Source organism: Manduca sexta, chromosome 10, assembly GCF_014839805.1.
Source record: "Manduca sexta isolate Smith_Timp_Sample1 chromosome 10, JHU_Msex_v1.0, whole genome shotgun sequence".
Lineage (NCBI taxonomy): Eukaryota > Metazoa > Arthropoda > Insecta > Lepidoptera > Sphingidae > Manduca > Manduca sexta.
The window spans coordinates 7,659,041-7,731,129 of NC_051124.1; the positions used below are offsets into that span (position 1 = coordinate 7,659,041).

Here is a 72,089-nt window from a genome sequence, read left to right on the forward strand (position 1 = left end):
ACATAGGGCTATCCAACTCAAAAAGAAGTTTTCAGTTCGGACCGGTAGTTCCTGAGATTAGGCATTACTGCTCCGCTCCTATTGGGTATAGCGTGATGATATATAGCCTATAGCACTCCACGAACATAGGGCTATCCAACGCAAAAAGAATTTTTCAGTTTGGACCGGTAGTTCCTGAGATTAGCGCGTTCAAACAAACAAACAAACAAACAAACAAACTCTTCAGCTTTATATAATAGTATAGATATAGATTATAGAAATTATAGAACTGTGTGTTAGTATGAATACTTACAATGTTTGCAAAAGTTTCATTCCCCTGCCAACTCCTGTCGGCTTTGCCAATTGTCCAGGACTGACGTCTGACGCAGGGCTAAACATTGGAGGACCTTAAAATAGAAAACAAATCATTTTATTTATTTGTGTAAAATAAAAGTATTTCACTTTCCATATATAAATGTTGCTACTTTAAAATGCAACTATAAAAAAATTGAAACTGTAAAAAAATATATTTTATGTTTCCGAAAATGTAAATTTTTAATATTTTTTAATTTTCCTTTTTTATCCGAAAATGCCAATAACTGACCACTACTAATGTAAAAAAAACAGAATTCTAGGGAATTACCCATTCCACCTCCTTTGATGAATCAATAAAGTTATTTTGTTTATGTTTCTTATAAATGGAGGGGTCTAAAATTATTCTTTTAACAATTCAAAGCACCATTTCTGCCACTTTATTAAGGAACCAACTATATGGAATAAAGAACCAGCGCACATCCGAAAAGCAAACATGTCCTTTGTTTAATACTAAAAAAAATTTAACCTATTTCTAGTTACTAATTATCAATATGAAAAGCTTGTTAAACCTAGTTACACTTGGCAAACAACTTGAACACACTCTTGAGGTGGGGAAGTATTTATATCAATTATGTACAAGAAATCCCTCACCAGGTAACAGAAAGCTCAATTTATTTGTTGACCATTGCCACCACATGGTGGAATGCTCTAGGTGTATGCTGCCCAATGAAAGCTTGTACAAACCTGGTTTTGGCTGCATTTTAGCCAGCATCATGGCTGCCAGGCGACCTCTGCCACCAGCTGTGGTAGATACTGTGTCAGTTGAAGATTCAATCTATAAAGTCATAAATTTTTTGTTAATACATTGTTGGTATGAAATGCATATCAAATTTTTATTATTAAAAATTATTTAATATTCTATGTGGAATATTATATGCAGCTACAAATTTCTTCATAAAGTTTTAGCTTGATTTCTATTCATTTAACTATGCAAATTGTTAATTTCTTCACTAATAACACCCAGGAAGCGGCGATAGCCTAGTTGGGTGTGGAACGGACTGCCGAGACGAATGTCCGCAGGTTCAAATCCCAAGGGCATACACCTCTGACTTTTCTAAAATCATGTGTGTATTCTTTGTGAATTATCGTTTGCTTTAACGGTGAATAATACAGGGCTGATATTATATTATTATAAGTTAATCTGTAACTAAATGATAAAATTCCAACTAAATATGTTAGGAAATACAATTTACCGCAGAAGGGGCCATACTGGGCACTGCACTGGGGAATGTGCTTGAGCTTGGAGTGGTTTCTGGAGTCGGAGTCTCTGACGTTGGTATGGAGTCCAACATCTGGGACCTTTTCAAGGCTTGGATTAGGGCCAAGCCCCGACCCCGTCCCTTGCCTTGTTCAGCCATTTTCCTAAAAAAACTTTTTTCATTAGATTGAAAATAATTTGTTTAGATTCATAACTGAAGGCTCAAACTATTGGTTATGTACAATTATAATGTTTAGTTTTAAAGAGGAATAATAAAACAGTCTACAATTTGTATACAAATTTTGGAACAGTTTATAAACATGCCAAAACACGTTTACAATGATTCTTAGTCAAATAAATTTTATTTAACAATTAGCCATTACCGTTTTGCAAAGTTAGCACGTATGAGAAATATTAAACCTTGTAGGTATCAACGTAGTTTCATTTGTAGGTAAGTATGAGTATTCTCTATTGGGTATAATGTACCCAATGCTTACCTTCAACGAATTTTTAAAAATGCTACTTTGCAACTTTCAATGAAATTCAAAGTAGGTAAAACACTACAAAGTGAATCAATCAATACATTTTTAAAGACGTATGTGTTCATCAATAACTCAAAAAACTTAAAACGAATATTTAAAGAGGAAAGTTTAAGAAGTTTTAAATGGCAGTGATACGAAAACACTATACCAGCACTACACCGCCGAACAAAACCTAGCAATGGCGCAAATGTGAAACAAGGAATGAATGACCAATATTGAATGAGTAGAAAATTACACAGACTACTTAGAGATACGAAAGTTCAGAACAATGCTTGTCATTGTTCTGTACGAAATGAAACATAATTTTTTTATTCATAGATAGGGAATCTGAATAATTTTTTCATTATAATAACTTCACGCATTCGGTGTGGAGACGGAGCGCATTAAGAATTACCTCGGAACGATGTAATTTTTTTATTTCATGAAAACAATGAATTAATATTTTTTTGCAAACATTACTGTCTGCGCACTTGTACCAGTTTGCAGATGGTGGTTCCGGGATCAGCCTGTGTATATCCAGTCCCAACAGGCTGGCATAATTGTATTGACTGTTGAGGGGTAATCATCTCTCGTCAGTCGACATTCTATTGGACTCCACTCCACTTACCATTAGGTGCAGGGAGTCACTTTGTCGTGCCCGTAAAAAAAAATTACCATGCCTGATAAAATCTGTTAATTTTTTTGTTTCGACGGTCTCTACTTGGGCCGTGTTACGAAACATTTTTAAAGAACGCAATTTACGTAGGTAGACGCCTAAATTTTTGCGTTGCGACATATAAAGCGGTTCGGATCGAAATACCGCTTTTAATACACGGGATCCCATATAGGTATTAAGCCCTTAATTCTTAAATTACATACATACATAACATCACGCATTTATCCCCGAAGGGGTATGCAGAGGCGCAACTAGGGCACCCACTTTTCGCCAAGTATGTTCCGTCCCATGATGTCATAGGGGGTGAGCCTATCGCCATATCGGGCACAAATTCCAGACTCCGGGCTGATACTGAGCAGAAAAACCCAAATATCACTTTACCCGACCCGGGATTCGAACCCAGGACCTCAGAGCGCTATTGTACCGGACATGCAATACAACTACGCCACCGAGGCAGTCAATTCTTAAATTAAACTGACGAAAATAATCAAAATGTTCAAATAAATAATACCGAAATGGGTATACATAAAAAGTGACCGATGAATACGCCAGTGAGTCGAATGATTTATTAACGAATCATTCATACTGACATTTGCACATACCTATATCAAATGTCAAATTGACAATTGACAGTTGAAAGAATTGACGTTGAATTTGGGAAAATTTTTTGGCATGTAGATTGTGTTTTTAAATGTCGAGAAATAAATAAATTAAAACTAAGTTTAGCTCAGCTTTATCCCCAAACATATACTTATTTAAAATATTACTTAAAAATAATCAAAACTTACACCATGTTGCGAAGTTTGTCACGGGTTTTAAAAACCACTAAACAATGTGGAAGGCTTTGCGCTTCAAATATTTACAGGTATGTAGAATGCTAGAAATAAAAGACGCTAATTCGAATCTTAAGTAATTATACTCTCTAAGTTAATTTCCTGTTTCACGTTCTTAGGTGCAACTTTTACGAGAAAAACTAATTTTTATCTACTGTTTATAAATTCTTGAATTTGAGATGTCAAATGTCAATATAAAAAAAATATCGTAATACATTACTTATTTAGCCAGTAAAATCTAACAGAATCTTAAAAAAAGTTCTTATTCTCTTTTGCATAAAATTTTTGCCTTTAGTTAGCATGTTTTCGTTCGCCATTCAAGACCGCGAATGTGTAAATATAGCAATTTTTATTTCGATTTCAAATCGATAGACTGCCTCGGTGGCGTAGTTGTACTATATGCGCGGAACGACAGAGCTCTGAGGGCCTGGGTTTGAATCCTAGGTTGGGCAAAGTGAAATTTGGGTTTTTCAGCTCAGTGTCTGCCCAGAGTCTGGAATTTGTGACTGGTGTGGCGAAAGGCTCGCCCCCTATCACTTCATAAGACAGAACAGACTTGGCGAAAATTGGGTGCCCTGATTGTGCCTCTGCATACCACTTTGGGGATAAATGTGTGATGTGTGTGTTTTTTTTAAATCAATCATTTTCAGTCAAAATGCTATTATGTATTTAAAATACGCCCAAAAGTTATCAGAATTGGGAAAATTTTTTAAAATTATTATGTACCATGAATTGGACTAAATTCCCCATGTTACCGCATCACTGCATATTGCATTATTATTTAATATACAAACTTATGTTATATACTTACTTATAGCATTGGCAACAAACCAAAAGTATAATTCTGTTTTGCAAATAAAATATACATTATAATGTAATTAGTTGTCTCCTGTAGTTACCCAATTTCACTAAAGATTACTGAATATTGAATAACAATGTGTAATTTAAAGCCTCGAAATTTTCTTAATAGGGTCATAGGCATATACTATGTCCGAGACAGAAACTTTGCTTTTGTTTATCCTGAATTATATCATTTATTTCACAAACCATGTCAAATTACTGCAAATGTATATTATGTGTGCGTCCTGAACACTTTTCTCATTTGATTTATTGTATTTTGTACATACATAATATGTACTTTTCTGTTATAAAAAATATCTTTATTTATTTAACCCTCAATTTTGGTTTTTATTTTTGTAAATACTATAATAGTATATACAGAGTCATTTTGCCAAAAATTATGCATGAAAATAATCTGTCTTCACAAAAAAGCCTTGCCCTGCCTTGTTTTATGATGTTTTTTTTATCATTGTGCAATTTGGACCAAATATCTTTTTATAGGGAGTGCTGTGTTTGATTGAAAATGTGATATTGCAGATGTGACAAATGCTCTTAATTAATAAAAAAAAAATTAAGTAGTAATAGTGTCAAAAGGATGTGTAAAATAAGTAATACTTTTTATTGATATTTATTATTTTGTTTAAAAATTATATATTTTTTTTCATCTGCAGTTGAAGTAACTTATTGTAAAGTGTTGATTTTTAAGAAGATAAATGTGACGTTTTATTTAGAAAATCAAAATAGCCCCGTTCCTTCTAACCAACCTCAAAAACGGGAAGAGGTTCTCAATTTGAATGTATTTTTTTTTATGTTTGTTACATTAAAACTTTTGACTGGGTGAACCAATTTTCTATTTTATTTCATGGTATACCTTCAGTGTAATTACCCATATATAAACCATAATCAAGAAATATCTCCAACATTCATAAAAATACAATAGCCACATTATAATACCCATCTAGGTATATGTGAGCCCACAACAGCTAGTTCAATGGTATGAAACCAAGCTACGGGGTAGGTGTGTAAAAAAGACCCCCTCAACATAGAACATCAATCAATAACGATTCCTGAGAGGGTTGTGCACTCATATAAAAATTTAAATTATTTTTTTCCTTATTTTACGATAATATAAATGAACTGCTCTAAACAACTATAAAAAAACGATTGTATTTTTTTCTCCTCTCCTTATCATGTATTATAGTCTTTACTTTAAACTGATTTTGAAAAGAGCAACACCAGAGTTTCTTGCCCGTTCTTCTCTGGTGAGAACTGCTTTCCAAACTGGTGGTAGAGTTAATATTGACGGAATCTAAATAATGTATAACATTTTAAAGATTCAAATAAATCATTTCATTTCATAAAATATGAAACCAATATAATTATGCTTGTATTCCATTTCAGGCAAAGCAAACAGTTCAGTGGGTTTGTTAAACCGATAACCAGTTCTGATAAGTCTGGTCCTGTTTATAACAAATGCCTGTGCCGAACAATGTTTATACAAACTCAAGACACACCAAATCCAAACAGTTTGAAATTCATGCCAGGAACAAAAGTTTTAGAACCAGGACAGACTATGGACTTTCCTAATATTGGTGCTGCGCAATGCAGTCCTCTTGGTAAGTAGTTTAATTTTATATGTTTTTGTTGTATGATATTTTTGTGATTTCAAGGATGCTTCCTGTTAACGTAGCTATAGTAATTCAAACACACTGCAACTCCTGTGCACTTTATAATTTTCAAATATTTTGATATTAAGAATACAATTTTCTTCTGTAGTGGAGCTAAATTATTATAATCATAATATGTTCTCTTTGGATAGACAATTATTAATAATAATATCTTTTCAGCTAAAATGATCTTCAGAATTGACGGTGTGAAGGCTGTCTTCTTTGGCTCTGATTTTGTAACGGTAACTAAACAAGATGATGATGTCGAATGGAAATTACTCAAACCCGAAATATTTGCAACAATCATGGATTTTTTTGCAAGTGGCCTGCCGATTGTGACCGACGCTAAACCATCTGGAGACACACGTAAAACTTTCATAATTTTTCCTTAATTAATATAAACAATTTTATTTCTCAATATTGATGTGACATTGATCCTCTATGTGAATGTGCCTTTCTTGGTCTGTCCTTTCATACAGCAATAGGAAATAACTGAGGAAGTGGGACAAGGATTATGGGAATGATATATGAATAAGAATCACAAAAAAGGGATAGAGTCTGACCATTATCGGTATAATAATGATGGTGATAACAGACACACATAAATTGCCCTCTGGTGATATAGAATGTATTCAGCTGTTTTATGTTGGCAATGGTAGGGAATTTTTATGCATTTGGATAATTATTACTGAACACATGGTGATGTGGTCTGGAAGGTGACAATTCATTCCAGGATCAGTTGAATAAGCAGACTCGATTGTGTCAGTTGATGAGGAATGAGCATCTCTCGTCAATCAATACTGTTTGTGGATCCCATCCCACTAAGTATCAGGTTGCAGTCAGATGCTTTCCAATGCTCAAATTATAAAGTGTATTTTATATTCCAGAAATAAACGAAAACGATGACGAGATAGTGCAAATGATTAAGGAATTATTAGACACGAGAATACGTCCAACGGTGCAGGAAGATGGCGGTGACGTATTGTTTGTAGACTTTAAGGATGGCGTATTAAGGTTGAAGATGCAAGGGTCATGCTCTTCATGCCCAAGCTCCATAGTAACACTCAAAAATGGGGTAAGATATTTTTGAATTTTATTCATTCATCATTCAAGTCCTATGTCCCTTAGTTGGGGTAGAGGGCATCCACAATTCATTTATTTTCCACAGGAGACAGTTATCGGGATAAAAAGCACCCTATGTTTTAATCCAGGACATGGTTGTGTATGTCAAATTTCATCCAAACATTCACTCATTCGTTTTTTTATATTTAGCAAAAAAATATATGTGTAATGTTGTTGGGGGGCATATAATAATATACGCGGGTGTAAATTTATAAAGTTTTATTCGATTCGAGGGTAAGTACATACACAGACCTATGTCGTGCCGTGTTGTTGCGGGCCGACTGAGCGACGCGCGCGCCGCGTGGACGCGGCGCAGGTGCGGGAGCGGGAGAGTGAGCGCGGGGCGAGGTATAGCCGCGACCATATATTCCGCGTGGGGTAGGCACAGAGCCGCGCGAATGGATCGTGATGTATTTCCAGCGCGTTACATATGTTTATTAAAACGGGTCCACTGTAAAATCATACTTTTTGATTTACGACCTTATAGCTGGGAGTTATCTATATTAACTTGTACAGAAAATATGCTACCTCATTTCACAGTGATTTTCTGGTGGTAGGATATTTATATAATTTATATCCGTCCGGATAGCGAACAGCGTACACAAGTTGAAAAGACAACGATAGTGTTATAAGACCGCGTTCCAGGATCAACCTGTGGACATTCCGTTTCAAACAAGCCGGCATAATTGTGTCGACTGGCGAGGGGTAATCATCATTCGACACTATATAGCCTCTACTTCACTTACCATCACGTGCAGATTGATCTCTTTGCCTTGTCAGTAAAAAAAAGATAAGAATGTAGCTATGTTTGCTTGCTATACCATAGAGACTGGCAAAAATTTTGAAATTATTTATATAATTTCAGGTGCAAAATATGATGCAGTTTTATATCCCTGAAGTAGTCGCTGTAGAACAAATAGATGATGAAGGTGAAAAATTGAGTGAAAAGGTATTCAAAGAATTCGAACAATTAAAAACCAAAGAGAAAAATGAATAAACATGTATCAATTAATTTTGTAAGCTTCAAGTAGTGACATGTATATATAGTTAATTTTGTTTTTATATTGTTAAATATATATTTTTATTAGAGTACCAGCTTTATGTTTTTATATCAAAACCTTTTGTTGGCAAGATCATAAATTTTTTGTTTTTTTTTTTTTTTATAAAATCAGGTTTATTTACAATTTATTTCTTCTTCTTATTTAATCATTGGACTTATTTGTGCTTGCATCACATTAAAGAAAAAAATAATTATATCTCATTGCACATTTATTATCAATATAATTTTATAAATTTGAGTATCGTAGGCTATCATACAATCAAGTCATGCTTAGATTGGTCAATTACTTATAAAGATATTTATCACTAAAAATCAACTGCAAACGATTGCATATTATATGGTAAAAATATAGCCAAATAAACTGCATGACAAAAAAAATCTTATTTTGGAGCAATTTTAATCGCAGTTTTCATTCTCCCAACAATTTTTCTTTACAAAAATCGAAATAGGCAAAGGAATCGAAATTCATAGGAAACTCTGATGTACGTATAATGTGTGTTTATTTATTTATTTTATAATTTCATAGTGAGTAGGATAAATTACTGAATCTTAAACCATTGACCAAATAAAATAGAGAAAATACTGTCGAATCTGGCTTGCATATAAATATATGAGTGATCCAAATGGTCCCCAAAAAATATTTTATTAGGGCTTCAACTAAAACTAAGTTATATTTCTACTTAAGTCTATATAGTACAACGAACTTATATTACGCGTAACGCACGGTCGAAAGCACTTAAAATATCGATATTTAAAAAAATCTTATAAATAGGTGATTATGGAATTATACAATGGCAGTGTTCCATTATACATAAAAAATCTTAAGCCATGTACGGTTTTCGACTTACGCTAATAAAATGTTTCATAGATTCTAATGCTATACAAGTTCTGAAGCCAATTGATAAACCTATTTTATTCTAGAGCGTATTTTATTTAATAATAGAATTTTAATGTATGAAAATATTTTGTTAATTCACTGTATGTCAAATTATGGGCTAATTATGGGCCAATTTCATAGAAGTCATATTTATAATATATTTATATTTCAAACTTTGCACCTTTTAATTTTGTTGCATTTTTCTCACTGATGTTTTCTATTTCAATTAAACTGTCATCGTTCGTATTTATACAATATCCATATCAAGAAATTCGTAAAAGATTAAAAATAATAGTTTCAATATTCAGTGTTTGATTGCAATATGATTTAAAAAATCCGTATTTAAAGTCGAAACTAGTTCGAATAAACAATAAACCTACAGAGATTCTTGCTGAAGTCTAGACTCTATACTTACTTGATTAAAATCTACTGCGATATCGCAAATAAAGCTTCGCCCACACCTTCGTACCACCATTATAGAGGGCTAATATTAATATAGACTCTAAGGGCCTTTAAAACACATAATAAGTGGTATTTCGACTAACTTTAATGTAGAATACAATTTTATTTTTAGTTTAAATCGAGCCGGGACGCACTACTGTTATCATTATTACATATTTTATATGAGAATAATTTTAATTATTTTCGTATATAACAATCAGAACATAAGTTTATTTTACGCATGAGTATGATTGCGCATATACAAACTTATCGATTGTTTCATAAATCGATAACATTTACTAGCACGCGATAATCGATATAACATCGCATAGATAGGTGTGTGCAAAGCTTAAATCGACTAAAGAGGTTGTAGATTATGCCTCATTAATGCTATTTAAAGAGTTTAAGGTTTACATCTACACACACAGCAGGATGGGAACAAGAACCAGTCCATGAATATGCCGGCGCAGTCGTCTGAAGGATCGTAGGCGAGTAGGCGATGCCACTTGTACTTCTGTTCACAGCCGCAGTCGCGGTTGCATCTGTTGGTTGTTGTTTTACTGAAATGATAAAAATACAGCTCTGGATATAAACCTTTTAAGTCAAGATATAGCATTATTATTTTTTTTATTATAAGTACAGATTTGTAGTGTACGGTTGCGTGGGTAACTGTAATTATATTTTGAATGATTTCTGAAAATGATATAACGTGTGAAAATCAGTATGAAAGGATATTTTTAACATCCTGAGAAAATTTACATTAATAAGGCGTAGAAACTAAGCCGTAACCATTACACAATACTAACGTTTGTCTGCGATTCCGCCCACATAAAAAAGTTTTTCCGGGATAAAAAGAAGCCTGTAACTAACGGGAGTAATATGGCGTCCTTTAGAAAAAATTTAAAGTAGGTTTAGTAGTTCCTAAAATTAGCACGTTCAAACAAACAAACCACAGATTTATAGTAAAGTATAAATTGTATACCTATACACATATTCTGTTGACCGTTACTGAGAGTTTTAGTGAGACGTGTACCTAAGACCATATTCTTCTGACTCTGTACGGAGTGAGATAATTAAGAGTTAAATAAATAATATCAACATTATATTATTTAATATCTCACTGCTGGGCACGGGACTCCTCTACTATCGAGAGGGCTTAGGACTTAGTCGACCACGCTGGCTTAGTGCGGATTGGTATACTACACAAGCCTTCAAATTTCTTAGAGAATTTCTCAGGTATGCAGGTTTCTTCACGATGTTTTCCTTCCCCGTTAAAGCAAGCAATAATTCACAAAGTATACACACATAACTTTAGAAAAGTCAGAGGTGCCTGCCCTAAGGTTTTGAACCTGCGGACATTCATCTCAGCAGTTTCCACTCCCAACTAGGTTATCGCCGCTTTTTATATTTTTTATTAAGAATTAAAGAAACTTAATAAAACAATTACTTTTTAAAACCTTATACCTGCACGTCTCCTGATGTATTGCTTGTTCGAAGTGCATAGTGTTGACTATGGCGCGCAACTTCCTGGCCGAGTTAAGCGCCCAATACGGAGTCATAATCTCTGTCTTGCTCTCACAAGCGTCCACTCTGTAAAAACAATATTAGAAGTTATTAAGGGATTTGATGGTTTGATTGAAGTTATGAATCAAAGGAATGGGCGTGTTGAAATTGCTGTCAGAGATAAGGGAATGATATGATTACAGCTAATGTACCCTAGCCGTTATCAATAAACGATCCCAATCTTAATCTTCTATCCGATTCCGAGAATGAGCCAATCAAAATAACTTATTTGTACGCATGTCAAAAATCCTTTATTTTGATTGGTCCAATTTTGAGATAGATCGAGAAAAGCGATTGGGATCGTTTATTGAAAATGGCGGTGCATCAATCGAGACTAAGAATGGACCTATTCTTGATAATTATGTATTATTCCCGTGGTAAAAAAATAATTATTGCACAGTTGCAAGACAACCCTACTAACCTTCATTACTTTCCATAAAACGCATTCGGTCTCTTGTATTCAGTTGCTAATCGATGATAGCGTTCATGTCTATTCAAAGAATCTATTTTATAATAAAATATAACTTTCTAGCAACAGTTTTATATTACACCTCCTTAGATCCATGATTTTGTCACCAGCATTGATATGGAGGAAAGTGGACAGTTAATATTTCCAACTCCTCCCTATCTTTCTATTTGAATAATTTCGTTGCGGGTAATGACATATTAGTTTTCCCTGACACTCGCCGAGCTTCACTGCTCGGTGTCATAAAATGCGTGCCACGTGATCCTGGCTTACAGGAGTTGTAGTGGTGTGTGTGAGGGCGGGAAAGTCTTGTAAATAGTTTTATATTATCTGACTACTTGTCCATCTGTTCACCTATTACTAAATACTGACCTTCCAGTGCTATTAACAGCCTGAGCGTCAGGTAAGGGCGTGTTCGCTGCTTGTCGAGCATGTCTGAAGAACGAGTCGCCAGAAGCATCATGCATATCTGGTACACCTGGAGCTCGCTTTACCCGGCTCCCTGCTGGCGTGTTGAAGGACCCATACATTCTCTTTATTAACGCTTTATTCTCGTCTATAAACGTCTCGATCTGTTCCCTGGAATGTGAGAAAGTTTATGATATTTTTAAGATAAGTAAGGTTAAATGCCTAATTGATGATATATTCTGAATCTTAGAATATTTTGATGTAACTACCACTACTACCTAACACACGACGTTAACACCTATGAGGGGTTGCACAATGGAAACGCGGCTTTATATTGTGGTAATGTAGAGTCGATTGCTTGCTAGCAACGTAGCGAAATTGTAGCCAATGTAACTGGACATAATAAGACTTAACATCTCATGTCTCAGGATGGCGAGCGCAGTGGAATACCAAACAATACTTTGAATTACAAAGTATTGTTTGGTATTTCTACTGTTTATGGGCGGTCGTATCGCTTACCATTAGGCGAACCGCAAGCTCGTCCCGTCATTGAAAGCATAAAAAAGTTACGAATCTTAAAAACCGTATATCACATTTTGACATATAGATCTTGATTTAAGATAGATAGTAGATCAAACATTATGGACGTCAAAGGCTATCAACAAACATAGCCGCGAGTAAAACCTTTATTCTATGAATTATCAATAATCAAGACAAAATATACATTTTCTGTATATTTGTACATAGACTATAAAGAGTCATTAAGTAATTGTATATTTCATATCACTCACAAAGGATAGGAGTTGCCAGCGGTAGGACAATACAATTGGTAGTTACGCTTGACACATGGCACGCCTCGTATAATCTGACCTTGCAGCTCATAGCCCAAGGCCACTGATAGCGCTGTCCACAGGATCTGAAAAACAACACGCTTACATGAAAATATTGCACGCAATAGCAACGCTTAGCTCTGATCCAAAAGTGTTAAATTCCCGTAAAGACATATATGAGTGGTTTTGCAGTTCAGGACCGATAGCCAGTAGCTTCTGATCGCCATAACTCGTGTCATGAATTAGTGAAAGGGGGTATTTTGATAGCATATGTCAGAAAAAGAGGTAGTATCTAATGATTTTTTATGTTTACGCGAGAAAGACATTAAAATTAAACTATTTTAGGATTTTATTGCGGTTTATTATTAGTGTCTAATGTTAAATTATATTATCTATCTTCTATAAACGCCCAGTAGGTAGAGGATATAGATTCCTCACATATAAACGTCCACTAGATAGATATTGGGTGTGTATGGATGGTGTGTGATCCTAGTAAATATTTTGGGAAGGTATCCACAATACTAGAATAAAGTATGAATCCGCTGTCGATCATAAAATAATAGAATTAGGCCGAACATCCTTCTCATTTCTTAAAACTAGGTTACGAAAATCGTACTCATTGTAAACAGTATGAAAGAAAAATAACGTGCATTGAATGACATTTACACTCATTCGAGACGAATAACAGAAGATTGTTATAACCATGCAATTATTACTTGACAATTGAACAAACTTTATTTCGAGAGTCGGGAGGCCCTCTTCACGGGTTTAAATTCTAAAACCCTCCCCTGGGTACGCCTATGATTATAAGTATTAAACGTATCCGTAGTCAGTTCATGTTGGTATTGTAGAATAGTTATGAAACCCTGGCAGTGGTTCCATTTATGCTGCACTTATATTCTTTTAGTATTAACCATCAAGGCACATAAACTCTCGAGAATTGAATAGAAAAACAATGGACCATATTTCAGTACTTAAATTTTATAAAACATGGAGGTATTCTCGTATAGTTAGATACATATTGTGCAGTACTTATCTGAGTTTATACGAAACCGATTCTAATTGAATCACAATGAGAATAACAAATGATATTCTAAAACCATTGAAACAAATAAAAAAAAAAAAATTAGCATAGACTACCTAAAGTTTTCCATACTGACTTGTCTTAAAATCTTTGAAGGAATACAGGCCGTATTTAACAGTGAACCAACTCATTGAAGGATACCTATATTCAACAATGGACAATCCATAGATATCCCCATGATGATGTAGAAATCTAAACGTAAACCACTTAGAAACTTATAAAACCTACATTTAGAAGGTACGTTAAATGAGATTATTTATAACAAAAAACTTGAACTAATCACGAATCTAATGAACCGTGTACAAAGGGTTAAAGACCCTTCAAATACGCGGAAAACGGAACTTCGCATAGAGCTCTTCAATAAGCGAAGAAGTCTGAAGGAAGTTTATTAGTCATTCTTCAGCACAATGGACAATCGAGCCGACAAGGTGTGTCGGTTTCCTATGCGATTAGCTGCGTCTTCACGGAATTCGAATTTCTTTACATTTACTCAGAGTTCTAGACAGCTTGTTTTAGCTTGCAAAATAATTAGTTACCTACTTCAAATATATTTGGATGGTTATGCAAAAATTTTCGTTTATAAACACTATCTAAAATCTATTACTCAACATTCTGTACTTTTTTTAATAAATGTAGTTTTGCCACTTCCAAAACAAACACACTTGCACATTTCTGATTATAATCCACTAAAAACACTTACACTGTGCGCGAACAAATCCATCCTCGCTACCGGATTATTTAATTAACACGTCCTTCTTGTGTAACATGCGCTAATTAACTGGACGGATACAAAATAAAAACAAATCGGCCAGTGACTACCGAAAAACAAAAAACAACGCAAACGCAGCGCCGACCACTACACATCGGCAAAAGCTTCCCAAGATAAGTGCCGCGATACTGAATAATGTTTCAAACATTATTATATTTTCTTTAATATATTCAATTTTATAGCATTATAAACCTTACGCATCATGTACAAAGTGTAAAAAATGTTAGATGTTACAATAGCTATTGTAGTTTATGCATGAAATGTGACTAACATAAAACAGTCATTAAGATTCAAAATAGCAAACGCTACAAAACATGTACTCGTTCAGAATATTGAATTTTCTCATGCAACAATATTATCTACTTTATCATAAGTATTCAAAAAAAAACGGGTTGTGTTTAAGTTTACATATTTAAGTGATTTATGAGATGCCAGTTGCCACGTTGCGCAACACAGAATGGGAAAACTGGATCGCGTCATTAATTTAGCAAGCGCTTGTTATTTAGCAATTCAAAAGTTATCCAGTATATTTAAGACGCAACTGTGTCAATAACCTTGCATGGAACGAAATAAATTTACATATTTTTGTGAGCAAAAAATATAAGGCACCAAGGCGTTCGTTCCGTGGCGCCTCCGGTAGCGAGCGGCGCGGGCTAATCCGACGTCACAGAATAGAACTTCGCAATGTGTATTATTTTTAAATTTGTAATTACAAAGTTCAATACAAACACTAAATATCATCCGAAGTTCTTCAACGTTTTAAAAGCAATGTTTAATTTTATCATCTCATTTAATAGTTTCGATTCACAGATCAACCTGTTAGTTAACGAGCAGTCTGAGGTCACTGAAATAAATAGGAAAAAAAATTCATAATTAATATTTCGAAGTGTTAAAATGCATTAAAAGTTACAAAACTCATCTTAAGATTAGTGTTGGGTAACATTACACGGTTTGTAAGTCGTGTTTGCTTCTGACAAAGCATACAAATTAACCACGGTAATTCACAATCATTGCTCGAACGTACGATCATTTTGAATTGGCCGTTCATAAAGTTTCGACTATTGTGCTGCAGATACGAGTCGCCAGATATTCAAATAAACTTGTGCTCTCTTTTTATTTTCGCAACATGAGAATGGGATTCCAAATGTCAACAAACCTTGTCTCGTCTTGTAATACATATTAGCATGGACATAAACAAACATAATCAATTCGCACGTTTTGTGTTCCACACTTAGCAACTACGAATTTCATAAATATTGCGAATGCTTTTATGAATCAAGATAAACTTGAGGTTTTCTCTATGATTTATAGGTACTTGTTTGTCCGATGCAATGGCAGTGAGCCATGAAGTCATACTTTAGAGCTTAAACCTGATCTTCACAAAATAGACATAATTTTTTTTGGTTTGCGTTTGTACCGATGTTCTATGCAAATGTTATGTGTACCTATAATTTTTTTTTGTATGTAATGGGTAAATCTAGGCTCTATAAACAACGGAAAATATATTGAAACCGAAATAGATGCATACCAGAAGCCAAAATGTTACAATATAATAAATATTATTAAGCAACTTTAAAATACGATAACGCTGCCTTGCACTTAAAACAAATAAAATTCAATAGAAAGTCTGATCTCGATTCAAATTGCTTCCCAGTGTAGTGCGTGATTAAAATGTAACCATTGCAAACGTTCAAATAAAGTTTGCGTGTAAAACGGTCGCACGTACATTGTTGCGCTATTTGTATTATTAAATGAAAAGTTAAGTGATATAATAAATATTTGATACATAATAATGATGCTGTTAGTGTGATTATAGGTTTTTTTTTATTTTTTATGGGAGCAGGGCTAAACGAGTAAGCATGCGTCACTTATAAACGTTTTGGTAGAGGTTTTTAGAAAATTTGAGGCAAAGATAAGTTCTTTAGAGTTATTACGCACTGCCGACTAGACGTCGGCAACTTGGTCGACGGCGACTTTGACTTTTTTATAGTTTAATATAAATGTATTCGCACTTGGCTTATGTTTTTCCAGTCCACAGTACATAATAGCTCTAAATTGTTGAGGGCAGATAATATAGTAAGTAAAAGCTGATTCCACTTGTTTTTAAGTGTTGTTTACTTAGTTTCTTTATCTTGTGGGATGATGGATATTCGAAACATCTACGAAGAATCGCGGGGAAAATTGAAATTCATTCCTAATATCAGTTGAGTTAATATCAGTATCAGTTCGATAGTAATCGATATTTATATAAATTTTGTTTCGTTCATTTTTTTACATTTTGCATATTGTAATAGATTCAATGAATGCTGTAGGTAAGGCTAAGAATTTTGTGATAATTTATCACGTATCATTTACCCTCAATTATCACGTTTTATTCGTAAGAGAACCGCAAATAAGAGTAATTACGATTTAAATTTAATAATGTTTTTAAATTAACTCGTTTAGCTGTTTATTTAGAATGCAAAGGATAATGTCGGCAGTTAACTATAAAAAATACGACTCAATTCAATACACGTACCTACGTAGCAGAATGTGTTAAGTATATGTACCTTCTTATTAAAAAAAATACTTTATACGGAAATTTTAACAAATTATAAATACGACACTTAAGTCTTGAATTTTCAAAGTAAACAGTACTTAATACATTTTAGGAGACCTGTCAAGTAGACCTGTCTTTTAGTATCATCATCAACCTGATGAAGTCCACTGCTGAACGTAGGTGTAACTGTTTTTACCTCAATTTAATGTGGAGTTAGCGCTTTACACTTTTTGACGCAATTTTTCACACATCCTCATTATATCTCCTTTAGAGAATTTCTCCGGTGTGCAGTCTTCCTTACGATCTTTTCCTTCACTGTTAAAGCAAGCGATAATTCACAAAGAATATACACATTTGAACTTGTGGACATTCGTCTCGGCAGTCCTTTTCACACCCAACTAGGCTATCGTTGCTTAATTTTCTTAGTATCAAATACTATTAAAATTAGGTTCTTTCTCAGGTATGTTGGTTTCCTCAAGATGTTTTCCTTCACTGTTAAATCAACCGATAATTCAACGAATACACACATTTGAACCTGCGGACACTTGTGGCGGCAGTCCGTTCCACACCCAACTAGGCTAACGCCGCTTAATTTTCTCTCAAATACGATTTAAATTAGGTTCATTAGCTAACATAGTGGACCACTGCATAAAATTCCAGTTACTTTTTATTTATGTACTTGGCATAAAGTAATCTATTAAATTATGGACTGGTATGTTATGTAAACCGTTTATCGTGACTTATGATACACATTACGCCATAATAGGTCTGTAATATGACGAGTAAATAAGTCAGTATGCATGACAACTGTTAATTAAATTGTAAGTTGTATTCTAGAGTTTGACACGCGTGTTTTTAATGTGTACACTTTATTGAAAATAGCATATATTTCTTTCAGTTATAAAAATAAAATAAAAGTACTTTCGTGGAGTCCAGTAAGTACGTATCAGTAGCAAAGGGTGATTTATTCCGAAAGGAAAGCCGACACAACATAAAGGTATTAATAATATACATAAATGCAGTCTGCAAATTCTTCTAATGATAGATTTTACAGAAATAGAAGCCGATAGGAATTGAGTTATATGGGCTCTTCGTCACTGGTACGTATTATAGAGTAGATATAATACCTTGATGTTTGCTCAGTGCGGACGTGACAGTGTCTATTGCGAAGTAATTTTATTTTCGTGTTGAAGTAGGCATTATGACAATTGGTTTAGTATTCCTTACTCAAACTTCACGACACGGTTCTGCAAGTTAAAACATAGACAATAGCTTCAAAAAAATATTTCTTTGCCTACAATGATATACAGTATGTAATTAGCAATAAATTATTCAGTCTAAGTACTTGTTACTGCAAATACACCGGACAATTAGCGGGCCTCGTCGGACATACCATGCGTGCTCATTAGAAATTAATTCTAATGATGAGTTTGCTTTGTGAATTTTCCTTCGTCTATCGTATTGTTTTTATCCAAGGACAGCGCAATAACAATTTCCATATTTAAAAATTAGGTAGGTACATATGAGAATTATCTTTTTATTAAATAAGTCATCGCTAAGATCATAAGATAACCATTAGAAATAATTTGGAAACCAATTTAACACAAATATTTACCAATAAAGAAAATTAATGGGATTCGTTTTAAACTAAAACTTTAATCCCATAGTCATTAGTGCAGTCCAAAAATAAAGCAAACGAACCGTCCGTAAACGAAATACGAGTGACTCATAGCTCGTGCTTGCATTCGAAAAAGTAGGCATAGGTGGCCTTAGAAAGTGGTGAATGGGGTAACTAGCCAGGGCCGCGTTTCCAGGAGGCTCGAAGGGATACAAAGAAAAGTATTACCCTCCTTAGGGAATTGGTTAGACCTTGCAAAGATTTGTTACGATTTATATAATGCTGCTACTTCTAGGTAAAGGTGCAAGCACTGTACGTCAGTTTATAAAAAATAAAAAACTTCAGGCATACGTTAAAAAACAAAAATCTATGTGTTTTTCTGGAATCGTAAATTGGCAGTTGCTACCATGGCCTCATCGAATTCACATCCTAAATATTCCTATTAAATAATTAATTCAATGAGAATTTTTTGCAAGTTTATGGTCGCCAATGATCTAAAGGTAAGCTTATTCTAATCTACCCCGCGCTAAATGATGTTTTACGACCTCTCAATTATTAAAACTATATCTATGCATCCAATACTAGCTTAAAAGAACCACAATTTTCTGATCGTCACTCTATTTTCATAAATAATTTACAAGCTTTGTCATTAATGACAAAGGATTTAATCTTTATCGATCCGGCAAAACAAATTTTATATTATTTTCTAGACTCTAGAGCATTTCTTCCATTTTAAAAACCTTGAGAAAAGGTAAATTAATGATAAACCGAAACTGTTGACCTCTTGGTTGTTGGTGTATTTCACGACGTATTGTTGGCAAAAAAAAAAATAGATCTTATATAACGAATTCAATTTTAATTGTTCTTATATATCTCACATTATTTCTTACTAGAACAGATGAACATATAAGGAAAACCCGCAAACAATTAGACGCAAAACCATTTAACAAAACATTCGGACTACATTTCCGATAGATATCAACATAATGTAAATCTTATTAGAATTGCGACTGCGTAGTCTCGCAGGAAACGTCCATCCCAACTCGCCTAGCCTGAGTCACACGCGTGGGCTAGATGATAAAACATGAAACGTGAGCGATTTGTAACATCCACTGCTATGTAAAACAATTTATAAACTTATTTCAATTGTTGAGAACATTCACCCCAGTATAAGGTAAACGCACTAGAAATCAATGTAGAAAAGTAAACTAGACATGATATGCATTGTAGAAACTTTGATTCTTCGAATTCGAACCGACGCGTTGTGACTTTGTTATTAAGCTAGGTTTACTGTTCATTTCAATTTTGTTAGTAGTGATATTCCCTAATGTGAGAAATTTGTCACAAGTGCCATCTCACTGTTGACATTCATTCATCCCGAAGACTAGTGGCTCGTATGCACAATTTATATATTGCTGTCATCACACAATTTCATTGGTAGAATTTGGAGGATCAAAATCCCTCCCAAATATCTATTTCTTACTTTGGCTTGGTCTGCACTACACCCACGATTTCGCAGATATTGTGGGTGATATGAGCAAACACTTAAGCGAGAGAGGGCTTTACAAATATGTTCGCTACTACCAAATTATATAAAAAAACATACTGATGGACTAGAAGTTGTGAGTCAATGTGCTGTGACGTAATGGAACTGGAAATATTCCAAATGTGAAAATTTGTAAAAATCGAACATATCGTTGAATGGATTTGGATGAAATTTGAATTCCTATTTATGGCTTATTACCTGAAAAATGCTCGGCTGACAACCTTTAACTTTGGAAAGACTTTCATTCTGTTGGTACTTAAGAAATACCAAATTTTAAATAATATGTAAATTAAAATGATCCGAAATCAACGGTTGTATCCGCGGTGCAAAATCCATATTTATTTGTTTTGAATCGATAGCCAAGATATATACAAGCCTTTGAAAGCCCCAAATCATAAAATTTATGAGAACCTTGTTTTTTGGAAGCCGCTTAAAATATACAAATATTTTATAAACCACGATGAAGATATGGGCATCAACCCAAAGAATTACATCGCTTTAAGAAAATCTTTTTAAGTTAGTAAGGATTTGGATCCTTCATTAATCAAATACACATATGAACTAAACATAATTATGTAATTATTGTATACCATTTATGGATAATTCAACCAGATTCCTACGAGACGGATTGCAAATCGCAAGTAAACAAAGGCACTATTCAGTATTTTCATCGTGAAGTACGTTTGTAAAGCGCATTTAGCACTCATCTTTGTGAGTATAAACCTTATTTCAATACTTCTGATTTTGAATAGGCGTAGATTTTCACAGCCTCGCCGGCATAGTTTCGAATAACGTGCTGAGATCTTTGTTAATCCGCCGATAAAAGTGATATTGGAATTTTCTGATTATTAACAACTCAGGGTTTGGTGGTGGGCCCGGTAAATGGCAATACATGAGACTTAATATATTTACTTGGTGAAATTTTGTCATGTTAAATCTTTTTAAAGGGAAAAAGGCTATTTAAAAATGTCTTAACAATGCTGAAGTAGGTTGTACGCGGCTCTACTAACAAGTCAAATTATATGATATCTTGCTGGAAAATATTTTTTTGACATTAAGAGCAAATACTATACATATTGTAGGGCATAACTTCGTTTTTGGCCAATTACTTATTATCTCAACTATGTGAGGTAACTTATGTTTACGCGGTTGTTAGACATTGAAATAATTCTTTTTGTTTTTTCAATTTTATCGCGGTTTTTATATTATAATGTTGTCCCGACGTTTCGAAGACTTTGCAGCCTTAGTCACGGGACGAAATGACTTGTTGGTCATACGAAAATTAAAAATTAAAATATATACCTACATTTTACAATTAAGCACAGTATTTATAATTTTTATACGTCATCAGTTAAAAAATAGCGTAGTTTTCAATCTGCAACTCACAAAACGATTACCAAACTAATCTTAGTCTACTACTAACAATTAAACAACTAGAAACACTATAAAATTATCTGTTCACGTGTAATGTTCTTCGACAATTACACCGTTTATTTTATGACATGTGCTTAGTTAATACTTGCTTAGGCCTATTCACAATGTTTGAGCAAATGAAAATTGTCAAAGCTGGGTTAAACAAACGTGCATTATTGGCAAAGACAAAACAAATGATCGTCGGTAACATTGCCGAAGGCGCAGATTAGACAACACGTTGCTTCATACATGGAAACGACGTACCTTTGACTTCGACTTTATGTGACGCGAGTACTATACAGTATGTATACTGTCCGCGGTACTCATGTACCAATTAAATAGTATGGATTTAGGTCTGATTTAATGTATTTTATCTAAGGCAAAATCAGTGAACGCTAGAAAATTTTGTCATTTATTATCATTTTTTTTTTATTATGTAATAAATAAGTCGACTCATTGTTGTTGTTTGACTCGATTTCTGTATTAATACCTATCCAAAATAAGACTATGTTCACTATCTATTGAATTATGTATTTATATTGTAACTAGTTACGATGTCGTGGTCTTATATGCTAAAGATAAAAACTCTGAAATTAAAACCAAGATTAAAAAAGTTACCACGCTGATTTTAACAGCACTTGTTATAAGAACTATGGTTTTAATTTGCTTGACTGTTGTGTACGTCTTAATAATAAACGCTGTATACTGCCATAGGTAAACAATCTTTTGTTTCGCTTTCTCTGGCTACAAATGTCACTTAACATAGCAAGACAGAACACTAAGTAACTATCAGAGAGTGACAGTATATAAAGTTTATAGTAAGACGGAATAGCTTTATTCATAGCAATATTTTACGTCGGTAGAGCGCGAAATTATAAGTCGGATACGTGCTAATATTTGAAAAGATCATTTGGATAATAAAAGAATTTGTGCTCGGTATGGCAATAGGCTCTCGCCTATCGGCTATCACCACTCGAAATGTAAGATCGTCGGTACTGTGGTCCTTCCATGTATGCAGCGATCATTATTTATAATTAACTACACATGTTAACTTGAGAATTTTATGCATTTATAATTATTAAGTATGTGCAAACAAGCTTGTACTAAGTCTCTTTCGCTAAACGTAAAATAATTTATAATGTGACCTATCAAAAAATTGTTGTTAATGGAAAAAATATTGCCTCCACATTTAATAACAAAAGTAAATAAATATTTATGACATCCACACTGTTAGTATTATTATGTATTCACGAGATAATATTTTTTCTATCACATAAACTACACACATTTTGCCGATTACAATTCATTGATTTATTTTTTCGTTTCTACGTCTCAACAAGATTTATCAATTTTGCTTTACTAGTCACTACGTTTTATTTAAATACGTTTCACACCCTTAGAACTAAGGTAACTCAACACAAAAAAATGGTTTGTGAGAAATGGACAAAATATAATTGAAAACAATGAAGGCAGACAATTGGGCAGTCGTCGAAAGTGAGAATCTCTGTTTCTATTCTATAATTTTCTCTTTTTCTCGTCCTAAGGTTATTATGAATGTGCTTTGGTAGGTAATGTTTTCACAAAATCAGAATTTTTCACAAAATTTGACGTTAGGTAACTTTAGTCCTAAGGGCCCGATTTGTAAAATATAAACTCTTACTGGTATTTGGTAGAAGGAGCCATTGTTGACTGTCCGATAGGATGTGAGTGGCACAACGGGCACTGATCCATTGCGCAGGAGGATTGGACCTTGGAGCGGAGTCACCGCTGGTTGGAGACCTGGAATCAGACAAATTGGTTGTGAGCTATTTCCTACGGTTGAAAATAATGCAAAACATTCTTAAAGTTTCTAAACGTCATCGAATTGTTTATTGACTGCGTCGATGGCGGAATCGTATTACGGTACGACTGCAGTGCTCAGGTCTCGGGTTCGATCCCCTGGTCGCGCAGTGTTATTGGGTTTTTCTGCTCACTATCAGTCCTGTGTCTCGAATTTGTGCCGGCGGCGGAATACACAAATACACAAGGCGGAAAGTGGATGTCCCAGTTGCGCCTTTACTTACCCCTTTGGGGATAAAATGTGTGCGTGTGTGCAAATGATTTATGTTGGTCCCTGTAAAACGCTTTCTAAAAATGAGCTAGTGTATTTCACCAACTTCGGCAATATTTTTCGTATAATAACACTACCAAAGTAAGCCCTTTTTATATTTATTCACTGGTGGCCATGAGCTTCATCTACTAGAGGTTTTAGGTCCTATTTCACTACGCCTAGTTTGCTGTGCAGGTTGCGATCTACTTTACATAATGTAATTTAGTATAAACCGCTTATTGTTTATACACTAGTATTATATCTTTCTTCCTCTTCTCGCTCGCAAGATCATTATGGCAAAATCAAAATGGCTGTACGTTGATTCCTTTTTTATACAATAACAACAAGACATTTTTATAGTGCTATCTTTAAGACAAACTTAAATGTAAAAAATAATTATGTTGGTATTTAAAGTTATTTCGTCATAAACGACGACCGAATCTGTCTTCATTTTTCACACTAAAATATACTTAAATACTAACCATCCATCATAGAATATGCAAAGCACCATCTTTAACAGACTCTGCTTTGCATAAACGCTGCATATAAGAATGATAATTTGGTTCGTCTGAGTGTTCACATACATTAAAGCTATTAGTATTTCATAATAGTCTGCGAGGCACCCTATTCAGGTCGGTTTACGAAATATATATGAACTCAGCTCTTGAGGCTATGTTTTTATAGTCCTGTAATTATTGGCACCAGCGTCTGCCCACGCGCACTCCCTTACCATAGTTCGATAGATTATTATTTAAACATAATTGTTAGCTAGTTTTGTATGAGTTTTATTTCTACATTTTTTATATGTGTGAAGTCAATTGCCGTCTTGATCAAAAGAGTTTAGGGTCTATAATACGTTAATAACTTCATAATTGTTTTTAGGTTATGTATTAATAAAATTAGGTTAAAGTTGGTTTTTGATTGATGGATTTTGATGGTAGGCGGGATTGGTTGCTAATTATTATTGTTGTGCAATCGTTAAGGAGGTAGCATAGAAATGATACCTATAGGGTCACAAATTTGAATCACCTAACCCTATGATTGCTTCTATTATGTGCCTCAAATTGTTCTTGCTTTTCTCTTCATATATTCTCGGAGTAATGTTATACATCTGAGAAGAGAGAAACTATGCTTCTTCCTAAGTAACGAAACAAAAAATATTGTCAATATTTCCTTATATGTTACCTAGCTAGTTCATAATAATGAAGGCATTTAGTGTATACTTTTCGACGTAAGAAAGATCCATCAATGAAACGCAATCAGGTGTATTTAACCAGTCAAGAAAATTTCAAAACGACCACCATATAAGAATTCGTAATCACAATTTAAATTACCATATAATGTGTTTTTTAAGAGTACTCAATACTTACATCTGGTATAAATGTCAATAATGTAACGATACGTGATTTCTCTTCAACAATATGATTATACAAACTTTCACGCGAATTTAACTTTATAGCATAAAACGATTACAAAACATGGTAGTGGTTATAGTTCATTGTACGGACAGCTGTGAACTGACATTGGTATAATAATTACGATTATTATCTTTTTAGGTTAACTTAACGTGTGGAATTCATTTATTTAGGTTTCGTTTTAGGTACAAATATCTAAATAAGGAATTTCGTCAAAAAGGTCACAGAAGCCTTGCATACCATATTAGCGGAGACAATAGACAACAGCCAGAAATTCAATAATATAATGAAGCAATTAAGAATGAATTTCTGGGAAGATTAATACAGCGCAAGTGGATGAAGTAACCTTTCTAATGCTGCATCCATGACGTGATTAAGATGGCGTATGCTCTAAACATACCTCTCGTGAACAAGACTACGTGAATGCAAAGCCAATACTTGTGATGCTAGGTCAGTAACTAAAAGCCATTTTACTAAGCGCTTGGAAATATTCATTTACACGTAACTATTTAGCGCCACGATGGGAAAGAAAATGTATTTAATTCTCATTCTATAAATTAAGACAGTTTTCTTTAAAATATTTATTAAAAATTATTAAACTCCAATTTGCGCCCAGAATATTTATATTTTAATAATACTACGTAATACGTGTTTGTCATTGTTTCGCCATAATGTAAACCCCGTGCAAAATCACCAGTAAAACAATTTGTATAAGTTGCGCATAAATATGAAGTAACTTCAAGCAGTGGGGTTACGTTGTGATTTTTTCAAATCTTTTCCTCGAAAACAACTTGAAATATTTGTGTGATCTACTCATGCAATACCACGACAGTAATATAAGGAAAATTAATTTTACTGCGTTAATTTTCATGGATAATTTGTTTTATACAAGTTATTGTCTCATTTTGTGAAGTTCTAGTGTAAATTAACGTATAGTAGCTCATAAGATAAGCCCTTGAGCGGCGATAGCCTAATTAGTTGTGGAGTGGATTGCCGAGCCGAATGTCCACAGGTTCAAATCCCAAGGGCACACACCTCTGACTTTTCTAAAGTTATGTGTGTGTATTCTTTGTGAATTATCGCTTGCTTTAACGGTGAAGGAAAACATCGTGAGGAAACTTACATACTTACCTGAGAAGTTCTCTATAGGAATTTTACGGTATGTGAAGTCTGTCAATACGCACTAGGTCAGCGTGGTCGACTAAGGCTTAACCCCTCTCAGTAGTAGAGGAGGCCCGTGCCCAGCAGAGGGACAGTATATAATACAGGAGTGATATTATTATAGCTCTTAAGACGTGTACATATCCGTAAATTATCAGAAAATGAAGAAAATGTGCGCTGTTTCTATTTACCCGGCATTTGGGGTGAATAGAAAAAAATTCGTTGTAATGCACTGACAACCAGTTTTTACAATCAATAATAATATAATTTTTTTATTTGTATGGACCCTGTTTTCATTACTATAAAGTCCTCACATGTATCTATTTACCTCTTTCTTCGTGTCTAATGCCTCCAAAGATATTTTTATTCACTCTCCATTTGTGTGTATTAATCTTCAATTTGTAGAAAAAGTATAAGTGTCTTGATTTTATTTGATTAAAGAATATTGTTGAATATAGATTTTGCTTTGTTTTAATAATAGATAAAGACTTAACTATTCAACTAAGTACATTAACAATCAAATAATGCAATAGGATACGATGTGAAATAAAAGTTTTTACGTGGTATTAAAACACAAAATTGCATAGGTCAATTAAGGCGCTTATTGAATAAAAAATTCTTTATAATCGTTGTGATTTGAAACTCGATGAAATGAAAATTAAGTAGTTTATAGGTACAATTTAGTTTCCATACAATTTATGTTTATATAACTCAATTAAGTATAAGCAGATGTTTATATTATTAATTGTTTTTTGTAGAGTCGTTTCCGTAGTATAATTTCAATTAGGGCATAAGTTTAAGGAATACAATCTAGTCTTAATGTAATTTAGTGCTTAAGGCGATACCTCAAGGTCCATTTTCATACATTTTGTTTCGGCTTTAATCTGGGTAACTAAACAAGTATTGGCAAGTAAAGAATTTAAATTCACGTCTAGTTAGTGATTAGTTCTCGCAGTTGAAAGAAAAACGTAAAATAATTAATAATCATGGATATTTCGGCCTTTAAAATTTAATATGACGAAATTTTAAAGGCAGAAATATCCATGATTATTAATTATTTTTACATTTTTCTTTCAACTGCGAGAACTAATCACTAACTAGACGTGAATTTAAATTCTTTACTTGCCAATACTTGTTTAGTTACCCAGATTAAAGCCGAAACAAAATGTATGAAAATGGACCTTGAGGTATCGCCTTAAGTATTCTTTATAATGACTGTGTTCTGTGTTATGCCTTTTGTTAAATAATAAAAAAAAAAAAGTAAATTCGTCACGATATTTGAAAAAGGAACAGCGTTCAACCAGCCTGTATGCAACATTTTGCATCCTTTGTTACATGTGTTTGCACCTGCGTGTTAGGACGCTCTAGTATAAAAAAAGCGTGTTGTATTATTCGTGTATTTTTATTTATGTGAATATTATAATCTCACTAATAAATAAATCTTGCAAGTAAGTTTTAGTATTATGTAAAAATAATAAACCTTACATTTATCCTAATACTTCTGATACTCTATATCCATCTGAATCTCTCCTAGGCTATTTTTTAGATGTTTCGCTTCTACCGCTGTGTGAATTGCACAAACACTTTTTTCTATAAGATATTAAATTTTACGATTATGTCAGGATTATTAAAATATCGCTGTATACTAAAATAGTTGATTTATACGTAATCAGGAACTGTAGACAATATCTAGAGACAAGTTTAAATAACTACCGAAAATATTTATGTAGGATATAATACCGACACAAAAACACCGTCTTCAAATAAATCACAAATCACGTTCCGTTTCCCACATTTATATTCACCCGCGATATCTATTCACCCTAGTTTACGGTAATATACACATTTTTGTTCGAAATCCAAATTAATCCCAGTTTACGATAATATACATAATATATTTGTTCGAAATTCAAACTAGAAAATACTGACACAAAGATTTTTATTTTTTTTCTAAAAATAATTATCATGAATGAACTGCCTCGATTACTATGTTAAGTGCTACTAATTGGAAATCACTATAATGTAACTGGGTATCTTTGGATAATAAATATTGCTAGGATAATAAGTATCCTATGATGTGATAGGGGAGGGGGGGGGGTTTCTCCTTATCAGGCTCTAACTCCAGATTCCAGGCTGATGCTGAGCAGAACAATTCAATATAACTTACACTAACAATATCAAAAATAACCTAATAAGTATTAAAATTAAACTATTTTTCGGATTTTATCTCGGATTTAAAATTTTAGTTTTCTTCTGCGTAGATCGGAGCACTAACAGCTAAAATTTAAAAAGTTGTATATTTGTAAAATGTAGGTAGATATTGTAACTTTGACTTTGCGCATGAACAACACCTCAGTCCCCCGCGAGACTATGAAGGCTGCAAAGTCTTCGAAACGTCGGGAGAAAACTAAAATATTTAAACCGCGATAAAATTCGAAATATAGTTTAAATGTATGTGTAACATTCGCGTAAACATAAGAAATCATTAACCTCATAAGTAATTTATCTAGACACAAATATAAATAAGGAAGTGTAACCCATGCTAAAAAAAGAACTAAATGAGATGACATAAACAGCCTCACGTGTTACACTGATCGAGATGTTTTTATAATTAGTGTCGTAATCTTCGTCCTTGACACGATTTTATCACCGGATGTAGTTCACATTAAAGTTGAATATTTGCATAATGGAGCATCCATACCTACAGAACAAGACATCTGTTTGAAGCGAGATGAAGATTGTATTCGGCATAGTAACTGAATGTTTCAACGATTAGTTTTGAACAATGACTGATTATCTTAGATGGATTGAGCAATAGAATTCACAAATAATGATATTGAATTTGTAAGAGATCTTTAAAACAGATGATATAAAGAACGATGACTTCATTACTATTCGAACATAATTTTTGTGTTAAAATTTAGAATCTGTTTAAGAACACGAACGAATTTTAGAGTTATATAAACAGTCTAAAAAGCGATTTACGAAGAATCCCTCTAAATTAGTCATTGAAAGCAATGGAACAACTAACTTCCACTGAATAGACGGTGCAGATAAAATATTGTGAACATAAAGAAACTACTATATCCACAAGCCAGAATAAGGTCGGTATTTGAAAGGGCTGTCTTATAATATTTATTAGCTCGATTTTCGTACGCTGCACGTTTTAGTTGAATTATACGTGTAATAGTCCAAATGATCTAAGTAAGGTGGCAATTAATTTATGTCCTCGAACGTTCAGCCGCAGTAATTCATGTTGAGATCTAGATTCTTGTGATTGGATTTAAAAACTCAGTTTCACCGATTATATAATGGATATCTTTTCATAACAGTTCACGTAACAAGACACATTATTTTGGCAATAATTCGTCTGTCAAACCGGCTTCAAGATGATCTTCTTTGTTTATATTTTTTGCGGTTATTTTCGTATATTTCTGTTTCTTGTGTCTATTATTGTAATCTATACTAATATTATAAAGCTAAAGTTTATTTTTGTTTGAACATGCTAATCTCAAAAATTACTAAACCGATTTTGAATTTCTTTTCACTATTGCGAAGTTACGTAACTCCTGAGTGCTATAAGCTACTTTTTATCCCGGAAAAATATTTATTCCGGATTTTTTTTCCATTTTAGAAAAACCTATGAAGAGTCTTAGTCAAGCCTGATACACTTAACATTATTGTCTTTCTGTGATTGTCCTTGTTCCTGTTTATTTGAGATGTTTATTATAAAAGGAAAAAGAAAAGTATGTTATGTGGCCAATCCAATCAGACCCAGACCATCAGGGAATTAAGGATTTTCACTGTAAAGTTTTAGCTGTAAATCCCAATATCTCAACGGTATCCATCAGTTAACAGACAGGCAACTTTTTCCATGTTAATTTTATGGCATCCCGGAATTCAACGTTGGAGTCTTTGAATGGAAACCAGATGGATGATTTAGATTCCCGTCAGATTATATCGTGGACAAAGCGTGATGACTACCCCATTTGCCATATAAAACAAATATCTAGAATTTACAAAATGATAACAGAATAATATAGACATATTCATTTTGTCGTACATATAAGCATATTATATAGAAATTATGAATTTGCAATTAACATACCGTGAAGTCTGAAGAGACTACTTTTTTCTGATATTTTTGTTCATATTTATTGATAGTAACTAATATTCTAGAGTACTTGACAGGTAGCTGTTTTAGATAACTGTATTTTATTATTAGTTCCTACAGTGACGAGAGTCAAGATATTTATTATTGCGAATAACAACTTGGTCACCTGCTTTAATTGGGGCAACGTCCTTTCAAAAGCTTCATTGAGATGGTAAAGTAATATAATAATACATTATGAGATACTTAGTACGTATGTATTATTATTTATTTACTTTAGTTTTAAAGTTACTTCTTTTTTACATTTTATATATATCTTAAGAATAATCACCTTCTGATGGCGGAGCGCAAGACCCAAGCCACGGGTAAGGGATTGAAAGTGAAGGATCTCCTCACAATGCGTGCAGTGTCCAGCAATACTGCCTTCTTATATTATTATAATTATATCAGGTAATATTTTTATATATCTAGAAGTCTTGATTTATATTCTGTTTGTAAATTGAACTGATGATTCTATGGCTATTTCTTAAAAATATTATCTGGAATGTTTGCAACTGGTAATATAATATGTTTTATACACTAGTATCGCTCGTACTTATTACTTAAATATTTACAATTGCCACACTATTAAAATTAATTTATACAATATTACGCTTAAAAATACACAGAAATAATTATTCAAAAGACACCCTTGCACACCATGAAGCTGGCAACACTGACACGTAACGTCACAATGACTCACCACAACATATACCTGGCCACATATTTGCACTAAAAATCACTTAAATCCAAATAGGAATACTGAACCGTACGTCATTTTAATATTCCACATAGCTATGCATTTATTGGCACAATGTGTTGGTCAAAGCGATAAATCTATCGAAGTCGTAACTGCACATGAGATGTCGAGGCTCACTGCCCCTCTCTTTGGGTTGCGATATCCTACTCTTCATTTCGTAACCACACTTACATAAACAATGTCAACGATGTTCGACCAACGAGATTTTTATAAGACGACTCAGAATGACGGTTGTATATCATATTCAAATTAGGAATCCGAGGTTAATTCGTCAACAGCTTAATGCGCGATATACTTACATACTTATTAATTAAAATAACAGACTATCTGTGGATATTGTACAGAATTTAGAAGAAAGGACATTTCCTTTCTTACTTGTATTTTACTTGGTATGAATCCATAAACAATATTTCTTCTCGTATAAAAGAAACAAAACATTGGTATTTGAACCAAGTAACAATCCTTTTACATAAATAATCGTAAAAAGAAAGATATGTACTTTTTAAAATAAGCTAATTATGGCAATTCTACAGTCTCTATGTTGTCATTACAAGATATTTCTGCATCATTGACTCATAAATTTGTTTGCATTCAAATAGGAAAAAGCGTTTAAGGTTCTTTTAGGTCGAAATGAAATCAAAACAAGATTCAAAATGAAACAGAAAGTTATTGATGTTAAGTACAGAAACTTGGTCAAGGACTCAAGGTTAATTCTAAGAGGTAGAGAACTAGCCACGTACTCACTCCTTACTTTAAAACTTCAAACTGTGGACATTCATTTCATTGAACATTAATGTGAAGCTTTGAATGATTTCGGAGTACTAGGTTATCCAATAACTTAATGTCATTAACCTCGAACTGCGATAACTTTGAATTGGTTTACATGGTTATTATTTAATTTACGAATATTCTAACTTCACCTAGTGCCTAACCTGTTATACAAAATAAAACAGTTTAGTATAACAGGTTATTTTCTTGATTACGAAGTTTTGTTTGAAAATTGCATGTAGATCGAGACACTATTTTAAATCACAGATTTCAATGGCGGTATGTCTACTAAATATTCTTTAAGGCTTATATGCATTAAAGTTCTTAAGAAAAGCCATAAACCCTATAGTTAACAGTATAGGTTTATAAAATGGAAAACATAACAATACTAATGAATAGGAAGTAAATACAATTGCGTCGTTCGTTTTATTTATTGTTGATATAATGGATATAGAATACATTTAAGTCGTGCTTCGACAATAGTTAACTCTATATTGTTAGGTATACCTAGGTCAGTTAGCATATCTACGGAGGTAACGTGCTAAAGGAAAACCTTATTTAACTTCTTTTGAAGGTTTGATTATAAACCATTTTATTAAATGCAACTTATGTCAGGTTGCATTACTGTTTTTGACAGAATACACCAGTAGCATACTGATATTGTAATAATGAAGACCTCGTAAGGATATTATTGTTGTATTGTAGTTTATAACACAGCAAATGTCTATCAAATAAATAAATAGCTGTGTCTCTTCTAAAGTATGACAGTAAGCTCCTCCTAGGCTTAATTGCTCAACTGTTATCAGTCACTTCGCGTTTGTCATTATTTCCCCTAGCCGCAGAATATTCTACGTTTCTTGATCTTAGTCGTGGTTTCCATTTAAGAGAACTTAAGCGATTGTCTATTCTAGCTCGTTTGAATAGTTATCCATCACTTCAAATAACAACTAATCCTATGAACTGTATTGACAACTCGGTTTTTCTGTTGAATTATCTTATTTTTGCTTACAACTAACTTTCAGTTACCTACTCACGTCAATTATAAATATTGAGTAATTTCGGGGAGGATTATTTGCATTAAATTTGGGAAAACCTCAAATCAAATCAATTTCTCTCTTCCTCTTGAATGATCTTAAAATAGTATCAAAGTTCAACAACTGAAATATAACTAAATTTCGAGTTTCATAGCGGGTTTTATATTATAATTTTCGTTGCGAAGACTTTGCAGAATTTATGGCCATGGGGACTGAGGTGTCACAACACCTCGGCTCGGATCACCTTCAGTCACCGAACGAAACGTCGGGAGAAATATATAATATAAAAAACTGCGATCAAATCTGAAAAATTGTTTCATTTAAAAGTTCAACAAACTTCTCTGTTATGCTGAGCTAATAAATATCTTTATAATTTACTTATATTTAAAGCAGTTGGTAAACACACAAGTTACCAGTAAAATAAATAAGAGAGTTCCTTATATGCAAAGAACTTGGACAGTACCCAACATAAAAGTTCAGAAAGACCAGTTCAGAATTGGAATTAGTTGCATAAAAAGAAGAACAACTTCCTGCATTACGTATAAATGTGAAAATGTTATCAACGCAATACGAAACAAGTTAAATGTCCATCTTGGTTTCGTGATTTAACTCGCATGAATACTGCTTGAGTATATTTTGAAAGCCCAAAGCATTACATGCAAGTATAACCAAATGCATAAAACGAGGTACCCGTTATAATTTTTCGTGGCACGCATCTTGGAAGATTTATCAAACACATAAAAGTAAAAAAAATGTTTTTCTACGTAAGCTTAGATCTTGGCTTTTAAATGAAAAATATAAGGGACGCACAACTAATTAATAATAAGTTAAATAATTAGTAACCATGCAAGGGACGCAGGGGTTCAATCAAAATCTCCTTGATTAACAAGAATCTCGTAATAAAAAGTCCAAAATTCAATATGAAATACCCGAAGAAGCATTGGTATGTATACCAACCGATGTATAATTCAATTAATAGCTGTATTCAAGCATATTCACAGTCATATTAACATAAGCAAGTTAATCTAGCTTAATATATAAATAATCCTACATGCGATGAAAGTAAAATGATAACGTAACACCAAGTACATTAAGGCCAATTTTGCAGAGGTGAGTGCTCCGAGCCCGATAACGTTTGTTCGAAAGTGAAATCAAGGTCATCGCTCCACGCCCGTGCTTTTTGTTGAGACGAAACCTGGGATATGGCAAAGGTGTTAATGTTAACGTATAATAACTTTGGTTTCCCAAGATACAGGCCTTGCCTAGTTTGGGTACCCCTGGTAATTTGCGTTGTTGTTTATAATTTCCTGTAATTTTATTTATTTTTGTATATTTTAAGCTCTTATGTAAGTCTGATTTGTAATAAACTATTTTGAATTTGAATTTGAATTTGAATATGTACTTTAGCGTAACGCTGTAGTAGTATTAGGGGCCACAGGGTAAGTGCTACCGTAGTGTCTATTTCTACCACCGAGCATGCATGGTTGTGTTCATGTTTGGAAGACGTAAGTTTTGTTACTGGTGTTATGAGACTTAATATCATACATCTCAAGTGACGAGTGCAGTGAAACGCCCTGTGCCACGCAGTATATTGCAATTCAAAGTTCTGTATGGTGTTGCTACTGTTCATAATCAGTCGTATAGCTTACCAAGGAATGAGATTATCATCTTCTCATTCGGTTTGCAAAAAAAAACCGAAAAACCTAAAAGAACCTGTGGTCTTACTACAAAAGATGCTGATACCAGACAGGATGGAAGCATTTAAGCATGAAGGTGTTGACCAGGTTGGTATCACGTCAGATATAAGTATCATTTAAAGTACTTGATGCGAAATAGGGCAAGAAAACAACGTCATATTAGCAGATGAACATGGTGTTCACATTTAAACAATGTCTAGCGGTGTAAAGACGGTGAACACAATCTCATTAATATGTTATGTTTAATTTATTCTGGTCTACACAATAACTCTTAATACTTAGCACAAGTTTGTTATATTTGACGTATAGAGGTATAAAGTGAAAAATAAAAATTACCTCGCATTGTAATAGAAATAGCGTATGTGGCGAAGTAAATAAGGCCTTTAGAATTTATTAATTGGACTACACAGAAAGCTCGTTATACCATTGAAAATATTTATTTACTATTAACAGAGGTTAGCTACATCGAATTTATAACGTACGCCCATTTTTTTGTATTCTTCATCATTATTGAAACTACTGTGACAGATACAAGATCAACCAGCTAAATTGATACACATAAAAATATTCCTTTTTAAGATTTGTTTGTTTTTTTATTCCATTCTTATACGTTATCTTTGTTTGCATATTCACCCGATCAAAGACTTTTTTTACATACATATAGCACGTTTGTCTTTGGCTTTTCAAACTTGACATTGGCACAATTGTCGTATAAATGATACAGCAAAACAAAATAAATTAAATTGGATTGGAGATACATACATCCTTCAACACATCAGGGCCCTTATTCTGTATGATAGTGTAAACGCATAACGCGGCCGTGTCATGTTATCTTCGAGAAATGTGCGTGGAATGGTATTCTGTAAGCCAAATTTCTATAGTCCTAAACATGATGCGTTGTGTTACGTGCTTGTTACGCACTAAATAACGTGCGGGATAGAGAATAAGGCCCCAGTTGTCATAAGGTAAAGTTTGGTCTCGTTCAAACTTTTTGAAAAATAACAAGTAATTACTACGAACAATAAACGACTCACATTGAAACTGATTTTAACAAACTTTTGTTTGTTACTAAATTTAAGAATAACAAAACATGACTTCTAGAACAGAATAATTCTCATTATTTTGACATCACGATTTGTCTTATACAATAAAGAGTGGACTCCCAACCAAGCAAAAAATTAAGGAAACAAAAATACTAATCTATGTTATAATAACCCTCAGTACAAACCAGGATTTGCCGTTTATCATAATACTAAACACTAAACATACATTTTCCTTGACACTGAACCAAAGCGACATTGTAACAAAAATATAGCGAACAATAAACTAAGATAACAATCTTTATTGTTATTGCACACCGCGTATTGTGCACGAAAATTGTTTGCTCTCGTATACTCGTGGTACTAATTGTAACAAGCTACATTTGTATACCATTAATGCAACAGCCAGTGATACTAGGCGCTGTTTAACTATTGGGAGCGTGGCTAACTTATTCTAGCCAATCTATATCAGACATAGAGTCCATTGTTTGTTGTGGATTGAGTGACCGGTCGCTGCTAAAGTGATCGAAGGCCTAACATAAAACAATTCAAAGGCGTAAGCGATTTGAGTTTGCTTTATTTCTTATTCTTGCTTTTATAACTTACTAGATATTGCTCGCAGCTTCACCCGCGTGAACGTTTTCCCGCATAAAATCCCACTCCATATGTTCCCGGCATAAAAAGTAGCCTGTCATTTCCATCTTAAACTAATTCCATACCACATGTTGACGATGAGCCAGTACTCAACCACGTAAAGTTAAACAGGCGTTATAACAAAAATATTTATTCACATACGACGAAAACCTCTCAAGTGACAAGTACGTACATAAAAAAAACATTACATCGAGGAATCGGAATTCAAATAATTAAAACTAAAACCATATTTCACTACAAAGTATTTGCGTCGCCAACACCACATTTCTTTGAAATCATTCTGTAGTTATTGAATATATCCCGTTCAGAGAGATGCGACGGGACTGAGTTTTATATGAAAGGATTATAGTACTTTGTGGAGACTGTTTGTTTTAACTTGTTATGTAGGAGTGAATTTCACTCACGTTTTCATTCCTATATTATCATGTTTCTGATGTATTATAACTTAGAGAATGAAACAACTGACTTTCCTATTTCTCTTCATTATATTATAAAACCAGTGCTATCAATACTAGAGGTAGCTACTAATTACGTCTTATTATGGCATTGTATGCAAATAACTCGTGTGGTTATTATTTAATCAAAAATATTGAGGTATTTCCAACTAATTAAATATGGTGGCGGGAAACTTGTGAACTGTGAATCATGAAAACGAAATTACTTAGGATTTATTTCGCATGTAATTACTCATTCACTATAATAATGTGTTTATGTTTTAATTATCGGTTTTATGTACTGCTGTAACTTGATTTGCAATGCTTTGATGATTTTGCAATGTGATTCTAATTTTTTCATGAAAATGTATGCACAACGTTAGCGTTTGGCCAATAATCATTATCATCATTATCATCGCCCATCAAGTGTCTTCGGCTGAACATAGACACCCTCAAAAGTTTCCAACGTGTCGAAGCGGTTTCTAATAACCCAAACTGTTCATGAGAGCAGATTATGAGATGTAGATTTTTTCGTTTGAAAATAGAGGAATATTTTTATTGTTTGTAGGAAAAGTCGTGAGAAGCGACATAAGATCACATGTATATTAAAATAAGGCAGATTATTTTCGAATAGTTTCAATTAATCTATCTGTTACCAGTAAAATCGAAATTTGATTAACGCCACCGAAACATTTTTATCTTTAATAAGTCGGTAGGTCTCTCATACGCGAAAGCCCGGCTTGGTAGATACTACCAATGTCTATTTCTGGGACCAAGTAGCATTGTGCTACTATTTTATTCCGGTTTGAAGACCATTGTAGCCAGGGTTGTGTGTCAGGGTGACGAACGTTGTATTATGTAATAAAAAATTTTGGAAGTTTTCTCCCATGCTCGACCAAACCGCTTAAGTCCATATCTTCCACCAGTGACAACAATTCTCTACTATCGACCGATAGTGGAAGTAATTGGTCCGATCGCGGTACAACTCGTGACGTATGAGTCGATAGTGTTGCATCGATAACGATCGGTAATGGTCAGTCTCGACAATTTATTTTAATCAAACGTAGGTAAACTCAGAACAGGATTTAATTGTTACCTGCCGCCTTGAGTTCGTTGGATTAGCTTTTGGATACTTATGGTTGTATTATGAATATTACTTGCTGGTGGTAGGTCTCTCATATGTGAGGGTCCGCCTGGGTAGGTACCACCGCAATGTCAATGACTATTTCTGCCGCCAAGCAGTGTGTAGTTACTGTTGTGTTCCGGCTAGAAAGACATTGGAGCCAGTGTAACTACTGAACATAACAAGACTTAACACCTAATGTCTCAGGATGGCGAGCGCAGTGGAATACCAAACAATACTTTGTAATTCGAGATGTTAGATAGTGTTTCTACTGTTTATGGGCGGTCGTATCGCTTACCATCAGGCGAACGGCGAGCTCGACTTGTCATTCAAAGCAATAAAAAAACTAATTATCGTTGTTATTAATATTTCGTTGTAAAAAGTTTGTCACACATCTTCATGGCTAAGCAACTTTGAAGGTATTTGAAGTCCACCAACCCGGACTAGGCCAGCGTGGGGGATTAAAACTTAGATCCTCTTAGTAGAGGCCAGTTTCCAGCAGTAGGATTACATATATAATAGGATTGATATTAAATTATCAAAATGACATAGGCCTACTATGTCAAATGATTAAGGCTGCAAGTATTTATTCAAACGAGGAAAACAAGAAAAGAATTATGAAGTAAATATGCTGGGTATGTTGTCTCCATTTCATATGTTGCGGTTAGTGAATAATGCTTTTTTTGTGGAAGAGATATAAATAAATTAGTTTGATCTGCCTCGGTACCCTTCGCTACGTCAAATGTTTATATCTGGATTCTGTACCATTTTATATGTTTTATTTATACAATTTAAGTGAAGAGGTGTTAATTGTGAAAAAATCCTAATCATACAAACCATGTCTAGTCATATAAAATCATAAATCGTATTATATTATTTGTTGGTTACCGCTAACATATTTGTATTGTTATGGCATTATTTTTTTAACTCTTAACTCAACTTTTTGCCTTAAAACTATAGACTAACGTCCATCTTTGGTACATACATATACTAACATTAACTTAATAATCACTAAGTATTCTATTATGAAAGAGATTAATGTGTCTCAAAACTGATAAAGAATAGCTTATTTATTAATAATGCTTCCCGTATCGTCTATGTTAAAAGAATGTGAAATAAATTAGTTACCTGGTCCAGGAACTTCGTCATAGTAATCGTCGTCATCGTAGTCGAGTACTGCGTGCAGCTGCGTTTTGCCACCAGAGCCACCTCCTGTCTCCACTTTAGTAAACCCACGAGGCCTGTCCGGTGGCGGCTGCCCACTATTATCACTACCAGACTTTGCCCCTTCAGTGGACGGTCTGGCGGGTGCATTCACGGGTGTCGTCGATGGTCTATTTAGAAAATTGAAGTTATTTACGTTTTGGTTCGAACTCCCATCGAACCTTCGACTAGAAGAAGGGCTCGGCGTCGACGCCGGTGGATACGAATCCGCGTATCCCGGATTATAGGACGGGTGCTGCGAGTTCGGGCCTAACCGTCTCTGTTCATAATCATAATCTCCACTAGGATCGTGAACGTACTGTCCGGTATTGTCGTACTGCGTGTTCACTTCTTGAACTCGTTGGTTTTCTATCTGTATGTCAAGTCTTGCATTCTGCTGGTATAACTGAGTGTGTAATTGAGACGCGTACGGATTATTGGGGACAGTGTTTGAATACCGTGAGTATTGGTTAAGCGGAGGAAGATATGTTGTACCCGCACGTTTTCTTAACTTCGATCTGCGTTGATTGGAAGGTGGGGCAAAGGGTTCGTTGCCGGGCTCTCGTGGGACTGAATCCGGCTGTTGCTCCTCCGGCGAGTACAGCAAATCATCGAGATCAACACGCAGAGGCGCCGGGGTCGTGGCGACCACCGCCGGCGTCGCACCGCCGACCGCAGCGAGCGTAAAGTTCGTCAAAGCCATTGCCTATTCACTCGACATTGGCGCGAAATGTCAACTCGCTATGTCAATACGACAGCCGAGACGGTGTTACTGGCTCGCTTGCATAACAGCGTGCGCGGCATGGGATCTACATCGGAGCGCTTCTGAGAACGAGCGTAGTGGCACACTGCGTTGACACTTCACAATGGCACGCAACGAACACTTATCTGAAACAATGAAACGAGTACATTTAGCGTCGAGAATGCTGTAAAAAGTATAAATTCGTATGTGTCGAAACTGAACCAGTTGTGTTGCATTGTGTGGCGTCTTTTATGGTTGGATTTCCCCCCGTTTCGTGATATCCTTGCCACTTTACAAATGGCATCGATTTGAAAGGCGAATCGTGATTTTGTTCGACAGACGACTCGGCTCGTTTTGGTTTTAAAATAGGGAAAATCCAACGTACCAGGCACTAGCACCTTAGACGTTTATCTTGATTGTAGATTGCATTGTTATATTAAAATTAGTTTTTAAAAAAACAATAAGAACGTATTTGTACTAAACTTGTATTATTTTTTCTTGTACTTTTGGTTATAAATAACGGTTTAAGAAGTTAATTTAAATATCAGTAAATGTAATAATCGTGGATCAATTTAGAGACATCACGGTGTAGTTTAATGCACAAACTGTTTGTCCCTTCACTGCATGAAATTCTAGGAATTGTGAACGGTGAATGAATCATAGCCCAATAATATGTTTTTAATGAGAATTTATGCAAATTCTGTGACCTAAATTGGAGTTACTGGTATGAAATAGGTTTGTTATTGAGCAAATTACGTGTACTTATTACAATAACTTGTAGAGTTTTATGAGACTGTATAAATCCCGATTGACACGGGTTATTTAACATTTATCGAATAAATTGCCTTTTATTCTTAACCCTACGAAGCAACTTCAATCAATTGTAGTCAGAATAAGTTAGTAACAAAAACTTTTAATTTGATTAAACTATCAGACGTAGTCAGGATCAAATCAAAATCAATAAATCGCGAAATAAGAGCAATATGACATCACTCAAAACAAGCCCGAAGTACATTTTCATTGCTTCGACCTCGATAAAATTCCAAGTACAGATTTACAGTCGTATTAAAATTTTGACATTTACCAATAGAAAAATAACGTAGTTGCACCGTCAATAGTAAGGAATGCAGACAGCAATGATGATTCAGATGTGTAACGAGAAATAGTGTTCATATCCAATAATCGCTATCAGTTTCGACGCAAGGATCCTTAACACGCTGTTATTGTGAACGCATGCGCAATTATACTGAATTTATTGGACATGATAATTTTAGTACTACAATTATTAAGGAAATATATTTCTGCGTTTTATAAATGTTTTTCGATACTTGGGAAATGAAGGAATCAATATACCTAAACTTTTCTGTTAAATCGGTTATATTCCAATTCGGTGTAGACAAAAGCAAGGACGCTGGGTTTCATTGTAAAATTTGAGTTATTTCTAGATGAACAACCAGATTACGGGGAGTTAGAACTTGTCAAATAGAATTTAGCAGAGGATCTGTCTACTGCTTTATTATATTCTACTAGATAGCATCTCTGTAAAGTCTACTTTACAGAGGCGACGGGTAGATATTACCCGATTCCTGCCGACTTCATTATCGTAATTTATGTAAAATCTTATCATCAGAACGATTTGTATACCGCATTTATGGATATTAGTGCCCATATTTAGTGTCGGGTTATCTTTCAGAAAATTTCACCCTTCGCCACTGGAAACTAGACATACGTAATTAACAAGATTATGTGCCTTTGATTATAATGTATTGACGCTAATTCCTGTTGGAAGACTTAAATACCATTTTACTAATAAACTAAAAACGGCAAGAAAATAAAAACAGTCAGTATTTGCGTATCATGCACTTTACTTCCAAAATCGTTTATTGGCTCCATATCAACGAAGAAATCGAATCAAAACTTATTCGGTGTAGATTTTCCCTGGAATAAAAGGTGACCCTTTCGGAAAGTTTCACCCTACGCCAGTATTACTTTATACAAACATCGATGCTCAATTCCAAACCAATGTCATCTTTGATATTATCTAACCTTTACTTTACGATGCTAGTACAATTATGATGTGACATTTTGGCATAAATTCGGCGCGGCCCCGTCTAAGCACGTTTGGTAAGCTATCGTCAAAGAACATCTGGATCACGACACTTGCATCGTGGGAAAGAAGCGTGCTACTTGCATCGACATGAGAATCGAGAGTTGAGACTAATTGGTGAACGCCTGTTCTTACGCAAGCCGTATTGATATTGAAATGTGCGGTTCACACATGATCAGTTTTGACTGATGGTTGTATTGTTTGACTGGATGTAGCTGAAGTTATAGTTTTTCGATGAATGAAATATTTCTAGGCTAGTTAGTTTGATTGTGTGGATGCAGTTGTTGTAGTTGTAATTGCAGTTTTAGACACATATTTAATCCTGATGAAAACATTGGAACAAGGTACGCTAGGTGTTAAAACCCGCTATAACAGCCCACGTAAGTGTGTCGCGTTCCTGGATCAACCTGTGTGTGTTCGGTTCCATCAGCCCGGCATAATTGTGTCGACTGCCGAGGAGTGACCATCTCTCGTCAGTCGACCTTCTATTGGACCCCACTCCACTTACCATCAGGTGCAGTGCAGTCATTATGCCGCGATCTAATAAAAAATGTCCAGTCTTTTCGGCTGTTTATTTTTTTTTATCCCTATGACTGTTTTTATTTTTGATATTGTAAATAAACTTGAAAGGTTACCTGACCGTGTGTAGTACTCTAAAGTTTATAAAAAAATATGTATTTAACGCTCGATTGTAGTTAATCCAATATAAAATTTTGTATACTTACGCAAAGTCATTTATGTATTTGCGTAACAATTTCTTTACATTGTTGGTGTTGGATTTTATATGTCAACATACCGTCGAATAATACACGTATTTTTAGCCAGATGTATGCAGTTCGCGTATTAAAGCATAACATATTTTGCCTATAATATTTGGAGAAGTATTTGCTCCAAATTAAATAATATTTTTTGGATAGAAAACTACGTACTTTTTCCAATTTTTATTTTATCTTACTAATATTAGAAAAGCGATAGTTTGTAAAAATGTTTGAAAATTTGTATGTTTGTAAGAAGTAAACTCAGAAACACCTAAACGGATTGGAATGAAATTTGGCACACACAAAGACTATGTCCTGGATTAGCCCATAGACTGTTTTATCGCGTTTACTTCTCTCATTGTAAATATATAATAGATGGTTCTGGCATCGTAGACAACGCTTTGGATAATTACAATGATATAAGGGCTTTTATCACTGTAGCGGGAAAGTATTGACGCGAGCAAAGCCGCGTGCAATATCTAGTCATATTATATTATTTTATTCCATTCTATTAGACTGCAAACGATTAGTAAGTTATCCCGGCAAAGATTGCCTAAGTATGACAGTCTAACTTTCGCATTTATCATAATTTAATGTAATGTACACGTAATTTATAACGTCATTCTCACAATTATTATTGTTAGAAGCAAACATTGTCAAGCTGTGGGTAATATATTTAAATTAAATACACTTCGTTGACAAGTAACACTGACATTTAATATAGTTGACGATCACTTGAGGTTCAAGCCTACGTAAATGGTTAACAAGATAAAAATTGAAGAAGCACTTCAAGAGTTATTTAACGTGGCAAACGAGTTTATAGATAGTAAGTAGCCATTGCGGCCCATACACACCCACAAACACAAAATATGCGTGGCCGGCATCATACAAAGTACAGTTTCACGTTAAGTCTTATAACGCTTTGGAATAACATGAAGCCTAATTACAATCAAAGCAAAAGACAGTCTTATATGTCTTATCTTTTAGGTCTTTCGCATATCTCAGTCTGCAGATTTCACTCCAATGTTTCAAGGAATTGAGCGCAGTGAAGTCACGCAATTTGTAATTCAAAGTTCGTACGATGGAGTTACTGGCTATGAGGAGTCTGCAGCCTTGTGTTTACCATCAGGCAAATGGCTTGATCGTTTCATCAAATAATGCACTCTTTCATGTACGAGAAACCTTTCCACACGTTGCAACTCGATCATTTAGAACTAGTTTTGCCAAAATGTACCAACCCACGAGTTATTCAAAAATAAGTTATTCATATAATCACACAATTCATTCAAGTGTAATACTTTACTGTTCAGCGAAATACGCAATTTTTTTTTCTAATACAAAAAAGTATGTGTACCAATCCGCACATTTTTATACACAGATAAATACAGCTGTAACGAATAACAATCTACAAGTGTTTAAAGTAGTTAGAACATTTCGGCATAAATAATAATATCAGCCTTGTATTATACAGTACCATTGCAGGGAACGGGCCTTCTCTACTACTGAGAGGGATTAGACCTTAGTCCACCACGCTGGCCTAGTGAGGATTGGTAGACTTCATAGACCCTCAAAATTCCTATTCTCATGTATGCAGGTTTACTGACGATATTTTCCTTCACCGTTAAAGCAACAGATAATTCACAAAGAATACACACAATCTTCAGGAGTACGAGGTTTCCCCTAGGTTCTGAAGCTGTGGAAAATTGTCTCAGCAGTCCGTTCTACAACCATTACTATCACCGCATTTTGGCATAACTCGGTCAAATTAAAGAGCATCTTACTCTTAACTTTATACTACTTGTAACAAGGGACAATTGAACTACTTTAATAATATATAATCCGTACGTCTGTACCAATACGAATCCGCAGTCGACCTTGCCCGTATAATTCGAGTACATTGGAATGCAAGTGACCGTGAATGTAAAAGTCGATACATTTTTTTACTAATACATTATCGATAAGTAGCCATCGTATGTTCGTTCCTGAATCAAATTTGGTTATTCCAATACGCTGTCCAGGAGTTGTATATACCAATTTATGGATATAGATAAGTATTACCGGCCATGTTTGATCTTTAGACTGTAGAGCGATAACATCAATACATTATACAATGTTAATCATTTATTGCATTGCACAAAACCTAGTAAAAAAAGGAGCAGTAATCTGCCAGAGTACTAAGAGTTCAGGATTATGAAGTTCTTACATTATATTTGCACAACATTCCAAACAAATCTCTAACTCTCATATCAATAAATGTCATTTTTCCAATTCTATTCATGATTTTATCAACTATCAAAACAACCGGAAAGGTTTGCTAAAGTAATAAACACGCTACCAATCATTACAAGTATGATTTATTTCGTGACATAATGAGAACTGGTATAACTCGTATTAAAAGTCCGAGATTATCATAACAAAGCTAATAACAACCTTTTATTGTTTAAAGGCCTTCAGGTACTCCTAAAGTATAGTTTAATCCGACAATTGGCATTCGAAAGACACGTATCCATTCGTACCATGTACTTTATGATGATTTTAAAAGTCAATTCCCCGTTCAGTTGTTTGATTTTTTTAAAATTCTATTTGAGGAATGATCTATGACGGACACTCACACTACGAAAGAACATGTAGGATTGCTGATCTATCAGGAAAGAATGAATTTTGAGAGGAGATCGATTAATTTGGCTTACTGAATAATTTCGAATTCTAAATACAAGTTGACAGAAAATGGTTAAAATTCATTGATAAATATGAAAATGTATGCTAAACCGCATTTGGAGAAACAATCAAAGATAGCGCGATTGTTCATGCATATTTTTAAACATAATATAAATACACGAAACTATGACTCAAAATCTAGTTTATGTATTAATAAACTCATTAGTGTTAAAGTTAGTTTATAAAGTCAAGGACTAGTGCAATACAAATACAATAGTTTACCAAATTAAACAACTGTTTAAGTATATTTACATAATTGCATTATTCATCAGAACACCTGGCACATTTTTTAGTAAAATCACGTGAATACTGTATTTTAACCTGATTTGTTATTGTCCTTTGTTTGCCGCGTACTTGGATAGTTAATTGAATCAAGTATTGAAACATTTTGTAGGACGTGATTCATCTTTCATTCATTTTTGCTTCAAATGTTTATATTATACAGCCCTCACACCCACCACTGCAACTCTTGAAACCCAAGATCAATAGTACCACGCATTTTAAGACTTCATCTATAGCAAGGATTCACGGTCGAGTAGATTTTAAGAGATGCGAAATTTCTACAATAGATTTGGATGTTGCGTTTCCTGCTTTGCTGTCTAGAAAATAAGGTGCTATGACCGAGCAATGCTATGGATATGTAAATCATTTGTTAGGATATTTAAAAGTATTGATAAACATGATGAAATGACCAGATACGTTATACAAAGTACCTCAATTGCCTTTGTTATCTGTCCTCAACTTAGTGGTAGGATATATTTTATATCCGCCCGGATAGCAACTACCGTACACAAGGTGTTAAAACTCACCATAGTGTCCCGTGTAAGTGTAACGTGTTCTGGGATCAGCCTGTACATAATCGGTTACAACAGACCGGCATAATTGTACTGATTGTCGAGGGGTAATCATCTCTCGTCAGGCAATACTTCATTGGACTCCGCTTCGCTTCCTATCGGATGTAATGGCATCACATTGTCGTGATCGTATCAGAAAAGGCCCCGGGAAAAACAATTGTGGGCAAAATAATCCGAAAATCCCAGTAAAGTTTCCCGAGGTGAGAATCTAACCCATTAAATCCTAATCTTCAGCCCATATACAGCTACCAGAGCAAGGAGAGAACGTTTTCTAGACTGATTCTAAATAAACGATAACCATGCTTTGAAGGTATCCACCCACATAGTAATATAGTGTTATGACCATGTCGTCTGACGTGACTATTATGCTGATTTACACTTTAAACAATAGAATTTTTGTTATTTACATTTAAAACTTCAAATGATATGGTAAAAAAAACCATAAGAGTTATGATTTATAATATTATACAACCAACTATGGATATAATTGTCAATTTTATGCTCAAAATTTCCTTTTTATCGTAGACGAGAATATATCCAGTGTCATATTTTATATTACTTAAGTTAAAAGCATGTGGGTTATCTGTTTCATGTTAACGGTTGCAGATTTATAATAGTGATATCTAGCGGCAATTTCTTGTACTACTTCTCTACTGATAGATGTAATACTTTATTAGGTAGGTTTTTAACTATTAATTTTTAATTATACATGTTTTTCTTTACAAATTATTTTTCATTTCAAAGTATAAGTACCCGAACTTGAACAGTGGATGCAAGCGAAAGTAGAATAAAACAAATGTTATAATAATGGTCAATTTTCATAATATCTAAAAGTTTATATACTTATCTATATGTTACTGCGAATGATATGAAAATAAACTGATTTGTAAAAACTGCATTCAAATTTGTTGAAATGAGGAAGTAGTTCATATTTCAAATACTCCTATGTTAAAGAGTGGGCAAGTAGGTAGTGAATATATCGCTCCGTCTCATTCTCGCACGCCTTATAATTCCCGATGATGTCACGTGCGCGCATTAAGCCTTTTTTCTCGTTTTTGACATTTGCCCCATCTAACCAAATTTACAGACTTATAACTTGTTGATTTTTCACCGAATATGACCCATCTTTATGTATAAGAATTTACATAAGATAAATATTTCATCAATGCAAAGAACAAAAGATAGGAATACTCTATTCAAATAAATTAACTGAGATCGAAGTAACGGACTTATACGTATTGATAAAATATCAGTTGTAATTGTAGCATATGTAATGGATAATGGAGTGCTAACGAACTTCTAATCTGGAATCAAAGTTGATTTTTCAGACAGAATCGCGTTTGAGGTCAAGTTACCTAAATACATCTGAGTAAGGAATCCAATGAGTTTTATTGCACGCATCGGACACAGTTCGGACAACGATGACGAAATCCGGAGGGATTTCCCAACATTAAAAAATAAAATAATAACTCCGTGGGTACAGTGATAGGTGAGGCTGCTCGCCATCTTAAGATACCGTCAACTTATGCTAAAAGTTCAACGTATACTTATTATATACAAAACGAAAAAATTAACTTTTATTAGCTTCATATCACCTACATGACGTTATAGCTATTTCGACGTTATGACATCATATCTATGATAAATATTATTCAATGATTGTTAACGCTAATCCGAAAATCGTTCAATATTGTGTCAGGTTATTAACAAGAAGCTAGATATACAACTGTTTTGTGATAACATGTGCTAAATATTCATACGTCAATGGGATTTATATTAAAGGAACTACGTGAATATTTTCACTTTCTTATAGCCCTGATTCTAAGCGTTAATTTGTCAAGCGAAAGTAAATTTAATGAGCAAAGGTAGTCTTACTAATACATATTTTTTGTATTTATACTATATTCTTACTAATATATTTTAAATCCAAAAAAATGGGAAAATTAAGGGTTGGTTTTAAAAAATAAGCGCTGTAACTGCTCAACAGGTTATGATTAAATTTGATACACAGATAGACTATGTTCTGAATAACATACAGGATAGAATTTTTTAAGACCGAAGAACATTCAGAGCACATCTATTCTGGAAAAGTTTATTCGAGCGGACAAAGCCGCGAACAACGCCTAGTCTTACTAATAATATAGTCTTAAAACAAATGCGAAAGTTTGTGAAAATGTTTGTTTGTTTGTAAGAAGTAAACTCAGAAACAGCTGAACGGATTGGGATGAAATTTGGCATACACATAGACCATATCCTGCTTTAGCACATTGACTACTTTTTATCCTGGGAATTGGGTAACGATGGAACAAAACTAACTATTAAAAATATTTTTTCATACAGATGGCGCTGGCATCATACCTACGTCACAATGAATCGGTAGAGTTGAATTTAAGACCTTTTGTAGTGGGAAGGGCTTGTTACAACATCAAATTAATAATAAAGGAAGTAATCAATTGCTCAGTAATTAAAACTAGAATTTTGTATCTCTTCAATTATTCGATATTAAAATCATGTGGCATTCATGATTGATACATTAAAATAGCTATAAATTGATGTTTCCACACGATTGTGATACTTAGATTGACCCGGTTATGTCAGTCAAACGTATTGCATCATGATACGAAGAGTCACTGTGATACAATTTTTAATGTGGAATATTTTTGTGGACGCGAATGTTAGACATTAAAATTAAACTACTTACCCCAGGCTTTATGGTCCCCCCCGTGACCATGAAGGCTGCGAGGTCTTCGAAACGTCGGGAGAAAAGTAAAATATAAAAAACCGCGATAAAATCCGAAAAAGTAGTTTAATTTTAGAATGATTACTGTGATCCATTTTCGAATATGGAATATCTCTTATGTGCATGAGTAAATTCTTAACGTACTAAAAGTATTTTTGACCCGGATGTAGCTGGTTCCAAGTCATAGGCGATATTGGCAATAGTACAGCTCTAAGGTATATGTGAGATATGGAAAAGCATGGGGTTTCGATAAGTATATTTGTAATATTGTACTCCCAGCACTAGAAATTTAAATTTATATTTAAACTGTTCTATTCTATTGCATTGAGTTATCATCATCAGCTTAAGTCTATTACTGGACATAATCCTCCCTAAAGATGTCCAAACCTGTCAAGAGCAGCTCGTCAAAACCCAACATATTCCTACGACTTTTGTCAAGTCGGATTTTTTATCCGTGCACGGTAAAGTGACTCCTCTGCATCTGATGGTACGTGGAGTGTGGTCCAATAGAATGTCGACTGACGAGAGATGATTACCCCTCGACAGTCGACACGAGAATGCCGGCCTGTTGGAACCGGATAATCACAGGCTGAACCCGGAACGCGACACACTTACGTGCCACTATGGCGGGCTTTAACATCTAGTGTACGGTGGTCGCTATCAAAGCGGATATAAAATAAAACACATTGCGGACTATGTGCTCTTTGCCACTTTAGTTTACTAAACCGCGTCAACCAGAGGGAAAACCTTGGTCATTGAAAGTCCATCGACATTACTACTTGTTCCCTTTAAACTTTAAAAATATCAACAATTTTATAATTTAATATTCATTTAAAGAGATTCTCGATCACACCTTTAAAAGAAGGCCATATACGTTAAAGTTCACAATGCTAAACGGATATTCAAGAGCCATTTCGTTTTCTTTATTGCTCTGAATGACGAGACGAGCTTGCCGTTTGCCTGATGGTAAGCGATACGGCCGCCCATAAACAGTAGAAACGCCATCCAACACCTTGAAATACAAAGTATTGTTTGGTATTCCACTGCGCTCGCCATCCTGAGACATGAGACGTTAAGTCTTATTATGTCCAGTTACATTGCCTACAATTTCGCTACGTTGCTAGCAAGCAATCGACTCTACATTACCACAATATAAAGCCGCGTTTCCATTGTGCAAGCCCTCATAGGTGTTAACGTCGTGTGTTCAAGATGTAACCACCTGCATTAAAGTAACAACTGGGATGTATATGTCTCCTCTACTCAAGGTGCTTGTAATTTGCATCTTGCAAACAGACTATGTCCCTGTAAATGCGGCTTTACAGTACCCAGTTTCCACGAATCCCCGATAACACAACTGTCAACGCAATGACAAGGTTACCCGGAAAAATTGTGTTGTAACGATGTATGTATTATTCTCCTCCTATTAAAACTTGTTTTAATTGCTGGCGGACTTTCGATTTAAGGCCGATGATAAGAAAAAAATGTGTAATATTTCCGGGTTGTGCCAAAGCTGTCAGTGTCCTGTCGCACGCAACAATTCCAAGTATCACGACATTCGCTAATGACATTCAAATTGTAGTGATTATATTGATTGACTTTTAGGATTTAATTAGTTTGGAAAGCACGTGGCTTATGTTAATGGAATTTTATGTAAGAGTTAACACATAATTTTCAATTGATTTGAATAATTAGATAATCTTATGTTAATATAAGTTTTGTTGCATCATATTTCCTACAGTTACCTCGATGCAGGTTTCCTACAGCTAATTAATACCGATGGCCTTGTTTACTCATCTTCTTTATTGTAACCAAAAATAATATAGGAATAAAATTAAATTTAAATACGGCATAAAAACTTTGGTTTTAAATAGGCATTCTCCTATATGTAAATCTATATTTCACAACTTTTATAGATCCCATGTAGTGACGTAGTACATGTTCTTGCCGCTTGGGACAGAGCATAAATTTGCCGCTCTGGCCAGATCCATAATTATGCCGTGTAAAGGCACCGGGAAACATAAAAAAATGATTAAGACATAAGTGTCACCAGTGCGCCCCCTAACCACTGGTACATGCAACTAAAATAAAAAGCCCTTCTAAAAGCTCCCCACTGCAAACTACGGCATGCCACTAATCCCATAACAGAACATAATTCCAAACAACAATATTGGATAAGACCCAAGATAAATATTATAAAAAAAATGAACGTTTAAATAAATAAATTTTTTCCTCGCTTATATTTTGCATTTGATTTATCAGCATAGAATAGAAAATGAGCACTAAATTGAGCAATTTACGATGAGATATGAAAAATATTTCTCGATATTTTAGATATTGGATGTTCAATTTCAGACTGGGTGTGACTATTTATGCAACATATTAAATATAATAAATTTACCAAATGAAGTAGTTTGTAATATGATACACAATTTGCTAACGGAAAATAAATGAATAATAATTAAAAGCTAAACCAATCATCATGAAATATGAGAAAATAAGGTATTCATTTAACCAGCTTAAAATTTCATATGTAAATTCTTTTGGTGCAACTATTTGCTAAGAATTTATTTTTTATTTCATACAGAACAGCAGACGAAGGATAAAAAGTGTGTTGTTGTAATGAAAACTTGTTGAAGAATTTACGTAATTTTACTTTTACAGTGCTTTTTCATATTCTTGTTTCTGACGGTGTATTTTTTGCTATTTAGGGAAAGGGACAATTAATATTTCCAACTCCTCCCTATATTCCTATTTGATAAATTTCTTTGCGGGATAAAGCTAAATTAATGTTCCCTGAGACTCGCCGAGCTTCACTGCTCGGTGTCATAAAATACGTGCTACTGCTGATCCTGCCTTACAGGAGTTTTAGTGATTGGGTGTGAGGGTGGGAAAGTCTCTGATGGTGGATTTTAATGAAGAAATTTGCTGGTTAAATAATACCAAATACCAGCCCTATAATATATACGTATTCTACTGCTGTACCTCCTGTGCTATTGAGAGGGTTTTAGGCCTTAGACTGGCCTAGTCCGCTTTGGTAGACTTCACATACTTTCAAAATTGTTATGAAAAATTTCTGAGCTGTGCGGGTTTCTTCACAATGTTTCCCTTTACCGATGAAGCAAGCGATAAGTCACAAATAATGCACACATAACTTTAGAAAAGGAGGTGCGTATCTTTGAGTATTGAACCTGCTAACATTCGTCTCGGCAGTCTGTTTCACTCCCAACTAGGCTATCGCCGCTCAAATTCGCAAGTTACTCTATCGTAAAGGATCGCGACTATGTACCTATATAAAACTATAAGATATTTGGGATAAGACTCCGGTCTTATCTCCATCCATCACGGGTCAATACAATTTACAGTCTTTAATAAACGATCTCAATCTCAATCTTCAATCTGTTTCCGATAAAGATCCAATCAAAATAAGTCATTTTTAAGCGTTAAACAAAAACTTTGTTCTATTTTCGCGATAGATCGAAAAAGTGATTAGGATTATTAGTTAAAAATGGCGGTATGTCACATTGCTAGGACTCTGTTATAGTTTGACTTCGACCGTTCCAAGACGTCAGGAGAAATGAAATAAAACTCGGACTGAATATCACCGCAGGTCGAAACAAGCCGCACAAGCTATGACGTCTTCTTTTGAATTTTGGTATATTTATAATAACATATAAACTATTCTTCGAATTTTATCGCGGTTTTAATATTTTAGTTTTCTCCAGACGTTTCGAAGACTTTGCAGCCTTCATGGTCACGGGGGGGACTGAGGTGTTGTTCATCCGCAAAGTCAAAGTTATAATATCTACCTACATTTTACAATTATACAACTTTTTTAAATTTTAGCTGTTGGCAGTTAATTTTATGACAGTTTAATTTTAATGTCTAAAATTCGCGTAAACATAAGAAATCATTATGACATATAAATTCAATATTATGCAAGTAACAGAATAATAAACTGATTTTTATTTTTACGTGGGTGTAGCTGTGGGCGAAAGTCGGTTAAAAATAAAGGTAAAACATATTGTCCTGACCTCCTAAAACTAGGAAATGCATAATGACCTGATGACATAACGAACCGGTGAATATAATAATGGTAATACATTATTCTAATGACTCATTTAAACTATACAATTTCCGTGTAATAAATGTAAACAAATAAATATCACCTTAGATTATTTGTTTAAATTTTATTGTTGTTGATTGTGTTGTACTTACTCATATTATTTGCCTAAATTATAAAAAAATATACTTTTTAACGAAAAATAAAAACCGACTTCAAAAATCACTAAAATACAAAAAATATTTATTAACTTTATCTTTCGGCGTCAAAAAAAAATCCAAAAATATGTAACAAAAAATAAAACCGACTTCAAAAACCACTACGATACAAAATATGTTTATAAATATATATTTGCAGTCGGTGGCTAATATAAGACATTGTCGTCGTATATTTGTTATTTATTTAGCTAAGCTTCTAATTGAAATTAAGCACCGACTCCAAATATACGGTTAACTAACTATTGGCCGCGGTTCCGCCCGTGTGAGAAAGTTTTTCCGAGATGAAAGTTTCGCTTTATATATGCCCGGGATAGAAAGTAGCCTACGTCCTTTCCGGAGTCTAAAACTATCTCCATACCAAATTTGATTGATATCCATTGGGTAGCTTTTTAATTTGTCGTGTTCAGAGAGGCCAACGGATGCGACAGGGAACTTTGTTTTGAAATATATTTTTTTGAACTTTTTAAGAGGAACAATTCCGTCATAGACGATTAACCCTATTAAAATCAAATCAGTAGTTTCTGTGCAATCACAGGCACATACATACATATATACAGGTTGGATACTGAACCTCCTTTTTTGAAATCATTGAACATATCCCAGTCGTACTTTTATCACGCTGAATAAGTTTGCGGACAAAGTCGAGAGCAGAAACTACCTATGAAATCATATCTGTTATTACTTATTACTTATTTCCCATGCGGCAGTACTAAAGAAATTAAGAAATAATTTGCGCATAATTGCAATCAATTACAGATAAAGTAACCGTGAAATATAATATGACCAATGTTGTGATTCCAAGTAGCATAATATAAAACGCGACATAATATATTGTCAACTTTGTCTGAGACGGCCAGAGGTCAAACGAGGTCTTCAACATTTCGCCAAAACCGTTCTTTAGTATATTTTTTTTGGAAGAGAGGTCAAACTTGCAAGAACATCGTGTGATGGTAAATAAACATACTTTAGCAATCGATGATGAATTGGTAGCCCTTATGGCGAAATAGATTATTTTTTAAGTTCCCAAAAGTGGTTTGGTATACCTCATGCGAAATAAAACTAAGATTTATCAGAAATGGGTAAAATATGGAGTAATCCTCAAAATAATGGTGAATCATATTTGTTTCTAAAATACTAATATATGAAAAATATACCAAAACGTTTAGTGCATTAAGATCGGATCTTTAAATTTTGATGTAGCCTGTAATATTCGAGGTAATTGGTAATGCAGATCGAAATAAAAAATGAATTCAAGTAGGTATATGAATGATATTTATCTTTAAATTAAACCTTAACAACTGACTATATTCGTTGTGATGCAAAAAAAAAACGAACAAAAAAGGACATAATCAACCAAGGGAAAGTTAAGTTTTATTTGACTACCCACTATGTCGATCAAAAAGTCTTCTCTTTTACTGAAGAGAAACAAACTTTGGGTCACAATTAATCATTTAGTAAGAAAATAATAATTAGTAATAATTTATGGAATAATCGACACTATTTAAAAGTAATTTACGAAAGAGTTTACTAAAGTCTTTATAATGACAATAAACCTGTAAACGATGTCAATAAAGTTCCGTATGCAATAATCCAAATATATTAAAGTTTTTAAATATGTAGATTTATGTCATTGGCACAATTCGATCGGGACGTGGAGGCGACGTTTGTGTAAATATTGGCGACAATGGCTCAAGGTTGTTCCAATTAAACTACCTTTGGGCCTGCTAAAAATAAAACGCCTAGCTTAATAAACATTATCGAAACGGAATCGTAATGATGTTGACAAATAATTTAAAACGTAACCGCGTTGAACATGTTTAAGTTACGTAAGAATCGACGATTTAAAAACACATTTTATTAGATAACTGTCAAATAAAAAACATAACAAATTCAACATTCAAGTATGATTATCCAAAAACGGAATTCACAAAGTGTCATAAAGCTCGCATTTATTTAAGCAACACAATCTATGATAAGCATTACCTTTTTCGTCCTTCGCTGTCGCGACGGAAAAAAAGCGTAGAGTCCCAAGGTCCACAGGTTAAAAATCGCAATTGTCACGTTTCAATTTCGAAAACACAAATTCAATTCAGTTTTGGCGGGCTTTGTTTCAAATTTGGAACGTAATGGCGGCACACATGCGCGCGCGACGCCGTACTCGCGGGCACTGAGTAGTGACCCGTACCTTTTACCATGCAGACCTTAGCGCAACGCTGGTCACTCTAGTTTAACATCAACGTATAACTTCCGATGATGTGTGTGTTCCGCTTGGGTTTTCATAATTCGTTGCGGTCTATTAACGTTAGGACACGGAAATGCGACTCAGATCCGCAACTTTTTCTATTGACGCCTTCTATGGTTTTTTCAACAGGATTCATGGGTTCCCCGACTAACCTCTTTGATATTATTTAGTTTACATAATGACCTTTTAACTCGACACATAACACATTATAGTTTTAACAATGCGTGGAGCGAATGCAAGTACGTTTTGTCTAGAACTGTAGACCTTTACGGGCGTCAAATAAATGGTTGCTTAATTTAATCAATTGTTTTCAATTCATTCCGTATTATACCTATTTTAATTTTAATATGCACCTTGAACCTTTATAATTATTTTAACAGGGAAATGTAACTATCCAAAGTAGTATCATGAAGGACCTTAGATTAATAAGATTGAATGATATTAAGTAGATTATAATACCGCCTAATTTTACTACGAGTGTTTTACTTCAAGGTATTAACATAAAACACATGTTATTAAGGTTTGCAAAGTACAATTTACTTGTACTTTGTTACTGTAAATCAGAGGTTCATGACTCGACACTTGTAAGGTCAGTTGAAGTATCTGGCACACATAAGAAAGCTGTTTATGGTTAGAAATATGTGTAGCATTGATAAATGTTTGTAATAGTTATGGGGTAGACTTTTGCACTGAACTATATAGGTCTGACAAATTAGAGATGCACCTTCTTCATTCAAAAAGATTTCATTTTATTTAAAATTGGCTGTAAAAATGGGTATAAATTTAGAAAAATATAAAACCAAGTATGATTAACCAACAGACGTGGAGAATTGACTGATTAATGCAACTAGCCATTAAAGAAAAGTTGTTTTTTTAATATGCAGGAATTTTTTACACATACGTATAAGAAAAAAAGGGAAAACCGCTCGCAGTTGCCCACAGACGTTAAGAATGTCCGAGCAATACTCTCAGAAAGTTGAATCATCCAGCCACGAGGCAGCCAATACATGTCTATTCTTCATAAGCATAATTATCCATTCCCCAGTCTCAAGTCCTCCCCCCCCCCCCCTTCATCAACGCCAACGCTCTTCTATATAGCGCACTCTTAATAAAATAATGAACTTTGTTTCAAAATTGTTAATTTGCAGCCGTCGTCGGAAAACAAATTTTTGTTTGCTACCATTTTTTTTAAGTTGCCATAAAATTGAGATTATTAAAGATAGGTAAAAAGTGAAACCTATGGCATGAAAAAAAGGGATAAAACTAAAAGGTCGCAAACAGAAATTGGTTGTTTGACGATTCCCACAAATTGGCAATTTAGGAATGGGTCATTATTTTTTTAAGAGTGCGAATTAGGTTTGTAACGAAGACATTCTTTGCACGTCGCACCCGAACCTCATTTGTTTTTTCAAATAAGTTCACAAACTTATGTATATACTTGCATAAGCAATTATTAAAAATAATTATCTTAATAAATGTTTAGCAAATGCGGGTGGCCGAGGAAGGCCAGGTTCCGGTACACAAAATTAAGAACAGAACCTCGACGTCACAGAGAAAAATAAGGAAACATTAGAATATTTAGGAGGTACTAATATTCATACAGAATAATAGTTATTAAGTACAAACTCCAGCACTAAACTTCTTAAAAAATATCAGCTTAAACAACACGAAATCTTGCACATGATAAGGCGGTGTCCCTCACGTTACACAGTTGCAAATCAAGCTCCATTTTTAACACGTATCATATACCAACTATTTTTAGTATAAATATGTATAAAACGAAGGCAACGACATTGAGTTGCCACAAAGCCCGTCATATAATTTAGTTTGTTTTATTAACCGATCAAATTGCAGAATCACGGAATGACATAAAGCCGTCATTAATTTGATGACTCATTTCGAAACCAGTGTGTTGTCACAGCCTTTTATTATACCTACTTGTTTAAATTTGCATTGATCGACGTATCCTCTCACTATCTGAAGGTAAATTCGATAAAAGGATAAATAAGTTCATATTACTTCTCTATTATTGTTGTATTATGTTGGCATATTACTTGTTAATATATGTACATGTTTACAACAATCTACTTTCCGAGTGGTAGTGTCTGGTTGTAGTCAAATACCTATAGCATAAACAGATTCGGCTTCATATTATACAAATTATACTGACGATTAAAAAAATTGCCACTTCCTTCAACAAAATTGACAGAATAATCCATTGTCTTAAAAGTAACGACTTTATTAGCTTTCAAATAGTACTTTGCTGTTCATCTTACTCATACTATCTCTGTTTTAGAGTTCCGTATCACAATAGGAACCCATTTAGTATCATATTGTTTTCTATTTTTCTGTCCTTAAAAACTATTTTCTCAGGAACGCGTGAAATTAACAAGTTGAAATTTACATTTAATACTTTGATCTACCGTCTCTTTTAAGTTGGAAGACATAAGACAGTAACTTGCAACCCAACGCGATCAAGGGCCATGACCGTTTATGTCGCATAGTTTGCGAATTTACAAGTGTAGGGTACTTACCACTGACATGAAATTATGAAAATTAGCAAGAGGCTAAATCCTGCACATGTAAAGAAAAAAATTAGAAACCATAAATATATATTTTAATAACAACAAAAGGTAGTTTGTACGGAAACCTCGGCACGCGAGTCCAATTTGCACTTGTCCAGTTTTTATCTTCAAACGCCGACAATACTCAGTGGTAAGTAATCTTATATAAAATGCCATTTTCTTCTATGGCCATCTTAACACGTAATTAAAAATTTTGGGGATATGGCTTGATACAACTAGTCACTATGATTAAACATAATATTTTGTTTCAGCATAAACTCCACATATGAAATTAGTAAAATGGATAACACCAACATCAACACCTAAATGAATTGTTACGTATGGGAGAAAAGTAACAAAGTATCTTCCACATACGACTTAAATCCAATAGATGTCATTTTACAGACAGCTTTTTGCCACAGTCATTGCTAAATGGAGGTTCCAATCATGATCCGCAACAGTAATGTCTGAAACTTGCTACGCTCTAATTAATACAGCACAGCGGCAAAGGTCAGACTTTTTATAAAACGTTGAACAAGCTATTTATGACAGTAAATAAGTATGAAACTTAATGGATTGAAAGAGGAAAGGATTTTAATGATGAGAAATAATACATCAAAATCAAGATGGTTTTTCGGCAATAGTGGTGTATTATAGGACACCTATGTTTACTGGTGGTAGGTCTCTCATATGTGAGAGTCCGCCTGGATAGGTACTACCGCAATGTCTATTTCTGCCGCCAAGCATCAGTGTAGTCACTGTTGTTTTCCGGTTTGAAGGACATTGTAGCCAGTGTAACGACTGGACATAATATGACTTAACACCTCATGTCTCAGGATGGCGAGCGCAGTGAAATACCAAACAATACTTTGTTATTCAAGTTGTTGGATGATGTTGCTACTATTTAGAGGCGGTCGTATCGCGTAACATCAGGCGAACAGCAAGCTCGTCTCGTCATTCAAAGCAATAAAGAAAAAAAAACACTAGATCGAAGAGTTCATTCGAGCCTACTTCATAAATACTTCAAATACTCTTAGCATCATACCGGAGTACTCTGAGGTGACAGGAATTGATGAAAGAAGTTGGAGTGATAGTGCTATATCTAGATCGTGGAATTGCATAGTCAATACCAACCCTCATGATATAAACGTATGACAGACAAAACAATTAATTGTACAGTTACATCAGTATCACTTAAACTTTTTTATATTTATCAACTTTTTGGATTAATGAACTCATACAGCCTTCTTAAGAGTACAATATCCATGGTAGTCCAAGTGTTTTCATCTTAAATTTCCTCAAATTTTTCAAACATAAATAGTAATGTTTATTTAACCTAAGGTTTACTTTGTTTGTATGTCAAAAATACAAATATTTTATAATCCAAACATACGAACATCTACACAAACTTTCATAATTACTATTGAAGAGTAAGTAGAAAATATAAGTTGGATGTAGAATTCAGTATTGCATCTCGACAATATCAGCTGAATGCTTATTGAACGTTGAGTCCCATCAGGAAGTACAATTATATGAGAAAAAAAAGAGTACATTTTTCAATGGGCCATCTGAAACGTAATAGACACATCGAACAAGAAAATATAAAGAAGACCGTGAAACATCTTTGGACACGGCAATACGGTCCATTTAAATGACCAGAATGAAGTCCACTATTTCAAGTCAGGGTTGTCATTAAACAGTTAATAATAGAATTTTTTTTTTGGTATTTCAAGAAGTAGTTTAGAAATAATTAGGAATGAATGAATGAATGCAATGTTTATGAATACATTCTAGTTTTTTATAATTTGTATTTTATAATTTGCTTCGTTTTGATTGTAATCTGTTTTGCGTCTTATTAATTTAATTAAATAAAATAAATAAATAATTAGTACCTATAATTATAATTAGAGGAGTATTTTGTCCACTTATTTAGTCTAGTTAGGGTTTCTACTATTTAGATGAATTTTCAAAATTCTTGCATAAATTGTTTTGACATACATATTTTTGTACTTAGTTATTAAAGTATTTGATATTTAAAGGTAATGAAAAACCATAAAACTTCGTGAAATTAAAAGTATTTGTAGTTGAACTCCACTATTCTAAACTATTGCATTACCAAAAAATAATGTTTTAAATAAATGTTTATCTAATTTATTTGTTTGATTTAATAGTTGCATCGTTTAGTATATTGAAATATTAATAATTTTATTAGACATCGATTTCACAGCGTCTTACATGACTTCCAACTGTTTTTGAGCGCCGCCATGAAACAATAATGTTTTCATTAATTACACACATAAATTCACTTTAACGTTCTGTAAAATGGTTGTAGCTTCGAATAATTAATTTTCCAATCCATCTGTTTTATAGTAACAAGACCAGTTCGATGCTGCAACTTTATACTCCCTATTTGATAAAGCAGTTAAGTAAACCTACCATTTCGGCAGTATCATGGAATGCACGTTGCCCGAATCCTCTATGTATATTTGTTTTTTTTTTTCCTTGTAAATATTTGTGTGCTTCTTAGTTAATTGTGACAAAATGTCTTTCTCTTTTTTCTTTCTTAATATATATGATTTCGAGCTATCTTACTTGATGAAAATAAGCCTACAAATTAACAAACTATAAATACAATTTATTCTAATTAAAATAATACAGCCAGTGACGAGGGCTAGTAAGAAGTACGATATCGAAGTGAAGCGAGCCAAGTGACAGGATATAAAAATGAATATTAAAAATGCCAGTTCGTTCTTCAAAGTAGGCGCTTAATCATTTGCGTCCTTATATCCAACATTATTGTAAGTCATATTTTAAAAGTAGAACACCTACATAACCTATTTAATCATATCGTTAGATATAAATTACTAGCTGACCCGACAGACGTTGTCCCGTCTTAACTATGAATTTGCAGCGCGCATTCTGTCAATCGCTCACAGTTATTTCAAACAATTGACAGTTATATAAAATTAATATTTTCGTAAAGTTTTCTTAAATTTTCTAATTTTCTGCGCAATTTTTTGAATTTTTTCTTTCATAAGAACCTTCTCCTGACAATAAGAAACACAAAAAATAGTGAAATCGGTCCAACCGTTCACGCGTGATGACGTGACCAAGAGAAACAGGGATTCATTTTTATATATATAGATGATCACAAGTTACTCTATTTTATTATTTAAAAAATTCGAGATACCAACCCTAGACAAAGTACGCACTGTGTAATATCCGCAAAGCATTGTGATCTGCCGTTGTAGACATTGGGAAAACCGTCTCTAAATAAAATTCATTGTTTGGACCGATGTCGCCAATGCGTATCCAACAGCTTACTTTGACCTTTACATCGTTGGCTTTATTTAAGCATTGACGGTTCTTAGACTTCTATAAGCCTTATAATTATGGAAAATCTATTTAATGTAAGGCAGGGAATTTTGTGTTTTATGTAAACAGAATAAAGATAGTTATTCTTTGTTATTTATTTTTTTTCGTCGGGAAAGAACGCGTTATTGATACCACCTCTGGTGGTGAGTGGACCTGTTATGTTGGTTTCACCGGTCTTACGGATCATTCTCGGCAAAATAGATATCTTGGTGATAGATATTAAAGCAATTAAAACAAAAATTATAATTGTAAATTTATATTTTATTACGTGGATATCTCTTTTGTATTTTAGGCAAATAGCATGAATTCTCTGAGTTGTTCCTTGTTAAAATATATTAAATGATCACCATAAATTTAATTTATAAGATTCAAACATTTGCAATGACTTTGTCACAACCTTGCTAGTGGTAGGATATATTATATTCCCCGGATAGCGAGCACCGCACACAAGGTGGTCAAATCCACCATAATGGCCCACATGTGTCGCTTTCCAGGAACAGTCTGTGTATACCCGGCATCCAATAGGCCGGCAGAATTGTCTCGACTCCTGAGGGGTAATCATCTCTCATCAGTCGATATTCTATTGGACTCCACTCCACTTACCATCAGGTGCAGTGAAGTCACTTTTCTGTGCACAGATAAAAAAAAACTAATTCTATTAATTAATGTCCTTGTTATCATATTTTAAAAAAATATATCTTTGCTTTGTTATAAAGTAATTAAAATTTGTATCTGAATCGCGACACAGCCGTGCCCGCTGAGGTTCGTTCCAGAGGTAAAAAATACACATTTGCAATCACAGTGAATGTGGCTTCGTATTCGTAAAATGATTGTAAGATTAATTCAATATTCAACCTTATACTTTGCTTCACGATTTCTTATGTTTACGCGAATATTAGACATTCAAATAAAACAATTTTCCGGATTTCATCGCGGTTTTTTATTTCATTCTGCATAGCTCGGACCGTCAATAGCTAAAAAAAAATATTTTGTATAATTGTAAAATGTAGGTAGATATTGGTTACTGACTTTTCTGACAACCAACATCTCAGTCCCCCCTGTGACCACGAAGGCTGCAAAGTCTTCGAAACGTCGGGAGAAAACTATAATATAAAAGACCGCGACAAAACACGGCATATAGTTTTATTTCAAACTTTACTTCTGTAGAATATCATAGATATGCATCGATATATTTGTAAAACGTACTAGATTTGGCGTTCCGAACATTCACTGTGTTCAACTGAATTGAACTGCAATCCATTCAAACTGACTTCAGTATGGTCAATATCGACAGCTCGGCAGCATCGGCGCTCATAGTATAAAAACTTGAGTCTAGAATCTAGATGTAAACCTGGATTTTAATTAAAAATATTAGTCAACTAAGTAAAATTATTTGTTGTTTAAGTGAATAAATTGATTATAACAGTGACGTTTTAGTTTAGATTTTGAACAAATAGTTTATATAGACGTTCGTTTCTATAGAATATACGTCAATATATATATGGATTGTTCGAATACAAATTTGCATAATTTTAAAGCTCTAAACTAGAATTTAGGGAATGGCAGTATACTATCACGAATACAGCTGTAATGAATCATTAAATATTCGACCTCCACGAGATTTCAAAGCCATTATTACGAAAGTTATACAATGAGTCGACAAATTGTTATTCAATGTTGAGTCATAAAAAGTAATGGGACGGGAGTAACAAATGCATTTATAAAAAGTAGAAATCTTAAACAGCTCTTTGAAGGCATAGGATCTTAATAGGGTTGAAATCTTATGTCTTACTAATTTAAAGCACAGTCGAGGGCCGACTTCCTTATACGGGGGGGATACCGTCTTTTTGAGTTCGGGCGATCTAATCAAAAGACAACTTTGATAGAAGATTTTTGCATCTTTAACTTTAGTATTAGTAAACTTTACTATTTAGGTGTCTTTTATATCTATATATAATCTCTATTTCCCTTGATCATCGCATCACGCGTGATCGGATGGAAAAATTTCGCTAATTCTTTCTGTTGTGTTAATTATTGTCAGGAGGTTCTTATGAAAGAAAACATTAAGGAAGTTGAGCGGAATATTAGAAAATTTAAGGAAACTTAACGAAAATATTAATTTTACATAACCGTCAGTTGTTTGAAATAACTGTCAGCGATTGATATAATGTGGGCAGCAAATTTATAGTAAATACAGGACAACGTCTGTCGGGTCAACTAGTAATACTATATATTCGTCCATATTGTTAACAATAGCAAATTCGTGTACTGATTGCCTAAATTTTATTATTTCTAGTGCTTAGCATCAAAAACTATACTAGTATATACTAGTTTCAAATTTCAATCAAGTTACTGATAAGATAACGCCTGTTGTCCAATTTATCCAGACCTCTACTCATGTTAATTTTATTTGCATGGCAAGTGATTGACTATACAAGTATCGTGCGACAAAGAATAGTTTTTGCCAATGACAGTTCAAAATGTTAACATACGTGACAATAGAGTAACAATTCACTCTATTTATAAATTAAATTAGTGTGAAAAATTGCTTAATTAATGTCCCACTATGGGAATTCCTCGCTTCCGGCTGTGGTGGTCGGTGGGGTTTTGCGTAATTTTTTACTTGGTACTTTTTTTTATTAATTACATTTTATGAATCAATCGTAATGCTATGTATTTTTCCATGAATAATGAATATGCGTTCAATATGAGGGGTTTGGTGATTTAATGAGGTTTTTGTACGTGGTGTTCAGGGTTTAAAACCGTAACCAATTTAGAAGTAAAGTGAAGTCGAATGTCGATCAAATGTGTTTTTACCATACTTACGGAGTTGAAACATGGCCCCTTCATCTTAAAACATATGTATAAGATCCGTATAGTACAATTTGCTATGAAACGGACCATGCTAGGTATCCACTTGGAAGATCGTGTGCCAAATGTGGAAATTCGGCGTCGCACCAAAGTCGTAGACGTCAGCACACGCATCGCCAAACTGGCTACAAGGGACGTCAGCAGGTGGACCAAGGCAATCACGGAATGATACCCTAGAACGGGCAGAGATGTCTGCCTTTAACCCAATGGGCACCCCTCCGAGGCAATTTTTGTACGTGTCTCCACACAGAATGTACGTCCTTGCACTGGGAGACATTTACCGCGGCCCTAAAACACAGAGTTGAATGTGTCTACCCCATGGTTGCTAATTCATATTAAGGCCTATGAAGGCTCGCGAACATTCCCTTGTTGGCCTTAGTTCCAGGGCCCTGCAGTAGCTAAGCCGGGGGATTTCAGTACCCCATTCACAGGTTTCTCCCGGTTTTGATTGCGAAGTCCGATACACAAAAAAAAAGCCGATGGTCAGATGACGTCGCGCGGACTGCTGGCTAACAATGACTAAGACTCGCATAAGAACGAGAAGAGTGACGTGACAAAAAGGAGGCAGACTCAGCAGTGGGTGGATACGGGCTGATTAGATGAATGAAGTCGAATTCCTTTTATTTCATAATGGGCATTACATACATATGTAAATAAAGGAATATTTATTTTAGAATTCCAAACTATAATAGCTTTCAGTGAAAATAATAAAACAGTCACCAAATTGAACAAAATATATATTTTAATAACGAAAACCTCATCATAATCGGATCAATCTTTTTTTCATCATCAACTTATCTTTCCTGCCAGCCCGAGCTGGCTTCTTTGTTTACTTTATAGTCTTTCATTTATTTAATGTCCAATATAAAATGCAATGATAAAATGTCTATAGTTATATAAGCGACTTTATTTAAGTAATTAAATATTCACATTTACCTTGACTTATCATAACCGCAACTATGTTTGCCTACGTGATGAATAAAGCATTTTATTTTATTTTATTATAGTTTTTAAGAAAATCGCGGACGTAGAAATATGAAGTTGTTTAAATAAGGATTTGTTACAATCACGGATTAAATAAAGTTCCTTGTCTTTGAGGGTGCGTACTGAGCCTCTTTTTTACTTCAGAATATTAAAAAAATAATTCAAAATGCTACACGTGCTACCATCAATATAAGGGTAACCAACTTGTTTGGCTAAATATTAAGTCAATTATGGTATTAAGTCACGTACATCCATAAACAAACTATAAAATTATAATTAAAGCTTTTTTTACGTTTATGGAAAATCCTTTATATTTAAATATTTTTGATATTTATAACCTTATAGCTTTTAGCGTAGCATTTGTGTTTTTATATACGGCAGTGTCAGTGTGTTGAACGAGAAAGGTAAATGCCCAATAGAGTGGTCCAGATCAGGCAGGCTAGTACTGCAGCAAGGAGCAAAATTAGGGTTCCCATTGTTGGGACAATAGGTATAATTGTATTTATTCCTTTATATATTCTATTTTTCACTCCTCTTATTACAAGTTACATTGTTATTGTCACAATAACGAAATCTTTTTTTCTTCTCTCTTCTTCTTTCTAGATTGATCCTGGAACGCAACCCACTTGTGCCAGGCGGTGCAGTGCCCTTTTTTTATTGTTTTAAATTACGAGACGAGCTTGCCGTTCGTCTGATGGTAAGCCATACCGACCGCCCGTAAACACCTTCACACCTTTACGGTGGTTGGTATCAGGGTGCATACAAATATACTACCACCACCGAAATATTCTGTATCTATACAATATATTGATGACGTAATAGGTGAAGGATAAGTCACATTATTTTATAATTATTTGCACCTTTTTATAGAATGACTAAATGTATCGGAAGATCCGCCGGGACTATATTAATATCCGTTTATATGACGTAAGATGCATTTCATCGTGTCCAATAAGAGTGTTTTAAGTGTATTGGGTAAGATTCTCAGGTAGAAAAAAAAATTAAATTATCCACGCCATTTTTTTTTGTCAACTTTTCACGTCCTGGGAGGGAAACCCCAATGATGTGGCTTGGGTTTGAGTGGGAATATTCATCTAATGTACAGAGAATGCGCAAAACTCATTTTCATGTGTATTGCAGACATTATTTATTTATATTATAATTACCCTATCCTTACTTATACAGGTTCATTTTGACATTGCGTTACTAAATGAAACCAAATACTTATGTTTTTAAAAATAACTCTACAATAAGTTTCTCAAACCGTAGATGGAAAATGAAAAAGTGTAGGTTTCAAACAATATAAATATCATTAAAAAGATTTTTTAATGCCACTACTACTGTTCTAAGAGAATTCAAAGCAGCATCACACTTTCACTTAGAAATAGACTCACGTACACACTATTCGCACTAAACAACAAAATCAAAAAGTAAAACTGGGATTTTTGGGAAAATATATTTTACTCATGGATGATATTCGGCGCAATGTTAGCAGAGGTATGTAAAGACGTATGTGGTTTTTTTATTAACGCAATGTCATTATTGCCTTGCATAAGTAATATCAGACCTGTATTATAATTATGCTGTACCACTGTTGGGCACGGGTCTCCTCTATTAGTGAGAGGGATTAGGTCCACCACGCTGGCCTAGTGCGGATTGGTCGACTTCACACTCCCTCGAAATTCCCACAGAGAACTTCTCAGGTATGCAGGTTTCCTCACGATCATTTCTTTCACCGTTAAAGCAAGCGATAATTCACAAAGAATACACACATAATTTTTTAGAAAAGTCAGAGTTGTGCCTTTGTGATTTGAACCTGCGGACATTTGTCTCGGCAGTCCGTTCCACAACCAACTAGGCTATCGCCGCTGGCCTTGCATAGTTTTATCATTATACGATGATTAATCAGTAGTTCAATGATTTGATTACATGTCATAAATTCTTGTATGATAAAGATATATAATATTGTCTCGGTTACCAGATCAATTACATTAAAACCAGTTAAGTTCATTTAGCTCGCCCTTCATTGCAAATGAATGAATCATAGTCAAGAAATTGTTAAATTTTGCAGGTGTTTAGATTAATTCGCGCGCAAGTAATGTAAAGAATCGGATTGGACTTTATTAGATAAATATTTTTACTCCGTGATTATTATTTTTATTGCTTTGAATGACGAGACGAGCTTGCCGTTCGCCTGATGGTAAGCGATACGACCGCCTATAGATAGTATATTATTAGTATTATTCTACTCCGTTCGCTATCCTGAGACATGAGATGTTAAGTCTTATAATGTCCAGTAGTTACAATGTCCTTCAAACCGGATCACAACAGTGACAACACACTGTTGCTTGGCGGCAGAAATAGACTTTGCGGTACTACCTATTCTAAGATAATAATTTTGACGTGTATAAATTGATCGGACGGTCCATACGACTGTCGCATAGTGTATGACCTGTCTCACTTCAAAATATTCATATATTTTCACCACAGTAATACAAACATCACGACAGTGCGTATCCGGCTCCGATTGTCATAATTATTATTGGTAATAGCGATTGAATAAAACAACGCGAAAGCAATATGTCACGGATGTCTGATTGTCCATGTTAAGCGATGTTAAAAACTTAATTACATTCGCAGACGTAAAAATGGCCGCATTACAATTAAAATTGTACGGATTTTACGCTAATTAATTTCTCAGCAATACTGTTGATGATCTGTTTACGGGTTTTATAAGAGGTTGTAAACCTTGGTCAGAAGTTCCAATATGATTTTTTTTCTCTTTCTTAGGCAAGACGTGATTTGCGCATATATCTTTTCGAGCCATTTACTTTGAAATCGTTAATTTTTGGCATTGCACCCTGTTTTGTTTCTTTTATTAAGGATAGCCAACAAAAGTAACTATAACTGGACTAATTGCAATTTGAATGACAAGCAAAAACAACATGGGCTAGGTAATTTTATTTAACATTGTTGATACCAAATACCAATATGATAGATCAAAGACAGATATATAAATAAGTATTTAAAAGTAAACGGCAGAAAACACTCAAAAGGTGGATTTCTTGAAGTTTCCTTCTAAACCTTTGAAACTGATACAAATAAAACAATTTAAAACTTACACATTCACGCTTTTATTGCAAAGACGTAGATAGAGGCGTCACTGGTGCACCCACTTTCCGACGTGCGTATTTCATACCATGATGTGATCCGATCGGCATATCAGACGCAAATTCCAGACTCCGGGATGATTTTAGTAGAAAAAACAATTTAATAATCTTATTAAATCAAAATTTTCATAATCAGAACTATTAAGTCTTCATACAAATTCAATCGTGAGTTGTCAGGTAGCTCTTGTAGGGCGGGGCCGCACGCTCGGCTACGTTCAACTAGTCTAAGTTATTTGTCACTGGTATGAATTAATACCTTATTTGGTGCCAGACATTATTACTTACTACTTGATACTTTAAATGGGCCCCACCTCATGACTCATTTAAACTGTAAAATTTGTATCTTTTTATATTTAAATGCATTTGTGGGTAATCAATACTTTTAGTTTTATTATTATTCGATTATATTGCTAATCAAAAAGAATATCAAGTGTAGTATTGTAATTTTTTATATTTAAATGTATTTGTTGTTAATCAATTTCTTTTTATTTTTTTTTATAATTGTTGATATATTGTTTTAATACAAAAATATAAGTGTGATTTATTTAAGAATATCAATTTGAGGTAGATATGTAATATTGTCAAAAATACTTGAAATATTAATTATAATATTATAACAATTTTTTTTAGTTGGTACGACATGATACCAGATACACGACAGCTTCTTTTATAATTATCATTACAGCCCTATATTATATACTGCCCCCTACTGATTACGGGCCTTCTCTCATCCGCGTTGAGGTCCTGGGTTCGAACCCAAATCGGGCCAAAAATAATTACGGCTGGGTTTTTTTATCTTAAAAATTAATTAGCCTGAGTTAGGAAGTTGGCGGTGTGAACCCAAGTGCTTCGGAAAGCACGTAAAGCCATTGGTCCTGCGACTGATCTCTCTTCGGTCATGTCGGATCGCCGTCCACCCGATATGACAGCGAAGGAACAGATGGTTCACCTGTGTATTTTGCACACACCTAACCACTATAATATTTCCTATGTATTATATTGCGCAATAGATTGGTCGCCGTGGCTGAAAGTAGACTAGTAGTAAATTCATTCTTTTAACCATCTTTGGAAATGACTAAATTCCTCCATAAACACATATACTTATGTGCCGTAATTATTTTAGTAATTTCAGTTTACAATTTAATTTATTCCATTAATTAATTGCTAAAACAAGTGCCGGCAGTGTCCAAGGCGCGGCGGCGACCGGTAAATATTTTAACATCAGACAACATTTTTTAGAGTGACGGCTATGGGACAACGCCTTTTGTGCCATGTGAAAAGGTTTTTACGTCATGCATAATTACTATATCTGTCGGACATTAAAGTTTCGATTGACATGAAAAAATGAACTCTATATTCCGGGTTTTAAATCTTATTATAATAGGCTCCCTTGTTGGACTTCCACTTGTAATATAAATAAGTAGGTGTACTCTATGCTTTCGAAAAAGAAATATTCCTTAGATCAATGATGAATAGAAGATGTTGAAAGAGGTCTATATCGTTCAGTTAGACAAAGGATAAAAAGGAGAAATAAGATGTTGCGGATCAGTTTTAATTAAATCTCAATTAATATAATAATGAAACAATTATTGATCACAGCTATATAGTTTGAAATAAATAAATATTATCTATTCTATACTTATAATAAATCTGTAGAGAGGTCAATTCTGTACATGAAATATATTTCCAAAATAACTATCAGGGGGTGATTAGGGATCGATACTGATGCCAAAAATGCAATTAGTAAAATTTTTGTCTGTCTGTCTGTCTGTATAACCGTTATAGAAACAAAAACTACTCGACGGATTTTAACGAAACTTGGTACAATTATTTGTCATACTCCTGTGCTGGTTATAGTATACTTTTCATCACGCTACAATTAATAGGAGCAGAGCAGTGAAGGGAAATGTTGGGAAAACGGGAGAAGTTACTCCATTTTTTAAGCTTCCGTCGCGTTTGCAACCTTAATGGTTAAAGCTACACAGAAATCATGTATGACGGAAATGTTCTCCTTAAAATTATGTAAAAAATATCCCACGACAGCATATGTCTATCTTTTATGGTTGACTCACAATAACACGTGTAACTCCCGATAGCTTAGCAGTTCGAAGCTTTCTCATTATATTTGTCTACTCTTACGTTTATAACACTCTCAGTCATCCCTGATTAAAAAACATTATTAAATATTCCATAAAAAAGAATCATAGAAATCGGTATAGAAACACCAAAGTTATACATGAAATACGCTAATAATAAGCCATCATGCGTGAATACTGAATCATGCTATAAGGATTATTTTTGTATATATATAAGGTCGCGAACGCACAGGCAGGCGGCTTACTTGGCACCTAGAGGCTAGCGAATCACCTAGCGAGTAGCTTCGTAAAACGAACATTCTCGAACGTTCGCGACCGGCTCCATTTTTGAAATCCGAATACACGCGGGCGAAGCTGCGAGCGGAAGCTAGTTTGAAATAAAGTTCGGAGGAATAAAGAAATAAGCGTGTTGTTCCGATAATTTCTAGGTGCTAATTTTCAAATATTATAATTAATTAATTATTCGACCTTCGATAAAAGGAAAAAGGTTTAATTAAATTATAATGTAAGTGCAAGTTTAATGTTACAATTAAAATTGCTCACGTATTGACATGTTGAAATTATAAATTAACATAATAACGAATATCAATGGCGATATTGTTTATAAAAATATAATGTTCTTATTACGAGGAAGTCGCGAACATTTGAAACACATTATATTTCGTTTAGAATTTAGATAATAGTATATTATATACATTATTACAACTTGGCAATAATTTTTAGAGAGCATTATTTTAAGTGAAAGCAATATTTTTTAATAAAGTAGTTGTACTGCATCCGCGGTTCGGTAGCGCTCTGAGGCCCTGGGTTCGAATCCCGGATCGAGCAAAGTGATATTTAGGTTGTTCTACTCAGTATCAGCCCGGAGTCTGGAATTTGTGCCCGATATGGCGATAATCTCAGCCTCTTTCACAGCATGGGACGGAACACACTCGGCGAAAAGTGGGTACACTGGTTGCACCTCTACATACCCTTTCGGGGATAAATGCGTAATGTGTGTGTGTGTGTGTAACAATGACGCTTTTAGAAAGTATAAAAATTATAAAAAATGATAGTTATAATAAGTAAGTATTATAAGTTATTATTATTGTTGTTGTATAGAGTGGTAAATCCTCTACTTTATTTACACAATGCCAACTAGCGTGCGAATTAGATTAGCTAGTTACTAAAGTGGTTAGTGCCGTTTTACCATGTAATGGATGTGACAGTGTAAGTATATAATCACTACATATACAAT

General features: G+C 34.1%; 3 protein-coding genes across 3 annotated transcripts in view; 1 reads left to right on the forward strand and 2 right to left on the reverse strand.

Moving 5' to 3' along the window:
• LOC115442699 (piwi-like protein Ago3) overlaps positions 1-2,280 on the reverse strand; it is a 17,525-nt gene extending 15,245 nt beyond the window's left edge. The window contains exons 1-4 of the mRNA XM_030167832.2: positions 2,050-2,280; positions 1,548-1,716; positions 1,039-1,129; positions 293-386 (exon numbers count right to left, since the gene is read on the reverse strand). Of these exons, the coding sequence (XP_030023692.1) occupies positions 293-386; positions 1,039-1,129; positions 1,548-1,712 (350 nt within the window). The 5' untranslated portion in view covers positions 1,713-1,716; positions 2,050-2,280. The remainder of the gene's footprint in view (positions 1-292; positions 387-1,038; positions 1,130-1,547; positions 1,717-2,049) is intronic.
• Positions 2,281-3,368: 1,088 nt separating this feature from the next.
• On the forward strand, positions 3,369-8,307 carry LOC115442698 (NFU1 iron-sulfur cluster scaffold homolog, mitochondrial). The gene is made up of 5 exons (XM_030167831.2): positions 3,369-3,614; positions 5,824-6,038; positions 6,270-6,455; positions 6,977-7,164; positions 8,077-8,307. Exons 1-5 carry the CDS (start codon positions 3,541-3,543, stop codon positions 8,206-8,208), a joined length of 795 nt encoding a protein of 264 aa, XP_030023691.1. The 5' UTR covers positions 3,369-3,540; the 3' UTR covers positions 8,209-8,307.
• Positions 8,308-8,462: 155 nt separating this feature from the next.
• LOC115442697 (protein spaetzle 3) lies at positions 8,463-55,742 on the reverse strand. The gene is made up of 7 exons (XM_030167830.2): positions 55,534-55,742; positions 39,279-40,241; positions 23,486-23,604; positions 12,818-12,942; positions 11,991-12,197; positions 11,054-11,179; positions 8,463-10,149 (listed from the first exon to the last, which is right to left on the reverse strand). The coding sequence occupies exons 2-7, from the start codon at positions 40,054-40,056 to the stop codon at positions 9,993-9,995; spliced, it is 1,512 nt and encodes a 503-aa protein (XP_030023690.1). The 5' UTR covers positions 40,057-40,241; positions 55,534-55,742; the 3' UTR covers positions 8,463-9,992.
• Between the last annotated feature and the right edge of the window lie 16,347 nt (positions 55,743-72,089).

What these genes read in the sequence shown, in the direction of transcription:
- LOC115442697 (XM_030167830.2), bottom strand. Translation starts at nt 40,056, where the DNA reads ATGGCTTTGACGAACTTTACGCTCGCTGCGGTCGGCGGTGCGACGCCG. An exon ending in TGACGAAGTTCCTGGACCAG is followed by an intron (nt 23,605 to 39,278) that starts GTAACTAATTTA and finishes GTCTGATTCCAG; the next exon opens with GTCTCCAACCAGCGGTGACT. An exon ending in GCTGGCAACTCCTATCCTTT is followed by an intron (nt 12,198 to 12,817) that starts GTGAGTGATATG and finishes CTCACATTCCAG; the next exon opens with GGAACAGATCGAGACGTTTA.
- LOC115442698 (XM_030167831.2), top strand. Translation starts at nt 3,541, where the DNA reads ATGTTGCGAAGTTTGTCACGGGTTTTAAAAACCACTAAACAATGTGGA. An exon ending in TGCGCTTCAAATATTTACAG is followed by an intron (nt 3,615 to 5,823) that starts GTATGTAGAATG and finishes ATTCCATTTCAG; the next exon opens with GCAAAGCAAACAGTTCAGTG. An exon ending in TGCGCAATGCAGTCCTCTTG is followed by an intron (nt 6,039 to 6,269) that starts GTAAGTAGTTTA and finishes ATATCTTTTCAG; the next exon opens with CTAAAATGATCTTCAGAATT.